This window comes from Benincasa hispida, chromosome 5, assembly GCF_027475165.1.
Source record: "Benincasa hispida cultivar pf3 chromosome 5, pf3_genome.v1.1, whole genome shotgun sequence".
NCBI classification, from domain to species: domain Eukaryota; kingdom Viridiplantae; phylum Streptophyta; class Magnoliopsida; order Cucurbitales; family Cucurbitaceae; genus Benincasa; species Benincasa hispida.
This window is the reverse complement of record NC_143482.1, coordinates 48535882-48607970: the sequence shown is the minus strand read 5'-3', so window position 1 is coordinate 48607970 and position 72089 is coordinate 48535882. Positions and strand designations below refer to the sequence as shown.

The 72089-nt window shown below is 32.4% G+C and overlaps 2 protein-coding genes across 2 annotated transcripts; one reads left to right on the top strand and one right to left on the bottom strand.

The window, feature by feature from the left end:
* Positions 1 to 13676: 13676 nt before the first annotated feature.
* On the top strand, positions 13677 to 33458 carry LOC120077766 (phosphatidylinositol 4-kinase alpha 1-like). The gene is made up of 27 exons (XM_090313836.1): positions 13677 to 13894; positions 14022 to 15037; positions 15176 to 15517; positions 15650 to 15808; positions 16335 to 16502; positions 16628 to 16786; positions 16873 to 17000; positions 17111 to 17414; positions 17625 to 17793; positions 18539 to 18756; positions 19545 to 19703; positions 19784 to 19966; positions 20911 to 21447; positions 21544 to 21903; positions 22741 to 22955; positions 23726 to 23909; positions 24081 to 24214; positions 24322 to 24475; positions 26032 to 26298; positions 26912 to 26989; positions 27174 to 27221; positions 30036 to 30208; positions 30289 to 30484; positions 30991 to 31131; positions 31935 to 32143; positions 32719 to 32880; positions 32996 to 33458. Exons 2-27 carry the CDS (start codon positions 14033 to 14035, stop codon positions 33252 to 33254), a joined length of 6111 nt encoding a protein of 2036 aa, XP_090169962.1. The 5' UTR covers positions 13677 to 13894; positions 14022 to 14032; the 3' UTR covers positions 33255 to 33458.
* Positions 33459 to 40995: 7537 nt separating this feature from the next.
* Positions 40996 to 46234, bottom strand: LOC120077767 (putative polyol transporter 2). Its single transcript, XM_039031777.2, has 3 exons — positions 45941 to 46234; positions 45505 to 45851; positions 40996 to 42378 (listed from the first exon to the last, which is right to left on the bottom strand). Exons 1-3 carry the CDS (start codon positions 46080 to 46082, stop codon positions 41299 to 41301), a joined length of 1569 nt encoding a protein of 522 aa, XP_038887705.1. The 5' UTR covers positions 46083 to 46234; the 3' UTR covers positions 40996 to 41298.
* Positions 46235 to 72089: the final 25855 nt, after the last annotated feature.

The following is a 72089-nucleotide window of genomic DNA, read 5'->3' as shown; positions in this document are numbered from 1 at the left end:
CCAAAAAATTAGTTAATAATATTGTATGGACGCTTATTTTTAATTTTTATTTTTTTCTATAATTTTGATTATAGAGTAGTAAACATGGTCTTAGTTTAATTAGCTTCTTAGTATATACAATCAAAGTCGAACTAACCAAATTTCATCTCGCTAAATTAAAATATATTGTTCTGACCTATTTTTTTCTGTATCTATGCTTCTTTATTTTAAAAAAAATAATTATAGATAATAATTTTGTTAATAACTTAATAAGATAATTGATCACAAATTGAAAGATAAAATTTAAAAAGATAAATATGAAACTAAAATATGGAAGTCAAACTAGAGTCCCTAAGACCACTTGAATTAATTTTTTATTTATTAAAAAAGACTATTTGAATTAAAAAGATATAATTTCAATAGCTATCATAATTTTAGTTTTAAACTTAAAACAAAGATTCTGCAAAAAAGATTTTATTCGGATTTAGGATTTATCTCTCCTGTTTGTTTGGTTTTTTTTTTTTTTTAATTTCCTCATCTCTATTAAAACCTCCTACAGTCACAAATTTTTCATTCATCCAAGTAACTAAAAGTTCTCTGTAAAATTGCAGCGTAATTTGGACAAATTTTAAATCTTTCTAATGAATATTGAAAAAAGTACTATTCAAAGCAATTACCAATGGCAACCAAATATTGGACTCTCTCTCCGTCCGCCATCTCCTTCTCCACTTAAATCACTTCCTTCTCCTCCGCCACTTGAATCTCATCCTTCTCCTCCGTCACTTAAATATCCACTACCACTCACACCTATGTCACTTTCAACACCGAAAACTCCAAACGAATCCGAGGCGATCCCTCAACACAACAATGAAATTTCAAACCACACCCAACAACCAATGGAGATAATTGAACCACAACCAAGACCGAGACGACGTAGAACGAGAGCAGACATGACAAGAATCGAGCCACCGTATCCATGGTCAACAGACCAACAAGCAGTAATCCACGAACTCAAGTATCTTCAATCAAACAACATAATCACAATCAAGGGGGGAGTAAAATGCAAAAAATGCGAGCAAAAGTATGAGATAGAATATGACCTAATGCAAAAGTTCAATGAAATAGCAAGATTTATCGAATACGAAAAAGATAATATGCATGATAGAGCTCCAAAACGTTGGACAAACCCTATTTTGCCAAATTGCAATTTGTGCAATAAAGAAAAATGTGTGGAGCCACTCATATCTCAAGAAGATTATACTAAAATCAATTGGTGGTTCTTGCTCTTGGGAAAACTTCTTGGATGTTTGAAGCTTAAACAACTCAAATATTTTTGTGCTCAAACAAATATTCATCGAACCGGGGCCAAGAATCGTCTTCTTTATCTCACTTATCTTGTTTTGTGTTACCAACTTCAACCCTCCAATGAACTCTTCAAGATTGGTTGAAGAAAAATTATATTTTACAGTTTCTTTTCTTTTTTTAATTTTATTTTATTTTCTTAGACGGGGATCATCGACAATATTTGTCGGGTCAACAACATGTACGGGTAGGGGATTCAGATTTTGGTTCGGGGAATGTCCTCGACTATTTTAAGATTTTTATTTCAATTTTTTTTATTATGTTGTTCAGACTATTTTTGTTATGGATATGAGAGTTTGGTTTTTATTTGAGAATGTGTGTTAATTTCATGGTCTGTTTTTTTTTGCTTCTTTTACATTTCTTCGTTATTTTACTGAAACAGAAAATTATTGAATGTGTCTTCCAATTTCATCATTCTCTTGACTTTGTTAAGAAATTCAATGTATGATTTTTCATTATTTTAAGAATCATTTGATAGAAAATAAATTATTGATACCAACAGTTTTCATATATTTTTCATGATTTTTAAAAAAACATTAAGTTTTATATTTTATATGTTGTTCATCATCATGTACAAAAGAATTGCGAGCTTAATTGATATAGAGATTTTTATTTTTCAAAAATTAGTTTTAGAATTATCGTTTTAGACCTAAGATGATATTTGAGAATCAAATTTTAAATGTACAATTAAACTTTAAAATATTTAAGTAATAATTAAAGTAAAAAAATTATAAATAGATCTAATTGTAACTTAAATTTTGATAAGGAAATATTATGCTTTGCAGTTTTCTTATATAAATATATATATAAGATAGACGATATTTGTCATTTTTCGATAATATGTAGGATAAGGGATTCAAATTTTAAACAGAGTACGAATTTGATTTTTAGTTAAGAATTGGTGTGAATTGTTTGTTAATATTTGGTTTTTTTTTAATTTCTTCAATTTACTTGAAATTGTTAAGAAATTAAGTATATGATTATTCATTGTTTTAAAAATTATTTGAGGAGAAAATAAACTATTGATACTGTCAATTTTCAGATAGTTTTTCTTTATTGCAAAAGATTCATGAGGTTTTTTTTTTTAAAGAAAAAAAATAAATATATACGGTTCATCACCATGTAAAAAGGAATTGCAACCTAAATTGATAAAAGTTTTTTTTTTCTCTGCTAATTGATATAGGGTTAACTTTTATATAATGGACTTATTATAAGATTATTTCGTATTTTTATAATTTTCTTTTAAAAAATTAAATATATAATTATGTTTTTAAAATTTAAAAGTGTAATTGAACTTTAAAATAATTAGAATTAAATGTTTGTAAATGATAAATCTAGTTGTAAATTAAATGTTTAGATAATGAAAATAAAATAAAATCTGGATTTAAACCATCATATTATTTTTTATAGTAATTTTAAATACATTATCTCACTTGGCTATCTATTTAATTTAAAATTACGTGAGGTTAGGAATTTTTGGATTATGTATATTATATTATTGTTGTAATTTTAATTATTGTTTCGGTTTGGGTATGAGTTTGATTTTTATTTGAGAATTTATGTTGGTTGTCTTATGGAATTTGAAATTTGCTAAGATTTTTTTTACGTGTGTTTATTATTATACCGAAAAGTAAATTACTCTTTAAAAAGATTTTCATGATCTAATTCTTAAATCATCAATTATATTAATTGCATTGCATTTGATTGATTCACATTTAATTTTTAACGAATATTTTTGTGTAGTAGTTGAAGTTTGACCAATTGATTCATATGTCTTATCTAAAGATACATCAATAAAAGTTATAGAGGAAACAAGAAGGAATAAATTCACAAATTACACTCGATATGGAGAGATTGAGAGTTGGTAAAAAAGTCATGATGGGCCCTTGTATTATATATGATATATTATTTGCAATTTTATATTTATCGACCAATAGTGTCACTCATTTTTCTTTGGAAAATAAAAAAACAATAATTTCATATCTTTTTGAATGTATTCAACATATGGTACTCTTGCATTATACATTGTGTATTTTGTTTCCTTTTAATCTTTCAATAATGGTACATTTTTAATGTATACAGCGTATGTGATCTACATATATTGTACATAGTTATTTACGTTTTTTATATGTATTATCATTTTCATATTGTTTTTTAACATATTCAACTTACAAAAATGAAGCTTCAAACTTTTTCTATGTTTTTTTTCCTTTAGGTTGGTATGTTGCTATAAAAAATGCAGTTTTAAATGTGTTAATTATCTTTTGATGTGATATAATTTTGTTAGGGTTTAGGTTTTGTAGATTTGATTTGGTTGATTTAGTGATTTTGACAAGCGAAAAAAGTTACTTTGTCCCTCTTAAAATCACTCTCAAACATACCTTTATTTCATTACAATTTTAAATTTTTGGACTTTTGATTCAATTAAATCTTGATTTTATCCTTTTGATTGAAAAGAGATCATCACAAGAAAATGGTATAAAATTTTCATATGCCTGAAAATTTGTAGATGTACGGAAATATATGTGTCTGATGTATATTTAGATAATTATAAAAAGATGGGTGAATATCAAATTGCTTAACACATGTCAAACATAATGTTTTAGCATAACAAATAACATGTAGCACAAGAAATAATAAGAAGATGAGACACGAGAGTTGGTAACCTAGTTCGGTGCAAAATTACCAACATTTGAGGGGTATTTTGCCCTGTGGAAATTTAACTTCACTAATTGAAATAGTTTAGCAATTACAACGCAATGGTTATTTGTTGGACATGCCTAACATTGACTCATGAATAACCAACTCGTAATTTTTACTAAGACTTCTCTGAGTATAAGATTCGTTCACTTCCACTAATGTTATACTATTAACATAAGTTTGAGATTCCTTCAAATGAAATCACATAGACTCCCCTTAAATAAAATCTTACTTAACTTCTATTCAAGGAGAATGAGAGAGATGAGAAAAAACTTAAGGTCTCCCTTAAATACAACAAAATACTTCAATATTCTGCTTGAAAACACCTTTTACTCACACAAGCAAGGTTTAAATAGTTGCCTACAACAAACTCTTCACATCCGAATTATAGAGTAAGAATTTCATCATACACGAAATTGAGTGCAGCCATGTAAATACAAAAACATCATTTTTACACACCAGAATACTGTCGTCGATAACCTTAATACTTGTTTGACCTAAAATACAAGCCCACAACTCCACATATATCAAGATACTTTTCAGAAAAGTTTCTAAAAGAAAATAAACTTCCGAGAACGACGAAAAATGAAAATGACACTAAAAATCTGCACCAAACAAGGAAATATATTTTCCAGATCAAAACTTCTTAACCAAACACAAGATGCTTGACCTACAAAAGAACATTTTGCTTGAAAAAGTTATTATAGCAAACCTAACACTGTTGTAACAAGCTAAGTTTATTTGAAGAACAATTTGTAAGGATGTTTGATAATATTTATATAGTCATGCTTGTTTTAAGAATTTTTGAATGAGAATGTCTTGACGTAATGTATTCTTCTATTCTTTTATTTTAAGATAATTTATATATTAAATTGATATATCGTTTTAGTGTTTTTAATAATTTAGTTGTTATGGTTATGAATTCGGTTTAAAATAAGTTAACATTTTTTTTTTTTGTTGTTGTTGTAAAACAAGATAGTTTATCTTGTTCTAAATTTTGTATAAAAGATATGACATTAAATATTAATTTTTTTTATTTAAAATACTGAAAAATTATTTTAAAAGAAAACAATTATATGATGATAGTAGTTGTATTTAGTTGACTATGTTTGTACAATTTCAAATAGAAAAAACTTGAGACACGATATATTATATGATGGTTTTTTTTATTGGATAATGAGTAATAGAAAGGTAAAATAAATAAATAATTACTTTGAATTTCAATTGAAAATATTGTGAATTATATATTATGTCATTTTAAAAATAAAGTTTATTTATATGTAAATGGAAATAAATCTAATTAATTGTATATAGTTATTTATTACTAAACAAATATATTGATTTATTTTTATTATAAAATATAAATAAAGAAGAGATATATATATAACAAAAAAAAAAGAAACGACATAACAATGAAAACTTTTAACATGGAAGATCTCGAAAGTCTATTTTCTAAAAGAACATCTAAAACCGATCTTAAGATGTTGTTCTGAGTATGTCTTAAGATGTCGGGACATGTTACATTATTGTCAAATAAACAAAGTGATCTAAATGTTCTTCCAAGAATATCTTGGATTCCCACCCTCAGAACATCCTTGAAGAAATAATTTCTTTCATTACAACTTTAAACTTTTGTTTTTTTTTTTTTTTCAATTGTAGAAACAGCCCTGCAAACTCCTCATTTTTATTTTATATTTTTTAAAAAAAAAACCCATGCTATTGCATCTAAGTATAAATAATAGAGATTTTTTAGGGAGATTTAGCCTTACCCAGTTATGGAAATTAAATTAGGATCAAATTTAAATCATACACAAAATTTCACCAACAAAAATATGTTAACGACGTGGTAAACTATTTAATACTAGGGATAGTTGTGAATATAACAGTTGGGCCAAAGTATTAGCAGATATAATACAATATAAAAGAACTTGCAAATATAACAAAATTTACATTCAACCCTCAATGTTCAACGGTGATAGGTCATTAATAAGAGTCTCAGCCATAAAAGTCTATTATTGAAAGATTTTATTCTTTAAAAATAGTACTTTACACATAATTATTAGTTTTAAAAGTGCTACTTATTGCATTATCTTGATACTATGTGTATAGATAGGGGTAAGTTCAAGAATAGTGTATTTTTTGAAAGTAATAACAAAAATAGAGTATATAGGAAAGAAATTACAAAAGTAAGGTGGAGGAAAAAAGTATTGACAAAAATAGAGTAGCAGTACCCGGTACATGATATCGGCTAACAAACTCGTGGACGTCCACGAGTTCCATATTTTTATTATTTTTTATTGCTTTTATTATTTTTTTATTACTTTTTTATTTAAGTATATACAAAGGGGAACAAATCTATTTGAATTTCACGGTAAAACAAATCTATGTGAAAAAAATAGATTTAGCCTTCATTCATAATTAGAAATTTGATTCAATTTTTATTTTACCATAAATCTTTAAAAATTTGAATTTTACAGTAAAAAATTCTCCAAAAATACAAAAAAAACACTAAAAAATAAAAGCACGGAAGTTGGGGAAAAATGGGGAAAAAATAGATTTAGTCTTAATTTGTGACTAAAAATTTGTTCAATTTTTATTTTAAGACCTTTCAGAATTTGAATTTCACATGAAAATGCAAAAATAATAATAATAATAAAAAAAGAAGAAATAGAAGTTGGGGGAAAATGTGGAAAAAAAAAGATTTAGAATTAATTCGTGACTAGAAATTTGATTCAAATTTTATTTTACTGTAGACCTTTAAAAATTTGAATTTCAGCTAAAAATTTGATTCAATTTTTATTTTACTATAGTCCTTTGAAAATTTGAATTTCACAGTAAAAGGTAAATTGTGGACCCCGTCCACGATTTTCCAATCCTATTTTTGTCAATAGTTTCAAACCACCTTATTTCTGTCAATAAATATTAAATAACATTATTTTTTAAAATAATCGTATAGATATCAATAAATTTTTTTTTTTGAAGAGATAAAATATTTTTTAAATACAACAAAATGTAATTACCTCAACATCGCCTACAATATTATAATAAATATTTTACGTCATTTAAAAGGTATATAATATATAGTATATATTTATTAATTTAGATATATGTTTGAAGTTTTTCTTTTTCTTTTTCTTTTTCTTTTTCTTTTTCTTTTTCTTTTTCTTTTTCTTTTTCTTTTTTTTGAGCAAAATTCATCCACATCGACTTTTATCGATATTTTTATAAAATTTCATTATTTGGCACTTCTATCACATCGATATTTAAAATGTTTGTGTATATATATATGTAAATAGGAAACTTCAGTCCCTGTATTAAATGAATAATAAATATGCATAAATTTTTCCAACGGTATAATATGTGGAAGGGAAATTCAATAAAATGAACAAAATAAATTTTGGTTAGAACATATAGCATGAACTGTTACTTGATTTTTTTTACTACATTTAGAGTTCGCAGATTCTAACTATAAACTTTGTGATTTCTAGCATATTCGGATGTCAATTGAGTTATGTTCGGTTTGGCAGAACTCTTATATAGCTATTATAGTTGTACTATTAAAATTTATAAATTGTTATTTTAAAGGTTGAAGATTTAGTTCAACAATTGCAAAGTACAATTACAGAAATGACAAAACTATGCTTGAATTCATGCATTCTTCAAAGGAAAAAAAAATAAAAAGGGAAAAAAGGTGTTTTTTAAAAATATCAACCTGTTGTAAAATTGAGGAGCAAAACGAAGTACAAGGTAAACACAGATATTGAGAAATTATAATAAATATAATATAATAAAATATAAAAATAATAAAGATTTGAAAATATAAAATTATGGAGTTCTCCACTTTGATTTTTCTCACCAAAATATGTATATCTACAATGTCCATATTAAGCCACCATTTATATGCAATGGACAATTTGGATGTGGCATTAAGGGTGCTTTGACATTAGACACATGGGATAATTGGAGATTGAGACTTCTTTGATAGAAGAATGACATTGGTCCTTTAAGGATACTAAGCATTTGGGTATCTATTTTCTAATATTTATAATACAACCATACTTTTCTTTGCACAAATAGCTAAAGGAATAAATTTAATCATTTATTAAATATTTAAGACTCTGTTTGACCATCATTTGACTTTTAGTTTTTGTTTTTTAAAATTAAGTTTACTTCAACCACATTTCTGACGATGATTTGCATTTTTATTAAGTATAATGATTGACTTTTTAACTAAATTCTAAAAACAAAAACAACTTTTTTAAAATTATTTTTTTAGTTCTCAAAATTTGGTTTGGTTTTTAAAACCATTGATGGAAAGTAGATAACAAAGAGGAAGAAATTTGGAGGAGAAGTAGTGTCTATGGCTTAATTGTAAAAAAGAAAAAAAAAAAAAAACAAAATGATTACCAAATGGGGCCTAAATGTTTAGATTTACCATATTGGAACAAAAAGGTCGTATCAACAAATTCAAAATACTTTTCCTTAAAATGATGATGTTGGGCATGAGATAAAATTAAATTTAGAAAAATCTAAAATCATTTCAAATTGATTTTAGAGAAATTAGTTGATAGGTGATTTTATTAGCTGATTGACCATGAGTCGGTACCAAAATGGCTATCTAATTCAGTTTTTGTTAAAATATTGTTGGTTAATTATTTGTGAAATCATTTTTTTTATTTTGTATAGTGAAACAAAATATGACAAACATTGTTTGTTATTAAATTGTTAATAAAACAAACAATTATATATGTTTTGAATTTTCTTGCAATATCTATTATAGAAATTCACCTTACTCAAAATATCAAACATGCATATAATAATTTAACAATAAAATAAATAGAAATAGATATTTATTATAATTATTTAGTTAAATAATAATTTCTCAAATAGAAATACAATTTTGAGTAATTAGGTAACTTTCAATTCACAACCAAATATAATAATTCAAAATCACTTTTAAATATTTGAAAATCACTCCAAAAAGTTTGGATACAAACATAAATTTGATCGTTTCAAAATCAATTTTATAAAATCAATTGTACCTAAACATAATAAAATCTCTATTTCTAAAATCACTACTTCAATTATCACTCCCAAATACACCCTAAGATTAACTTTACTAATTTGTTATAAAAATGAGACTATTTGGTAGACAATATTCAATGAAAACAAAATTATATTTCATGCTTTAAAATATGTATTTAAGATACGTTTTATAATATATTTATAATATTTAAACTAGTTGTATTTACCCAATAAATATTAGATTTAATTAATTTACAAATATGCATTTTTTTTGAAACAATAGAGATAGAGAAATTAGAACCACATACTTCTTGTTCAATAACATATTCTATATGTTAGTCGATCAATTTATAAACATGTTTTATGTGGGACATTTGCAAATATAGCAATCATACTTAAAATATTAGCATATATAGCAACATTTTTTTTAAAAAAATTGCAAATATAGCCTGATAGACTTCTATTGTTGATAGATTCTCATGGTCTATCAGTGATAGACCATATTATTGGTGGTCTGTTACCAACATGTGAATCATTGTTGATAGACCATATCATCATTGATAGGCATATATAAATTCATCCTCTGAAATTTAAATAGAGAAATTACATATTTTGACTATGATTTAAAATTTCCATCATGTCGACGTTTCTGTAGGCTTATGTGTTCTGAAGGATCTCTTAACGAAGAGCATCCATGAACGCCATCGGATCTCTCCAATTTCACCGTGACCGAAATACACTAAATACATTCAAACATACAATTATGCAAATATACAGTAATTAACACCATGCTTGAATACTAAAAGTAAGGGAAAGAGTTCTCATACTAGTTGAAGACGCTCTTCAAGCTTTGGAACTCAACGCAGTAGAAGACCTCTACCCGATCAACAAACGCCCAGCAAATGCGTCGGTTGCAGTAGCACGAACAACCAAAAACAAATGAACACAGCGGGGACGACACCCCCAGAAAGAGCCCTTGGTATTCTCGGCGTGAGAACCCAAAGTGTGGTCTTTGGTGAGTTTGGTAGAGGTAGGAGGAAGAACTGATCGTGTAGACGATAAGCAAGTGGGAAAGAATAGGAAGCTATCGCACAGCTATATGTTTATCGTTTAGGAAAAGGTATATGATCGTTTATCAAACACGACACACTATACGATCGTTTAGGAACTAGTGTGTGATCGTTTAGGCGCGAGGTATGTGATCGTTTAGGCGCTGAGTGACTATCGTATAGGCTCTCGACTTATGCGATCGTTTATGTTTTCACGCCAATGCAAAACCTTTTCGTTCTTTTTCTGAAATTCGCAAAATGAAACAAATTTTCATTTTTATTCTTCGGTTACAATAACCGACGCGGTTTTTCCCACTAACGCACGTATGAGAGAGTTTTTAGGTTAATTATCATATAATTAACCAATTAAATTATTAATAAATATAATCATATTATATTTTTACCCTATAGTTTGATATCACATATCTACTATAGTAGTTTCTCCTCTACTTGATATAAATCATATTTATATCTAATTTCCTCCAAAATAATGTATCTCATACATTTAGCCAATTATATCATATATAATTAACCAGTCCAATTATATCATATATAATCGAACTTCCTCGTGTCAATTCGAACATTTCAAATTAACCCAAATACTAATTCTCGACTTTATCCAAGCTACCCAGGGGACCTAATGAACCTGTGGCTCGAAGCTCCAACGGTCCGTGAATAGCTAATTAAACTCTTTAGCCACAAGATTCACCATTCGTTAATCGTCAGACATTCCACTAAAGACCAACAACTGAACCCTTCATAGATGCTCGTAAGTACAGCTAGGCCAAATTACCGTTTTGCCCCTATAATTACATCTCACTCCTTAAATACCACTGATTCCTTTAATGAACAATAGAACATAGTCCAACTATGTGTGAATACCTCTCAAGCCAAGAGAACGTGTGTGGCGCCACATCGTTCAAGCTCCGGAATCAACCCTTAAGGGAGCTATCTATCTACTTACCCCTGCCTCGGGGAAGGAGTGAATTCCATCTTATGTAGCTGAGTTCCCAACTCCCAAATCAGACAAATCCCCAAAATGGTATGTTTGAATCGGCGACCTGGCCACTCGCATCCATACAAATCAAATGACTGCCCTCAATGACAGGAGTTCCCAACTTCACTCAGGATTGAGGTCATGTTACTTATGGTCATCCTAGTGAAGTGAAGTCTCTGTCATGAACGATGTTATATAACGAGACGTTAACACTTCGTGATCAATTCTTATACAAACTCTTTGTATAGGACGCCTCCGTATGCATGTCCCCAACACGAATGATCAGGATCAGACCATATGTGACAAGTCACAACACTTGTGACCATTCCACAAAGCGGGCCGCATCCGTAGCGTTACCAGGATAAGGTTTCCCTCTTATATCCATATACTACAGCCCATTTTGGTTATCACTCAAGACATGATCCACTTGTATGTCACCACATACATGCTTGAGTTATATATAGATAACCATGAATTTTAAGTTTATTGGTTTGTGGTAAAGCAAATAAAACATGCAACTGAGCAAAATACAAGATGTGAAGTAAATATCATATATTATACAACACAAGCGTTCGTACAAACTATTTACAAACTACAGAATATAAGACTTTAGGGCATCAACCCCAACATGTTTCGACATCTACATGACATGAATAACCATTTTCATTCTTTATCTAAGGAAAACTATGAAATATAACAAAAATATTAATTGTATGAACCTAGTACTATCACTTATTTAGAACGAATAAACTATTTATTGGTTGGTTAGCATAATTTAATTGATTAAACTTTAGACCAAAATCTTGGAGGTTAATCTCTGGTTACAAATGTTTGGTTGAACTTATTTTTTTTACTCATTAGTTTAAAATATTTTTTATGTATTTTTTTTTTTTATATTTCAAAAGTGTCCGACATTTTATTGAAATGTTTTATAATTTTATAGACCTCATTGTCAAACTTATAAATTTTGATTTTTTTTTCAAGTTCAACTAATGAAAGAGGAATTCAAACTTTTGACCTCTTGGTTAAATATTTGCAACAAATCTATACACTATAATATACAATCTTGCTAATATGAGTATACGTTGATTGTAATTGGTATGTATTAGTTCACTAATTGAGTTGTAAATTCAAATTCTCAGTCATATTTGTATTACTCTAAAAAAAAAAAAAAAAAATTAAAAATACCATTTTGGTCACTATGCTTTGAAATTTGTTTAAACTTTATTTCTTATACTTTTAATTGTCTAATTTTAGTCATTAAACTTTTAATAAATTTTAAATTTAATCCGCTATGACCATAGTTTTAAATTTCCATCAATATGCCGATATTGTCATCGATATTTCCACGTTTTCATGAGTTCAATATCGATATGAGAGATGAATCATGTTTCCATTGTATCGTAAAATAAATCCATAAAACATAAAAAAGAAGTAATAATAAAATGGGTTTAAATCCTATTTTGGCCCCTTAATGTTGAATCATGTTCTATTTTGGTCCCTAGTCCCTAGATTTTAAAAAACGTCCATTTTAATCCTTGAACTTTGAAAAAGTATTTATTTTGGTCCTGCCTATTAGAATTTTGTTAACTCTTAAACGCAATGGTGAGATGTCTTGTATGTTTAGATAACTAGGCTGCTAAATAAGTTAACTATGCTAAAAAAAAATCTAGGGTTTCAATGTTGAATTAGACGGTAATGCGATTTCTATAGGAGATCTCAAGTCCTTTTACATCCAAGACTTTGATCGTCTACTATTTTGGTATGTTGGTTGTTGATATTTTATTGCATCTTTATCTTGCTTAACCCATGCTAGATGCAATTTCATCCTTAAACAGATTTCATCTTTAAAAGAGTTACATAATCTTAATAGTAGGGATCAAAATAATCACCTTTTAAAAGTTCAAGGACTAAAATAAACGTTTTTTAAAATTTAGGAACCAAAATAGAACAAGATTCAAAGTTTAGGGACCAAAATAGGATTTAAACCTAACAAAATGTCATTAATGTAAACATAATCTAAATAATAGACATTTTAATTAGTTTTAAAATAGTAAAATATTTATTTATTAATTTAAATTTATTTTTTGATTTTTTTGTTTTCACAATTTTTTTTCAAAAATATCTATCGAAATCAATATTTTATCTATATTTCTATCAAAATTTTCGAAAAATTAAGACGTTAATATTTCCATCGACATTGACAATTTAAACATTGACTACGACTACTTTAAAATTGAAAACAAAGATAAATTTTCACGGATAGAAAAATGTCAAACTATTTACAGAAATAGAAAAAATATACTAATAAACACTGATAGATTTCTATCAACGTTTATCAATGATATGATAAGCTGATAGAAGTCTATCATTGATAGAGATCGATAGAAGTCTATTAATGATGAAAATCGATAAAAATTTAAAATGATTAAATTTTTCTGTGTAAATAATTTATTTTATTTTTCTATTTTTAAACGAAGAAACTAATGGTATTTTAACCCCAAAAAAATATTGATTTTGACTTAATTAATTGAGAGAAATTTCCAAAGGAATGAGCCAGCCATGGTAAAGATTGATGAAATGAAAGATGGAACCGCCGAACCGATTGTCCAAACAGATCGGTTCAATTGCAACGAACAGTATGAAATTTTCAGGCACGGTGGCGGAAAAATTGAGAGAATAGAAGAGAAGACCACCATTGGAGGAGGATAGGGGATCGGAGAGCTGCGAGAATTATCCATTGTAAAACCCCAAAAGCAAAGTCAAGAATAGGCTTTACGGGGTGGGAAATTCTCTCTCTGTTTTGCTTAGTTTACGCTCATGGAAGCATCTTATCAAGCTCGGAGTTTCGTTGTTTGACATTACCTCAATATTTCACAACTTGTATGATCGTATCGTTTGTTTTTCAGATTTGGTTGCAATGGACGCGTTGATCGAACTCTGCGACTTGATTGCGCAGAATCCAGCTTTGTTCTCTGAAAAACTCTCGTGGATTTGTAGTCGATGTCCTCCATCTGAGGCTATTCTTGCTGGATCTCCTGCCATTTCGCGTTCTCAGCTCAATGCAGTGCTTGCTGTTGCTCGACTTCTCTCTAAATGTCCTGACTCGGTCGGTCTGCGCCCCAAATCTGTTGTTCTCGAGTTTCTTCGTTCAATTCCTCTGTCTTTTAGCTTATCTTTCTGGCCACAGTCGTATGGAAATGATGCTATCGCTTCGTTTTTTAACGAATTTTTGAATTACACATCGAAAGCCTGCGAATTATCGACAGATTTTGCCATGGAGATTTCGGGATTCTCGAGTGAGGTTGTGTTGTCTGCAATTAATGATTGCTGCGAAGGTTCAGCAATTTCTAGAGCTTTTCTTGTGGCTTTGTCGAAAAGTTTTCTCCCAATTATCCCCTCCGATGCAGATAAACTGGTTAGTTGCATTCTCGATCGTTTTTTGATATCAGAAGCTGCCCCTGGAACGCCAAGGGAACATAATCAGGCGAACTCTGAGGCCTCATCGTCTCAGAGTTCGCCACTGAGTGTCAGCCATCAGCCGTCAAATGGAGGTTTAAGCCCTGGAAACGAGAACGGTCAAGTGTCGGGTTCCTTAAGTAGCGGTGCTTCACGTATCACAGACGATGCCACTAGTGCGTCCTCAAGAGGGTCGGGGATGATGAATGGAAACAGCATTCTTTGGAAGAGTGGTTTAGAACAATTGGGTATGAATCAAGGATTCAGTGAAGGCGGGGGTGTAGCTTTTGTTAGGCAACAAGTTGCCTCGTTTGAGGACGAGTCTATCGAGAATTTGGAGAAGCAGGAGATTGCCTTCAAGTTAATGACCCACATTTTAGATAATTCTTCTTTTGATGCAAGGCTGTGGGAACAGATGAGAGCATTAGCAAAGAAGCAGCTCCAGACATTGCCAACTTTTCTAAAGGTTAACATTTCATGATTAAACTTGCAAGAAACTGTGACGGGCAAAACTACACTTTCCAAAATGGGTTTTACATTGGCAACGTTTTAGATAGAAGAAAGTTCAATAGTAATTGTTAAACTTGCTGATTGTCATGTGCAGATTAAAAAGCGGGACTGGAGCGAACAGGGTTCAGTTTTAAAAGCAAGAATTAATACTAAACTCTTGGTTTATCAAGCTGCTGCGAGGTTAAAAATGAAGACTGTTGTTTCTCTTGATTTTGATGGGAAGCCGGCTAAGAAGTTAATATTCGAGACTTTTGCATTATTGATGGATGCTGCCGAAGCTTGTTTACTCTCTGTATGGAGAAAGTTGAGAATCTGTGAAGAACTTTTTGGTTCCTTGCTTACTGGACTGTCACAGATTGCTGTTTCTCGTGGAGGTCAGCCCTTACGAGTGTTGCTCATCCGTCTTAAACCTCTAGTTTTAACAGTATGTGCACAGGTAAGTGTTCTTGATTGGTTTAGTTTTTAATAGATGCAGAGAAAGTGCAACAAGATTACTATGTGAAATCTTTGTTCAACACGCAGAGGAAACGGTTAACAATTCGCAATGTATTGAATAAATTTGTTCCAGGCTGATACTTGGGGCAACCAGGGAGCAATGTTTGAAAGTGTCTTGACAACATGTTGTGAGATAATTGAATCTTGCTGGACCAAAGATCGAGCTCCTGTTGACACATTTATAATGGGATTGGCCACGAGCATCCGTGACCGTAATGATTCTGAGGAGCAGGTTTGTTATTTGAGATTGCAGGGTGAACAATAAATGGTTACACATCGTCTTTTTTCACAAGTAGATTGCTTGTAAAATTAAGCTGATAACTATAAGATCTTTAATGCCTATGCATACAATCTTTAAGTTTAATGTCATTGATTCTCTCTCACTCTTGTAGTGGATGGTCTTGTTTGTTTAAATTGTTTGATTTTTATTGAGGTTTTCAATAGGATTAATGGGTATCTATGATGTTAAAGTTTGTCATAAATCCTCTACCTACTATGAAACATATAATGTTTCTGTTTGTTTAATTTTACAGTCAATTACCAAGCTCATGATGATTCTCTCTCACTCTTGTAGTGGATGGTCTTGTTTGTTTAAATTGTTTGATTTTTATTGAGGTTTTCAATAGGATTAATGGGTATCTATGATGTTAAAGTTTGTCATAAATCCTCTACCTACTATGAAACATATAATGTTTCTGTTTGTTTAATTTTACAGTCAATTACCAAGCTCATGATGATTTGATGTGTGCCAATTTCAGGATGACAAAGAGAAACAGGCAGTTCCTATGCAACTTAATGTTATTCGCTTGTTAGCTAAGATGACTGTTGCTGTTAACAAATCTGAAATTGTGGACATGATATTACCCCTTTTCATCGAGAGTTTAGAAGAGGGCGATGCGTCAACTCCTGGTTTATTGCGACTTCAAGTACGGGAACTTTTATCTTGCTAATATTATTTATGTTGTGGATGTACGACATTACCTTGTTGCTTGTTTGTTTTTTCTACCTTCAGTTGATGGCTTTCTATTATCGTCCTATATTTTTACTACAGCTTCTTGATGCTGTATCCCGCATGGCAAGCCTGGGTTTTGAGAAGTCTTATCGGGAGACAATAGTTCTGATGACAAGAAGTTACTTAAGTAAACTTTCTAGCATAGGGTCATCTGAAAGCAGAACAGTGGCTCCAGAAGCAACTACAGAACGTGTTGAGGTATGCATATCTCTAAATAATGTTATGTGATTATTTTGTTCCAAATCACCAATGAAATGGATGCTCATGGTTCAATTACATTCTAGATACTTCCTGCAGGATTTCTTCTTATTGCTAATAGTCTTAAGAGTGCTAAACTACGACTGGAGTATCGTCATCGGTTACTCTCTCTATGCTCAGATGTTGGCCTGGCTGCTGAGTCTAAAAGTGGCAGGTATAGATGCTTTTAAACTTTTGTTACATGGTATATATTTTGATCGTTTATGATTTTTATTTTTCTCTTGCATATAAAATTCCATATTTAATGCTCTCCAAGTCTTACAGAAGTGGAGCAGATTTTCTGGGACCTCTACTGCCTGCAGTTGCTGAAATATGTTCTGATTTTGACCCCACAATGAACATCGAGCCATCCCTTTTGAAGTTATTTAGAAACTTATGGTTTTATATTGCGCTTTTTGGCTTAGCTCCTCCCATACAAAAATCTCAACTTCAGACAAAATCAGTTTCCACTATGTTAAACAGTGTGGGAAGCACTGCAATTGCTCTGCAAGCTGTGAGTGGACCATACCTGTGGAATACGCAGTGGTCATCTGCTGTTCAATTTATTGCTCGGGGGACTCCTCCACTTGTAAGTGTACTCTTCTTCTCTTTATTTTGGGATAAGTTTTAAACTTTTAGTGCGGGAAAGAGATAAATGGATCCTCTATCAACATTCTCATTTGGAGATTTTGAATTTTTACTTCAAGAAACTTTCCCCGGTGTTGCTTAATGCTTGAAGAGTCTTGCTTGTAATAATCATTTTTAAGCTATTTAGTGGATCTCTGTTTTTTTTTTTTAGGTTGTAAGTTCAGTTAAGTGGCTTGAGGACGAATTAGAACTCAATGCTCTCCACAATCCAGGTAGTCGGCGTGGGAGTGGTAATGAGAAAGCTGCTGTAGCCCAAAGGGCTGCTCTTTCTGCTGCTTTAGGAGGCCGAGTTGATGTTGCTGCAATGAGCACAATTTCAGGTAAAATCTTGACTTCTCATGATTTAAATTGCTTCAATATTGATGGTATAACAACCATTTTGTGAGGAAATGTCTAGCAACTGATAATTAGCAATCCGGTTAAAAGCCTGCAGACTGCTGGTTGATCACCGAGGACCAACGAGTCACATTGAAATCTCATAATTTTCTCTAGACTTCTACTAATAAAAATAGAAATAAAAAATAAAGATAGAGAGTATGCCAGGATCCCAGTAAAAAAAAACAGATTGAATAAGAGTCAACCTATCATCTCTAGAGAAGAATGCGCTTTTCCAGGAAGCAAGTTGCTTTTGGACTCGAGCTCTTGTTTACCATGAGTAAAAGATTTTCTTCCATTTGCTGCCACATGGTCCTGTGAGTGAAATCTCCTAAGCCATTTGATAGGAGAGCTGTGTTTTTCTTAGCAAATCTTCCAAAGATGCAGTCTCCGAGGTGTGAGGTTCCATTCTTTTAGCTCCCTCCTAAAAAGAAAGGAAAAAAGACTCTCACAAGCTTGACCTCACTTGTAGTCACATTGATGGGGGCCTTTGAAGGCTGACAAATAGTAATCAGCAAGCAATTGAGAACTAGCCGATCTAGAGTTAGTCAACCACCCTGAGATATAAGGAATAAGGATTTCCCTCCTCTACTGTTTCTTATCAGTTAGTTAAGCAGTTTCTTGTTCAAATATTTTTTTAGGAGGTATTTTCATTCTTCCCATCTCATATTACATCGTTTCATTTTGTAGGTGTTAAGGCTACGTATCTCCTTGCAGTATCTTTTCTAGAGATTATACGTTTCAGTAGCAATGGTGGCATTCTTAATGGTGGTTCAAATGTAAATGCTTCTAGAAGTGCCTTCTGTTGTGTTTTTGAGTATCTTAAAACTCCAAATCTTTTGCCTGCTGTCTCCCAATGTTTGACAGCAATAGTACACAGGGCATTTGAAACTGCAGTTTTGTGGCTGGTATGTTCTGTATTCTTTACTCAACTTCTTTGTTTCTATTTCTTCTTATGCTCACTCTTTTACTTTACTGCTATTGATTAGTATACCAACTAATGATGATTTTTTCTCTGGATGTACCAGCTAATGCATATTTAAGGATCAATGTTAAACATGTCAACTTTTGTTAAACCGTCAAGTTCATATATCCCAACTGTGAGGGGCTTATATAATTCCTACTGTTTTCAAATTACTTGACCTTCTTAAACCTCCTTTACAGTATAAAAGGGGAGTTTTGTAGCTGACTTTTTTTTTTTGGACTATTTTGTGGAGAATTTGGCGTGAGAGGAATGGTAGGATCTTTTGAGTGGTCTGAAAGATCTTGGGAGGAGCTTTAGGAATTGGCTAGGTTTAATTCTTCTTTATGGGCACTTGTTAATCTGGGCTATTTATAATTACCCGCTTGGTCGCCTAACTCACATTCTTTTAAATTAAGGTCGGTTCTTGTTGCTAGTGTTGGAACTCCTTTTCGTAGGCCTAATTTTTGTATGTCCTGAAATAATGGCTTGGTTGCTTAAACCAAATAACAAGAATAATAATAACGTTTCAAAAGATTCAATAAAATTAAAACATTAATTTCTCATCCTACAGAGTTCTATTAGGAAGAATATTAGTAAAAGAATAGACGAATTAAACCTAAATAATGCAACCTGTATATTTGTTAAGGATTTCTTTTCATTTTTAATTTTATCGTAACCTTTACACACTTTCTTTGTATGTGAACGTTGTTTTGCTGTTTGGGTGGTTATCAGGAAGATCGAATATCTGAAACTGGTAATGAAGCTGAGGTCAGAGATTCAACTCTATTTGCTCATACCTGTTATCTTATAAAGAGTATGTCTCAAAGGGATGAACATGTTCGAGATATTGCTGTTAACTTGCTGACACAGCTCAGAGATAAGTTTCCCCAGGTGAAATCATGTCTTCCATTACAAGTTCTTTTCTCATGCCTTTTCATTTTCTTAAAAATCTAAAAATATGGCTTTTTCAGGTTATGTGGAATTCGTCTTGTTTGGATTCCTTGCTCTTTTCCATGCATAATGATGCGCCTTCAACTGTCATTAGTGATCCTGCTTGGGTTGTAACAGTTCGTTCTTTGTACCAAAGGGTAGTTCGGGAGTGGATTGTCAAATCACTGTCATATGCTCCTTGCACTTGCCAAGGTCTCCTACAGGTTGACCAGTGGGAATAATATTCGTTTTTGTCCATTTTTCTGTTTTGCCAGTTAAGTTGGTCTTTTATCATTCTCATAAAAGAAAAATAAGTTGGTCTTTTAACATCATTTTCTTACCTGTATGCTCTTTTATTTCTCCCCATAAAAGGTTGGATTCTTATACAATTAACAAGAAAAAAAGGAAAAAAAAACCATTTCTTAACTCTGCAAGTTTTAATCTCTTTAATGCCAGCTTCTTAGCATGTGACCTACAAAAAGGTGGAACAATAAACCTAGGTTGAAGTGGTTGCTTGAAAGTTGGAGTGAAATGGTTTTATCGAATAGTGTTATTAGGGCAGTCTAATGAAATGGTGCCTTTACTGTAGTTTTTATGTTGTTTATGTTTATGTTTCTTTTTTTCCTTTTTTGGCTCTAGTTCTGCAGGCTTTTCTGGTAATAATTTTTTAGTGTGTTTTGTGTTGCCTTTTCTGGTGCATATTATAAATTGGAAAGACCGTAAGATGTGACACATACTCAAACTCAACAAGCTACAGGGGTGAGGGAGCACAATTTTCATGGCTTCCTCGTGGAGCCTGTGCTCTTGTGACCTTTCTCTTGAAAGAAGAATTTAAAACATTTATTATATTTCAGTTTAGAATTCCTGCTTCTGTAGAAACATATTGAAGCCTTATGTAGGGTATCACAGTACTTAAAATCAAGTTCTATAGGGGGATTTTTGGTTAAGGTAAATGGGTTTGTTGTGTTGAGATTATTAGATCAGAAAGTTAAAGAGGAAGAATAGTGGTGAACATATCAAATGTTCTCATTTTGGGACATTTCTACCTTTTTGAGAAACTATAACCAACTATTGAATCTTAATAAAGTTCTATCACATTTTCTTTGGAGCATACTTTCAAGTTTTTATTAGTTATTTTCTTAAAATATTTTTAATGTGGATGTTTCAGGAAAAACTATGCAAAGCAAATACATGGCAAAGAGGCCAGCATACACCTGATGTGATTTCTCTTTTATCTGAGATACGGATTGGCACTAGCAAAAATGACTATTGGACTGGCATACAGACAGCAAATATTCCTGCTGTCATTACTGCTGCAGCTGCAGCTTCAGGGGCTGACTTAAAATTGACAGAAGCCTTTAATTTGGAGGTGCTCAGTACTGGTATGGTCAGTGCAACAGTTAAGTGCAACCATGCTGGAGAAATTGCTGGTATGAGAAGGTTGTATAACAGCATTGGTGGATTTCAGACCGGTGTTGCTGGTCCAACTGGTCTTGGTTTTGGTCAGGGCCTTCAGAGGCTGATCACTGGAGCAGTTCCCCAACAACCGCAGAATGAGGACGATTCATTTAATGGGATTTTGATTATGAAATTTGTGCAGTCACTTCAGCAATTTGTTAGTGGTGCAGAAAAAGGCTGTGGCCTTGACAAGTTGAAATTTCGCGAAACTTGTTCTCAGGCAACTGCTTTACTTCTGTCAAACTTGGTATGCTCCTTGCTTTTCATGGGTGACTGTGGTTGAAGTATCCTCTTGTCTTCATGCATTTTTTTTTTAATCTCATAATACCTACTAATTTTTCAGGCTTCTGAATCAAAAACAAATATAGAGGGCTTTGCACAACTTATACGCCTTCTTTGTTGGTGTCCAGCATACATTTCCACTCCTGATGCAATTGAAACTGGTGTGTTTATTTGGACCTGGTTGGTTTCTGCTGCACCTGAGCTTGGGTCGTTTGTCCTTGCTGAGCTTGTTGATGCATGGTTATGGACAATTGATACAAAGCGGGGTCTCTTCGCATCAGAGGTCAAGTATTCAGGACCTGCTGCCAAGTTGAGGCCTCACTTATCTCCGGGGGAGCCAGAAGTGCAGCCTGAGATAGATCCTGTTGAACAGATAATTGCTCATAGAATATGGCTTGGATTCTTTATTGACCGCTTTGAGGTTAAAATTTATCTAGGCATCCTAAATATTTGCAGTTTTGCATTGATCATAGAATGGCATGATATGAGTAAAAGTCGAACATAAATTGAGGGTACATACTGTCTCTACCCATATGGGTTTTAGCTTATTGTCTGGTACCAAAAGTCAGTGTTTACCCGTGAGTTTTAACATATTGTCTGTTACCAAAAGGCAAAACATATTTAAAAGGAAAGTTATGATAGGAATCAATATTATTATCCTATCTGCTACTAGGATTTCCTTTGGGAGACAACTGCTAGAAGGACTTTTTTATGTGTTTCTTTGGTGTGACTAATATTTTATTTCTTTTGGTAGGTACAATATCTTTCATTTTCATGTCCTTTATCATTTTTTTTGGTTATTATGGATGCATCTTGGGCGCTGTGCATAATTTTGGGTAGTTCACTTGTTGAGTCCTGCTGCCATCATGTTTTTTGGGTATCTTGCTCCTTGATTCCTCATTGGGATATGGGAACTAAAGCTCTTCAGGATTTAGCATCCTTCCTTTCTGAGCTCACTTTCTCCTCCCGTTTATTTATTCTTTCATATCAGCAATGAAATGTTTGTCTTCTGCACACACGTTTTCACTGAATCGCTTTCCTGAAGAAAAATTTGATTACACTAAATGATATATCATCTTGGATCTGCTTGAGTGGTTTAAACTTTGTTTTAAGCTCTTATAGATTCTAAGATTATGCCACTACTTGAGATTGAGATATATTTTAAAATCTTTCATCTTATTGGCTTGTCTGATAAATTGATCCTTGATTTTGTTTTTAGTATATAACTAGACTATTCAAGTTTTTGTTGGTTCGCTAGGTAGTTCGACACAACAGTGTTGAGCAACTCTTGCTCTTTGGTCGTTTGCTACAGGGGTCCACTAAGCCCCCATGGAACTTTTCACGTCATCCTGCAGCAACTGGTTCCTTTTTCACTCTTATGCTTCTAGGGCTTAAGTTTTGTTCATGCCAATCTCAAGGCAACCTACAAAATTTTAAAACTGGACTGGAGCTGCTGGAGGACCGATTATATAGGTTCTCATTATTATATTCGTCATATTTTCTTTACAACCAGATTAAGTATTCATTAGCATTGGTGATAGTATACTATAATATGTCTAAGATGCTTTGATTCAACGATCTGTTTTAATTTATATGAGACTTGATCTTGATATCTCCGTGGGACTACTGATGCTCTGTGATATGTATATAATAATACATGCACTTTAAAAAGTAAAAAATTGATTTATAATCAATTAGCTAAGCACTATCTTCCTTCTATTTTTCCCAAGTTTTTTGCATAAGTAACATTATTTATAACTATTTAGGACAATTTTTTTGTTAGTCTTCAGCTTTTATGATATAGAGAAATCACCAAATCCATCAATTAGGTATCTTTTACTTGGTAATTTACAGTAGATCACTGCACAAACACATTTCGTCTTTGTTATTTCTCTTGGTTGCCTCATTCTTCGGCCAAAGTGATCTTGTTTACTTAGTTTTTGTTATCCTAGTCCACCAATTTATCTAAAGTTTGATTTAGTAACGATTATTTACTCACATCCTTTGTAATGTCTGAATTTCAAAATTTCTAGTTGACAGTGGTTGATATAATCATATTGGTAAGATTTATTAGTAAAGTTTTGGTGTTCCGCTTTTCTGTTTTTTTTTTTCCATAACCATAATACAGTGCCACATATTTTGTTATAATTTATTCTTCCCACCGGTTGTAGTTGCAGTCTTGTTTTGTGAAACCATCCCAATCTTTATTTGAAATTGAAATATGTGTTTGCTACTTCTTTCAGAGCATCCCTAGGATGGTTTGCACATGAGCCAGAGTGGTACGATGTAAAACATGTGAACTTTGCCCAAAGTCAGGCTCAATCTGTTTCCATATTTCTTCATTACCTTTCAAGTGAACGTGGAAATAGTCTGCAGTCTGATGCAAAAATACGTGGGCGTGAAAATAGTATTTCTTTGGTTGACTCGGTAAGATGATTGTATCTTCCGCCCCTGATCCTGTCTTAATAAACGAGCCTCTATGAAGATATGTCCTGCAAAAGAGAATAGTGTCTAGTGTGCTTCTTTTTACATATTGCCGAGTTTCTGGTATTGTATGAGTTCTTCAACTTTTTAATCGAGTGATTGAAATTTTAACAGAATGATCAATATCACCCTGTCTGGGGCCATTTGGAAAATTATGCTGTGGGAAGAGAAAAAAGGAGGCAACTACTTTTGATGTTATGCCAACATGAGGCCGATAGACTTGAAGTCTGGGCACAGCCAAATATTAAGTAACATACTTGCCATTGAATATATTCATTCTTCTCATATACAGAATTTACATAAACTAAAAATCTTTCATGGAATATATCAATTGTTTCGCCTCTTCTATACATAGGGAGAGTACACCTTCTCGACCCAAGCTAAGTGCTGAAAAATGGATTGAACATGCTCGGACTGCCTTTTCTGTGGATCCGCGAATTGCCTTTTCTATGGTTTCAAGGTTTCCAACAAATGCATCCCTTAGAGTTGAAATGAATCAACTAGTACAGGTTTTTGTTTCCTAATTTTTTCTCTAAGCTAAAATTCATGAACTTGAGCTTCCTGTGCATTAGACACTATTGTTTTGGTTAAATATTATGAAGCTGTTGTATAAGCATATAAGCGTCCTTGTCCTCATGGTTAATTATGTAAGGTGAGAACAAGAAGTGTACAGCACATTTTAGTGCTTATAATTTATTTTTTGAGACGGTTGATTCTGGAAGAGGTGAAATGATTTTGGGTATGGAAATTGTGAAATATGGTTTTGATTCTTTCTGTCTTAATACTATAGGCTATAGCTTGATGAAATTGTGAAATATGGTGTTGTCTTCGTTATGAAGATGTGAAAAACCATGATCATCTATTATTCTGCAGAATCTGCACTTACCATTTTGTCGTCTACTGCCTGTCAAGCTCTTTAATATGTGCCCTTCAATGGCCAGCATGTTGGTTTTCCAAGTATTTATTTATTCAACACCTGTTTGTTGGCAAAGTTGGGATTCGATATACTAACACGACGAGTGAAATTTGTCGAGAATCTTGAACTTCGAGAGAACCTTTACTTGATTTTATTTTTATTTTGATCAATGCACTTAGTAGGAGGTTTTTATTTTCTCTACAGTCACTCTGACATCCAGAGACAATTTAACGTAGTAGATAATTAGGAATGCACCGAGCCTCAGCAGGGCTTCTTTCAAACTTGTGTACACCTCACTTCCAAATAGCTAAATGAGACCAGGACATGCAATGCCTTTTTTCTGTTATCTTTTATTATATTCTTCACTATGATAAATAGCCATGGTAGGGTATTACTAGACTGACTTTCTTGGACTAGCATTTTGTGGGCAGAATATCCATTTCAAGAATTTTAGAGACAACAGACTTAATCGATAACCAACTTTCATTTAGAATTTTTTTGCTTATTCTTTTGTTTCTAAAATTGACCCATGGACAAAAATCTCTGTTAATCTTTTTCATGGAGAGGAGATTTTTTGGCTTGCTCTCAACAGAGTCTTCCTTTGGTTTCTTGGGGGAGAGGAATGGAAGATTTTTCAGAGATTCCTTATGTTTAAGGAGTTTATTCTTTTTCATGTTTTGAATTGGATCAACACCTTTCTCTGATTATAGTTCTTATTTGATTTCCAATTGGAAAATTTTCATGTATCCCACCATGTTTGGAGTTTATAACTTCTTTTATTTCATTCATCAATGGAATCTATTTCTCTTCTAAAAGAAAATCTTTGTTAATGTTAAAGGATCGATTGACTCAAAAGTTTAACACTTTAACACTCTTCCTCACTTGTGGGTTTGAAAATTTGTAGAAAACCCAAGAAGTGGAAATCAATATTAATTAGAGAGTAAATGACATTATAGAGGTTTTAACACAAGACTTCCTGCTCTAATACCTTGTTGAATCACCGATTGACTCAAAAGCTTAAGCTGTGATGGGTTATGATAAATTTAATTATATCAACACTTGCATGAGCAATTTTTGTCTTATCTTCTACTATTGCTTAATGAGCCTTTGCTTGACTTTTCATCTTCCTGATGTGGTTTCTTATCGCAGTTGCACATATTGGATATTCGCACTATTCCTGAAGCATTGCCGTATTTCGTCACACCAAAAGCTGTTGATGAAAATTCTGAACTTCTGCGACAGTTGCCACATTGGGCTGCTTGTTCAATTACACAAGCTCTTGAGTTCCTCACTCCTGCTTACAAGGGGCATCCACGTGTTATGGCATATGTTCTTAGGGTATTGGAATCTTATCCTCCCGAAAAGGTTACATTTTTCATGCCACAACTGGTGCAAGCTTTGCGATATGATGAAGGGGTACATGTTCTTAATGAACTCTCTTGCTATTATTCTTTCTCAGATCCTTTTAGATTTTTTTCAGTTAGTTATTAGGACTTGGATGAAGCACTCTTTCCATTCATTTTGTTGATTTCGGTTTCTGTCAATAAATCATTCAATTCAATCACTACTAAATCTTGGGTGATATTTTTATGCCTAGCCTAATTTAGTGGCACTTCTTATTGAGGTATAGCTTTTTCTATAAGGATAGGTTCAGATTTGTTTGCACTAATTGATATGACTAAATATATAATCCTTTGGATTTTGGTTCACTCTTGCCTCAATATCACTTTACTTGCAATTATTATAATTATAATTATTATTATTTCATTCCTCGTGACACCAGTTCAAATTTGGTTCTTGGCAAATCATGAGATGATCTCTCATCTTGCTACTTCTTTTAATTATTGAGAAATCAAGTGAAGTTAATCAACTGATGCTATTACGCCAAGCACACAATTTCACTTTTACTGGATTTAAGCAAGCTTCAAAATTTGATGACTTGAACCTTATCAACGCTGATTGACGTATTAACTCTTTTGCATACTAAATTTCTTAGCTTCTTACATGTTATCTGATTACTTGCTTTCAGAGGTTGGTTGAAGGATATTTACTTAGAGCAGCTCAGAGAAGCGATATATTTGCACATATTCTGATCTGGCACCTGCAGGTTTGTGAAATTTCACACGTGGTTTGAGTTTTCTTGGGAGTTTTCTTTACATATTTTATGGTTTTGAAGTTATATTTTCTTTTAATTTTTTATTTTCATGATGCATATCGGGTGTGACTGCATTAGGGATTCGGCGATGATATGTTCTGCTCTACATATAATAAGTTGAATTAATGACTTGCAGGGTGAGACTTCTTTACCAGACTCTGGGAAAGATGTGAACTCTGGGAAGGTATGTCTCTATCGGTGTTTCTGAAATGAAGTATGTTAGTGTTTTTTTGTTTAAGTACACTCTGAAATACGAACAAAATATTGTTTTATTACTTTAAAAAATAGTCATAAGAAGAAGAGATAATACATAACCCCACACCGCACCGTCCTTCACCTGCTGCTTTTTGTTCTGAACCTGGCATCGCTTGTCTTCCAATCGATGGGCCCCATTGTCTGCCTTTTATTGCTTTGTGTCCAATGTCTTGGTCCTCCCATTGACTTTCCTAGCTCATCATTAAACATCCCTTCGTCAAACACCGTTCTTCCTTCACCAATCCCATCCCTTCTTATCGAAAGGTGGTCTAACCCTTCATTGCTTCCCAACAAACTGGTTTCAGCTGATGCTATGGGCAATCCACAACCTGACCCACTTTTTTATTTACCCTCTAAGGTGATAGTAAACAAAACATTCTTTGATGAAATTGCCCTCATCGAGCACAATTGTTGAACAAAATCCCATTGTCATCATTCTTCTAGGGGTGTTTACGGTAAGAAGTGGAATAGTGAGGATTAAGGAGTTCATTATGAACTCTGGACAGTTGTGAACTCCTGGAGCCCATAGTGTAAGGAATTGATAAGATATAAAATTTGATGTTTTTTAGTAGTGGGACCCACTAACTCCTTGGGCCAAACAAGGAGTGGAGTTCACAACTCCTCCTTCACAATTCCTTGGGCTAAACACAACTTTGGTTCTGGACTACATTGGAGGCTATTAGGACATTGGGAGGGATCCTCATCCTACATTTGAGGCTATCGACACCTCAGGAAGGATCCTCATAATGTGGAATGATCTGCCTTATCATACCAAAAATCACTAAAAGTGCCTTTCTCCTCTTTGCTCATCTCTTTTCTTGATGGTCTCAGTTTTTGGTTGACAAAGATTTAAGGCTCGTCCCCATCTAGATAGACCACATTTTTGGCAAGAGTTCAATTAACAAATTTATAATATCTTTGCTCGGGAGGTTGGATATGGGTTGATTCCAACAGGTCTTGATGTTCACATGAGAAATCTAATGGTGGCCCTTCCACACGCAGTATGCACAAATTCAATTCCTTCACTGATCAGATGGCTCTAACTTTAGGGACCTTCACTTACTCTCATTGCTACCATCTAGGCATCTATTCAATGGGATCACATCAATGCTCAATAAAGAATACAACTTGAATCTCCATTTATGGAAGCGAAAGTTTGGCTCATTGTAAATGACTTAAGGTACTGACAAGTCTCCTGGTTCTTAAGGATACGCTACATAATTATATAAAAATATTATGGATTGTCCTAAAGAAAGACAAACATGTGGGGTACTGACACAATAAGGGATTAGTAAGAAAATGTGAAGCCAAATAACCCTTCTGTAACTATGGACGGTGATCTGTATGAAAAAGGTTCTTTCTCTAAAAGCTCGACATTGAAAAGACTTTCGACAAAGTGGATTGGAACTTCTTTAAGGAGATCTTAAAATGGGGGAGGATTAGAGGGTGTATTTCATATACCAACTTCTCTATTATCATCAATAGTTGCCCTAGAGTTAACATTAATTTTACTTAAAGAGGGCGTCGAAACCGTCTTTAACTCTTTCCTTTAATCATTGTGGTTGATTGTTTTAGTTGACTACAATTCGCAAATGATACTATTCTTTTCTCTTTTTATGAGGATTGGAACTTACATATTATGTTCAGTTTGTAAAAACATTTTAAGAAGTAGGGGGGCTCAATATCAATCACCACAAATCTAAAATTATTGGCCTCAATATGGAGTCCTAATTGATTGAATCCATTTCTAATACGTTTGTGCAAGTCCTTGTTCTTCTTTTGAATGGTAATCAAAGCACCATGGCTTTTTGGACTCCAATTGTCGAGAAGATTTAATGGAGGCTCCATTGGAAAAATTTACACATCCTTGAAAGGGGAGGCTCACTCTCATACAAACCACGTTGACCAAACATGTCCCTCAAAATACACATCAAGGTGGTGCGCTGTATAGAAAAACTTAATAGAAACTCTGTGGAAAGGCAGCATTGACAACATGTATATTCACCTTGTCAAAAAGAAGGGGAAAAAACAAAGACAACACATGTATTCACCTTGTCAAAGGGGAAAAAGTCCTCCCTATTGATCAAGGTGGCCTCATCATACACAGCTTGAAAGAGAAAAAACAAGGTTCTTTTTGCCAAATGGATTTGACGCCGTCAAGGGAAAAAAAGGGCTTTATGTAGGAAAGTTATAGATGCCAAATATGAAATTTCTCCAATGAGCATAAAACCTGGAAGAATGTCTATTATCTTTGTTAAACGTTAGTGATGAATGCCTTTTTCCTCAATAATGCTTACTTTGTGAGATTGGTTTTTGTGAGAAACCGAGCTTTCTTTGAGGAAATAAAAGAATATTCAAGGGCATACAAAAAAAAAAAAAAAAAATAGCCCAACAGAAGTAGTCCCACCAACCATAATAAGAGCGTCAGAGACTAAAACCTGATTTGTAATAACAAAACAATTAAGAAATAGAGGCTCACACAGATATTAAATCTAATAGATTTTTTAGGTATATTTGGAGAAATATACTGATTGTCATAATCCATTCGATCTCAAAATTTCATAACAAATTCATTTTGCTTAGTGTACACTATGTTTCCCAAGCACAGTGATTATATTTTATTTTCCACCTGGTTGGGTATAATATAACCTCGAGCTGCTCTTTGCATTCTGTCTTAATTTATATTGATAGTTTGATTGTTTCTGATTTAATGCTCAACAATCCTGTATTGTGCTATTTTCAGAATGGTTCATTTCTGGCGCTATTGCCAGTTGTAAGGCAGCATATTATTGATGGTTTCACTCCAAAGGCTCTTGACTTATTTAAAAGAGAGTTTGATTTCTTTGACAAAGTTACGTCTATATCTGGTGTTCTCTTCCCGCTTCCCAAGGATGAACGGCGAGCTGGCATCAGGAGGTGTGTTTTCGACTCAATTGCTTGGTTAACATTTCCTACATTGCTTGTTAACTGAAAAGATATTAAAACCATTTTCCCAGGGAGTTGGAGAAAATTGAAATGGAGGGTGAAGACCTATATCTACCAACTGCCACAAACAAGCTTGTCCGTGGTATTCAAGTAGATAGTGGAATACCCTTGCAGTCAGCTGCAAAAGTTCCTATCATGGTTACATTCAATGTGGTTGATCGGGATGGGGACCCAAATAATATAAAACCCCAAGCTTGCATTTTCAAGGTGAGTTAACAACGAAGTTGACATCATTCCAATATAATTTTACTTGTCAATCATCAATTTATAGCAACCTTTTTATTATTTTCTACGTTAGCATGCTGATAACCATCATATAATAATACCCCGACAATTTTTCAAATTTGGATTAAAATGTCTGAGTGCTTTATTAGCCTCTGAGGGGACTTATATGAATCTCGTTACATTTACAAAAGAGCATACCCTAAGTTTTTCGAGAGTTTTACATTTGCTGACTTTGGAGGATTTCTATATTGGAAAGTAATTAACTGATTATGCATATAGATGTTAAGGAAAAACTCTTATATGCATGGATATTAACAAGGTACCTTTTTGTTTTTATTATGTTGACCTTCAGAGAAAAAATTGTGGTACTTAAGCCTGAGTTGAATTATATGACATCTACATCCTGATTTTAGAGAAATAACTTAATCATATTCTGGAGAACTGAATTGTTTCCGCCTGTGGATTGCTTCATCTTTTCTTTGTTTTAGGTTGGAGATGACTGCCGACAAGATGTTCTTGCTCTGCAAGTGATATCACTTCTTAGGGACATCTTTCAAGCAGTTGGGCTTAATCTCTATTTGTTTCCATATGGTGTCCTCCCTACTGGCCCCGGTAGAGGCATAATCGAGGTAACTTTTGGCAACTGTATGATTAGGCATGCTTTTCTCGGCGCTTGCTATCCGCTAGCATCTGTGCTGACAGTAAATTTCTTTTTCATAGAATTTTATGTTTGCAATGTATAATAGAATTTTATGTTCACTAGTGCCTCCATTTGGTGTTCTCTCTATAAGGTTCTTTGTTGGCCTTTTCTTCCAAGATTTATGTTCTTTTAGAAAGACGTTTGTCTTTACAGCCTAGTTCTTTTGCTCTATGTATTTGTGTTTACTACTTTTATTTCTTTGTATTTTGAGCATTAATCTCTTTTCATTATTTTAATGAAAAATTTCGAAGCCTTCTAAAAAGGATAGTGAAGTTATGGATGACTTCACATCAGTGAGAAAAATATCATTCAACTTTTTGGTTGAAAGCATTTTTAAGTATATAGGATAAAGATCAATTTCAAAGTACTAGTTGCAACTACTAGGTATAATCCCACGATATTGTTCTTTACTTGTTATTTCCTGTTAAAATAATGACCCGAAAGTGCGAGCTTACAAAGAACGAAGTTGGATTTAGTTTTTACTTCATTAAGCCAAGTTATTAATTTCATATCCTGCACTTTCACTATTTATTTTCCATGTTTATTTGTTTGCACTTGAGACAAACTGGCATAATGAAATTAGTTGCGTGATTGGATTAAACACCATCACCTATACTTCACATTCTGTTTTTGTTTATTAATCAGAGCTATACTTGTATAGCCGATTCATGAATGCTTCTTGCGTTGAGATCTTGTTAAATTATTGCTCATCTGATGATTGACCATTCTCAGGTCGTTCCTAATACACGAAGCAGAAGTCAGATGGGTGAAACCACTGATGGGGGTTTGTATGAGATCTTCCAACAGGACTATGGGCCGGTAGGCTCTCCTAGTTTTGAAGCAGCACGTGAGAACTTCATCATTAGTAGTGCTGGTTATGCCGTCGCCAGCTTGTTACTTCAACCAAAGGACAGACACAATGGCAATCTTCTATTTGACAAGTATGTTATCCTTTCCTATTCTTCACCCAAATATTACTTTCAACTACAAAGATTTCATTGATATAATGAAAAGAGATTACTGCCCTAAATACAAGATCTCCAAATAGAAGACAAAGAAAAGACGAACACAACTAATGATGTGTGGGCCAAAAAGAAGAAAACCTTCGAACTTCAGAAGTACAGAAAACTTAGAGAGAGTCCCGTAAGAAACTAAAGAGACACTGAACCAAAACAAATCAAGCCAGACAGAGAAAATTCGAACCAAGAAACTGACAAGATTGCATCGCAAAAGACCAGAAAAACTCTTAAAACGCCCTTGTGAGAGGGAAATGAGACCTCAAGATCAATGGGTCTTTAAAATCTTAAAAGAAAAGAAAAAACACCTCAAACAATCTGCTTATATTTAAGAGGGCTGATTTTATTTTCATCTCTACACGACATAAAATTGTTTCATCTCTTCGGTAAAATAAATTATTAGCTTGTTATTCAAATATGTCTGTCCTATGCACCATGGGAGTCAAAATACCGTGGCGGGATAGTATGTTCCGAGTGTTAACACGTGCATGTGAATGCAGTGTTGGGAGGCTTGTCCATATTGATTTTGGTTTCATACTGGAGACATCACCTGGGGGAAATATGCGCTTTGAAAGTGCACACTTCAAGCTAAGCCATGAGATGACTCAACTTCTTGATCCCTCTGGGGTTATGAAGAGTGAGACCTGGAACTTATTTGTAAGGTAGAAAAGTTTCTTCCTCTGCCGTATATTTATACTCTCTCAGTTTCAGATTATTCAAAATTAAAAGTCTTTGTGCTCAGAGATCAATTGCATTAATTCGTGTGTCTGTCCACAGCTTGTGTGTGAAGGGATACCTCGCTGCTCGCCGCCATATGGACGGGATCATCAACACCGTATTACTAATGCTAGACAGTGGATTACCATGCTTCAGTCGTGGCGATCCAATTGGAAATCTTCGGAAGAGATTTCATCCGGAAATGAACGACCGGGAAGCAGCGAATTTCATGATCCGTGTCTGCACCGATGCATATAACAAATGGACAACTGCAGGCTATGATTTGATACAGTACTTGCAGCAAGGCATTGAGAAGTAAGGTAATTTTTTTCGGAACTCGAGACTTTCAAATGTATAGTTTCTTCTTCCTATTTATTGAGTGATTCTTCGCGACTGTATAAACGGCTAAATTATAAATTAAGTGGAGGCGGTTTCAATTGGGGTGAGTGATCATTTTGTAAATTCTTCATTGTTTATCGAATTGAACGTGAATGAATTATCTATAGAAGGCCTTTTCTAATGATTCTACTTTCTCGAGATAGTTGTTGGTCCCTAATATGAGTGTTTATCTTCATGTTCAATAATTTTCCATTGACATGGCCTTTATTTTCGCTCCTCATAACCTTTTTATCTCAACGGGCAAAATTTGTTCAATATCTTCTTCTAAGGCTAAAGTGGGCTACATATAGTATGTGCTTATCAACTTCGAATCTTTCACCTTCCATTTATGTTTGTTAAAAATACGTGCGATGCATGTGGTAAAAAAATTTTAAACATAAATTGAGGATGAAATTTGAATATTCAATAGAATATTTTTCATTTATTTTAAATAGTAAACATTTAACATGATTTTACAAAATAATGAAAGAAATAGTGGATAAAACTATATATAATATATATGTGTTCTTCTAGGTTAATTTACAACATATATAAAAAATGACCAAAATAATCATAGCATAAATGGTTATAAATCAGTACCATTTTACTATAAATGATTACAACATATACGTCTGTGTGTCTGTTCAGTGTAATAAATACAATTTTAATATAAATGTAGAATAAGTTGTATTATTTGCCTCGAGGTTGGAGGATCAATTCTTCTACCTCACAAGTGATTAAATCACAAATATAAAATGTGTTGACGTAGTATTAAAAATACAAACATAAAATGCATTGACGTAGTTGAAAATCTTTGTAACATAAATTGTATAGTGAAATATAAATATGAATAAATATACATTTCATTAAGCTTAAATTATCATTATTTGACATAATAAAATATATTATTTATCTCATGAGTAATTGTGTGATTTTTTGAATGGGTGGATTTATGAAGGAAAAAAATAAATGAATAAGTGTTTTATATAAAAAAGTACATATATTGAAATTTTAGTAAAGAATTAAATAAGTATTTAATTAAAAAAACAAACAAATATATCATTCACCAAAAGAATATTATAAATTAAGCATACATATAATGAGATTATGGAAAATGAAGGAAAAAGAGTAAATGGTTGGAATTTCAAATTGAGAATAAAATTAAAAAAAGATTAAATTATTTTCTACAAAAGATTTCCTAATTTTTTTTAACTCCTCTCTCTATGCTCCTAACCTCTGTAACGTGGCTAAAACAAAACAGTCATAATATTACGCTATTTTTTTTTTCTAAGTAAGAAAGAATAAACGAATTGCAATGAAGTTGTTGTTCGATCAAAATCAAATTTATTCTAAAGTTTCGATTATCGGTTTTGCACCAATCATAGGTTAATTTAATACTCTCTTTTCTTTAGTATTTGCATGTTACTCTTCCTTTTGTCTTTCTTATTTATTTATCTTGTGAGTGTTGGCTGAAGTGAGGATAGAAAAATGGTAACCATGTGACTCATGAGACAGTGAAACAGTATATCCAATTTGTTTCCCCTTCAAACTTAAATTTCATCTTAATTCTTTTATTTTGTTTTTATTTTCTCATTCAAAAAGAAATCTCATCCAAATTCTTTTATTTCTTTTCTTATTCAAACTGAAATCTCATCTTAATTTTTTTTTATTTCTTTATGTTTTCTAACGAAAGAGCATCTCCAAAGAAAGTTTTTCACTTAAAATAAACTTCTCAAAAGCACACTACTAATTTATTCATAAAGATGGATAACAATACCTCTCAATTGCTATTGTATTATTGTTTGATTACTCTATGATATTCATTGTCAATTGCTATTATTGTATTGTCGGGATCCAAATCCAATAAAAAAAGTTATGGGAATTTTTATTTCTTCAACGAGTACTAATTGATGGGAGAAAGACATATGTGCCATATGTGAATTACCACAATTATTGGTAGCATCATAGTCAGGATTCGAAGGAATACTGTACTGGGTCTAGTTGATTACACCCGATTTTTCTAATGAAATAGAGTACTATACATTTCCGGGAAGCACATACACAAAAGGAATTTGGACGATACAAAATCAATTTTACATAGTCAACTTTGATCTAATTTTTCGTCTGAAAGCAAAATATATCCGTTCTGGCTCCGATTTTTAGTAACCTCAATTAGTAATTCTTACCCTACCCTTAGGGCAGATCCTCTATAACATAACTAAAAATCACTTTATTATTCGATAAATTATTTAATATAGTATAGAAAAATTATTTAATATAGTATAGAATTATAATATTAATAGAATAGCCATTAACCAATTATTCTATAACCCATTATATTATATAAATATAAAATAAATATAAGAAATTTCAATATTAATAGAAAATAAATATAATATAAAAAGAGAAAATCGATACTGGTTGTCAATTATTTTATCGTTGTCTAATTACCATATGATATTGATTGTCAATGATACCGATTATTATCTAATTAGTATTTGTTGATGATTACTAAAGATATTGATTGTTATTTGATTGCTATTAATACCAATTGTTATTTGATTCTCATTTGAAATTAAGTAGTTTCTGTCTTCTAATTTGTTATTCGATATACTAAGTAGTTTATAATTGCTATTTGATTGTTATATGATTTTTATTTGATTGGTGTTTAATTTGTATTTGATACTAAGTAGCTGAATACATTGATAAACCTAAAATTATGTAGGTGAGTGAAGTACAACGAGTATACTTGGTAGAACTTTTATCAAACATTTTATGGGCATTAAAACTTACAACTATTCTAGCATGGTATATTTTGGCAATCCAAACATCCAGCATCATAACCTTTTGCACTTAATATACTTTGTCAACAAGTATATTTATCACTATAAATATTATTTAAACATCAAAGCATTAAAATTTTTTTAAAAAAAACCAAACACCCTTCAAACCCACATTTTCGAAAATCACCACCGCCACTGATATTGCCCACTGCATTTCCACCTTTGCCCCACTACCGCCATCGTGGGGTTTCCATTCAAGTGCCACTGGCCTCATTGATGAGTCACTCTCCGGCAGCCCCTGCCATCATTTACCCTCCACCAACGTTTCAACATCTTATGTCTCTCTTTTCCTTCCTACGCCTCCTCTCCACAGCCTACCAACTTGACCGTCTATCTCGCCGATGACCAAGGTTGTGCCGATGAATGCCTCGTTGACGGCCTTTTCATAACTCAGTAAAAGAGATAAAAAATGGTACTAGAAGGTTGTTGGTTAGCAAGGTAGTTTTGGAATGGGAAATAATGGAAATGTCAAAATTCATGATTTTGCTATATCTGCAAAATCCAAAACATAAAAGACACACTTGCAAAATTGCATGTTGAAATTGCCATTCATCGCTATAATTACAGATAATGAAAGTAAAGAAACGCATTAGCTCTTTTTCTTCATATTAGTACTTCAATAGTTCAAATTATGTATATTGAGAAACAAAGACATATACATATATTACAAAAGAGAAAATTATGGCTATCCTACCATCCATCTAGTTTGGAAAAATATTACTTTTCATCTTATTTTCTTTATTAATTTTAAGTATTGATGTCGATGTCGATAGAAATATCAATTTCTCAATTTTATGGAAATATCCATAAAAACATGGACAAAATATCGACATGGATGGATATGTCCAAAAAAATTATAAACATAAATTTCTAGGGTAAGTTATAACATTGGTCCCTAATAATATTTTATTTTATTTTTAATTTAGATTAAATTACAAGTTAGAATCTATTTTATGTAAACCATTGCTTTTATTTGTAATATTTGTTTAGGTCTTTGCTTTGTTAGTTATATTCTTTCTCTTTGCAATTCCAAATCCATGTTTGGACACTATGAATTTTGTTTAACAATATGCTCTTTACTTTGGAGTTATTCATTCTATAACTTAGCTAAAAACTAATGTTACTCAAATTGACACCACCAAGAATGTAAAGAATGAGATAGATTAGGTTACACAGATGGCAATATTGTATAATTTTATTTTGATTATGGTTTTTTAGTACAATTAGGGGTAGGAAAATTCAAACCACGAATCTCGTGGTACCTATAACACACTCGAATATCAATGAACTATGCTCGATTTTTGGAAGCATGTGATAGGACACTCACAAATAAATAACCAACAAAAGATTATTTGAGAGGAAACAAAAACATTTTTAATTGAAAAGACTTTTCAAACTTGGTTCACACTTCTAATTGAACTCTCTTTGTGTATTCTTCTCTACACATTTGGTTGTATCGACAATGTTAATGTCAATCCTATTTATAGGATTGTCATGGGTAAATTTAAATACATAACTCACACCTTAATTAAATATACATTGAACAATTAAAATCCTACACTTAATTCATGTGAAACTCTACTAAATTAACTCTTATGTTAGCATACTTAATTAACTCTCATCTTTTAATTTTTCCAACTCTCATATAAATTAATTCATCTATAACTTATCTAATTAAAACATGTTTAATTTTCAACTTCCCTCTTAAACATGTTTTCTGAAAATTCCAAGCAAAGTTCTTAACTTGTTAAACACATCAACTTTCACTACAAGAATTTTTACCTGTTCCGACGTTTTTTTCCTAAAGCATCATTTTTCATCGGCATAGATTGGTTTCTCCAGACATAATTTTAATTCGTCGGTTAAAATGAAGCAACATCTATGTTTTTTTTTTTTTTTTATATATTTATGTCGGCACAACTAGACACTTATTCCGATGCACAACGTGTCGGCCAAAGTTTTTTTTAAAAAAATCTATTTTTCTTTCCCCCCATTTCCCCCCGTTTTTTTCTTCCATCTTCCTCATTCACTTTTTTTATAAGTTTACCAATTGTGTTAATATATATATTTTTTTGTTGATTAACATTGATTTTTCTTTAAAAAAAACAAGTTCAATGGTGGGGCATTAGAGTGTCATTGACTAAAATAAAGACCTAATTGAAACTTCTAAATGGTACATTAGCTCATTTCCAACAACTTTTTTCTCCTCATATTATTAAAATGAATGCATTAGAAAAGAAATGAAAAAAAGAATACACTTTTTACATTATATTAGTGTGTTTAACTAAAGGTTGTAACTTGTAGTTGAATATACTCTTTTTTCTCTATCTTGTATTTGTAGCATCAATTTTAAATACTTATTTTTTCATTATTGTTTTTTCTTTTACAAATAGTTGAAAAAAATGGGGTGAAAAGATTTGAACTATATGGATGATGATTAGAATTTTGACATTCCATTAGTATGTGATTTATGTTGATGGAAAAATAAAAAGTAAAATTTAGAAAGTTAGAGAGAGAAACTTAATTACTTATTTAACTAAATGTAAAAGGGTGTGTTGGAACTTAATTTGTTTATAGAATGTGGCTAGAGGGATTTCACGAGCATTTCCTAGAGTTTAAAAAACTTATAAAAAATGTTGTGTATAGAAAGCATGTCAAAAACTATTTTAGTGGACATGGAGGTACAAGATAAGTTTCAATTGTTATCTAGTTTCTTTGGATAATATGTTTGTTATTCATATTTTTTAGGAACTTTTTAGGTTGCTTGAAGAGTCGAAGTGTCATTTGAACACTTTTTAAGAGTTTTTTAGTTTGCCTTTGAGAGTGAAAGTGCCTCTTAAATACTATTTAGAAGCTTTTAAGTTAGTTTTGAGGGTCAAAGTGACTTAACAAGAACTTTTTTTTAGAGTCAAAGTGTCACTTAAACAATTTTTAGGACTTTTTTAGTTTGAGTTGGAGAGTGAAAGTGACACTTGGGAACTTTTTAATTTGGGTTTGAGAATCAAAGTGACATTTAGCCATTTTTAGATTGTTTTGAGAGTGAAAGTGCCTCTTAGACACTCCTTGGAAGCTTTTTAGTTGGTTTGAACTTTTGAGAGTTAAAGTGACTTTTAAACACGTTTTAGGAACTTTTTAGTTTGGGTTGAAGAGTAAAAGTGACACTTAGAAACTTTTTAGGTTGTTTTGAGAGTCAAAGTATCACTTAGACTTGAGCTTTTTACTTTGAGTTTGAGAGTGAAAGTTACATTTTGGAACATTTTAAGTTGTTTTAAGAGTCAAAATATCACTTAGACACTTTTTAGGTATTTTGAGAGTGAAAGTTATCACTTAGACACTTCAGGAAAGTGTCACTTAAACACTCTTTAAAAGTGTTTTTAATTGGTTTCGAGAGTCAAAGTGACTTTTATAAACTTTTTAAGTTTTTCGTGAGTCAAAGTGTCACTTATGAGCTTTTTAGTTTGGGTTGGAGAGTGAAAGTGAAACTTAGGAAATTTTTAGTATGATGCCACATTATTTTTTTGTTCATTATCTCATTATATCTGATTAATAATTTTGTATTGAACTATAGACAACAAAAAATGGTGAAGATGTTGGTCTAATGTAATTGTTTCACGAAAGTCATTTCTTAGAGAATGATGGGTGGGTAAGCAAAGCCGCCAAAGATGCATATGTACGTATATTACGTTATATATGTGTAGATTTATGTTAACTCTTTGAATATGTATGTTTTAGTGGATTTAGAAACTTGTTACATTGTTATATGGCTATCTTGTAGGTATAGTAGCCAATATAGATACTTCAAGAGTTATAATAGAAGACAAAGAGAATATAATAAACTCACCTAAAGGATCTCAGTAACACACCTCAAGGAAACAGATCCCAAGGAAGTCATGGATGAATCCCCATAATGGAAAGCCACACCACTTAGAGCAACAAAGAAATACAACAAATCAAATAGCTTGATAAATCACTCCTGGAGTAAGCAAGATAGCACAATATAGTAAATAATAATGCACATCAAATTATTCTCTAAATCTTTTGCCTTAGACGATTGTATGCATTAAAATAACAGATCAAGTCATTCTTTGTACCTCATTGAAAGATTCTATAGGAGCATCCACCCCATGAACACTAATTTATTTGCAAATTAGAAGTTTAAACTACCAATATGAGCATAACTTTTTATTATATATTAGCATTAATTCCTCTTAACGTCTTGAGTTTGAATCTTCATCTTTACATTTGTTATACAATAAAAAAAGTCAAATTATCAATTTGGTCAATATATTTTGAGAGTTATTAAAATACCATTTTGGTCTTTTATTGTTGATTTTTTTTTCAAAAACTGTTTAGGTTAAAATACCAATTTGGTCTCGATATTTTGAAGTTTGTTCAATTTTAATCCATATACTTACAATTGTTTAATTTTAATCTCTATACTTTCAATAAATTTTAACACAGCCTCTTAAAGTTAATTTTTATCGAAATTGATTAAATAATAATAATAATAATAGTTTCATGCAAAGTAATATAACATGTTAATATATTTTCAAACTTTATAGTAAAAATATTAATATATAATAAAAAGTTTTTAAACAATCAACAATAAAAGTAGCATTGGAACTAAATTTAAGATTTATTAGAAGTGTTAACTAAATTTAGACAATTAAAGATTTTCGACTAAAATTGAACAAACTTCAAAGATTAGGGACCAAAATAATATTTTAACCAATATTTTATTATCAATTAGCATTTTGTCTATAAATTTTGAAAACATATTCACATATTATATTTCTCGCATGAAAATTATTATTATTTAACCGTTTTCTATCCTCATTATTTTTTAAAGACTGAATTTAAGATTTATTAAAACAATAAGTACTAAAATCCAACATTATACATAGTACACCGACTTAAAATAAAACAAATGTCAAAATTACAAATACTAAAATGATATTTTAATCAGTCAAGGTGAACTTAACTTAATGGAATTGACATGCAACTTCAATCTAAAAGGTTGGAGATTCAATCCCGGTACTAAATAAAAAGACATTTTAACCCTAAAAAAAAAAAACAAATCATAATTGAAACCTTCCTTTGCTTTTACCCTTTCCTCCCCTCCCCCAACAACAATTATCAAATCTAGACCGTCGAATTCAGATTAGAAGATCTCAACTGAATCCCATTCCCACCGTCATCTTTCTCCACATTATTATTTTTCTCAAACTTCCAAAGAAAATTACCGAAAAGCCCCTCTATTTCCTCAAGAGTCCGACCTCGTGTCTCCGGCAAAACAAAGTAAAAGAACAACCACGACACGACGGCGACGCCACCAAAAAGAAAAAAAGCCCCACTAATAGTAATTGCCTTGTATAGGGATATAAACGTCATTCCCACAACTCCACTCGTAACTCTATTCACTATCACTCCGATACTCGCCCCTTGAGCGCGTAACTTCAACGGAAATATCTCCGAACTATAGACCCACGCGATGGGACCCATTCCCATTGAGAAAAATGCCACGTCAGATAACACCATCGCAATACAAAATCCAACGGCCCACTGGCTACGATTCACAAACAAAAGCCCAAACCCTAAGCTAATCAACGACAGGATCTTGCCGCTCACGCTAGTGAGAAGCAATCTCCGCCGTCCGATCTTATCGAGGAGGAACGTCGCAATTAATATGAAAATCGTTTTGGAGAATCCGACGGCCATGGTTGCTAGAAGCTTGTGATTTGAGGAAGTGATTCCGACTTGTTCGAAGATTCTTGGACTGTAGAGGACGACAGCGTCGATGCCGGAGGCTTGTTGGAAGAAATGGATGCCGATGACGGAGATCAGAATGTGACGGACGGCCGGCGTCGGGTGGAGGAAAAGGTATTTCCAGACGTCTTGGCCGCCGCGACGGCGTTTGGGGAGATGGATGATGGGGTCTGTGCAGTCGGATGGGATTCCGGCGGCTTGTTTGATGTCGATGAGGCGGAGTTGGGCGTCGTGGAGGGAATCGGAGGTGCGGTGGAGGACGACGGTGGCATCGGCGAGACGACCTTGGAGGACGAGCCAACGGGGAGATTCTGGCATGATTAGGACGATGAGAATTAAGAAGACGGAGGGGAAGATTCCGATTCCGAGCATGAAACGCCATCCTAAGTGAGTTGGGAGTTTGAAGAAGGCGTAATTTGAAACGTAGCCTAGCAGTACTCCAGAATTTATGAACACCTGATCAATGATCATTCAAGTATTTTCAAATATTAATTATTCTTTAGCCCCTAATCTCTTCAGAAATAACAAGTTAGTTTTTAAATCTAGAAATGTAATAATGTTAATTTAAAAATCACCGTTTGATAATTATTTTGTTTTTTGTTTTTTGTTTTTAGATATTGAAAACTAAGTCTATTTCTTTCTTGATTTGTATTTGAATTCTTAATCAAATTTCAAAAACAAAAAAGTTCTTAAGAACTACGACCATGTATGGTAATCATTTTGTTTTTACTTTTTTATTTTTGAAAAGTAAGTCTATTTTCTCAAAATATCTTACTATGATTTGCATATTTCTTTTAAGTACAATGCTTGAATTATTAGCTAAATTTTAAAAACTACTTTTTTTTTTTTTTTAGTTTTCAAACTTTGGTTTGGTTTTTTAAATTATTGGTAAAAAATAGATAACAAAGGAAGAAATTTGGATAAGAAACTAGTGTCTATAGGCTCAATTTTCAAAAACAAAAAATCAAAAACGAAAAACGAAATGATTAACAAACGAATTTTTTTCTTCAAAATTTAGCTTAATTTTTTAAATCATTGGTAAAAAGTAGATAAAAGAAATTTGGAGGTGAAAGTAATATTTCTAGATTTAATTTTAAAAAAAATCAAAAGGGGCCTTAGTTTTTGTATTTTTAAATTTCTAATAATTTAGTTTCCATCATGGAAAATCTCATCCAACATAATTGTCAATTTTCATTATATAAGGCGCATGGTTAACCATTTGACTTTTTATTTTTAGTTTTTGGAAATAAGACTACAAACAACTCTACCTATAGAATTCTTTCTTTGGGTTCTACTTTTTACCAATGTTTTCAAAAAACAAGCAAGCAGTTTTTAAAAACTTTTTTTTTTTTTTTGAAATTTGGGTAACAATTAAACTATTTTGTATTTAACAAAGATGCAAATCATCGTAAGAAAATGTGGAAAAATAGGCTTAATTTTCAAAAATAAAAAACAAAATACGAAATGATTATCAAATAGAGTCGTAATGATTTAGACTTTATTACTTATAAACAAACTTGGGTATTAATCCGCTTATCTATCTACGTTTGTAAAAAATTTCGTAGAATCTTAATAGTATTTTTCACGACAGAGACTTGTTACAAATTATAAAATAAAAAAACTAAATTGATAATTATTAAAGTTTGATGACTAAGGGTGCATTTGATTTAATTTTTCAAGTGTTTAATTTTGAAAATAAGTCATTTTGGAAAAAATTGAAATGTTTGACAACCATATTTTTAAACATTTTTTTTATCAAAAGAGTTTAAGTAAAAATGACTTTTTTAAAAATATTTTTTCATTAATCAATCCAAACCAACATAAATTTTTATAAATCCAGAAGTATATGAACTAAATCATAACAAATTAAATTTGAGATATTAAATTGTTATTTCCACGAAAATTTAGAGACCAAAAGTGATTTTTAACTTATAATTAGAGTAATGAGAACTTGAAGTGTATTTTTAGTATTTTTTGTCAAAAAATGTTTAAATAAAAATGAATTTTTTAAAAATACTTTGTATTTTTTGTCAAAAAATATGTAAATAAAAACGAGTTTTTTTAAAAATAATTTTTCTCATGTCAATTTAAACATGCCCTTAGACAATAGGTGATTATTAACCAAAGCTCTTTTAAGTTTAAGGTTTTACCCCTTAAAAAAAAGGTTTAAGGTTTTATAACTCAATAATTTAAATAATTTGATAGGTTTAAATTATATGGTTCAACATTTAAATTTATTTATTATAAAGAATTTTTGAATAAAAAAAATAAGGATTTATTTAGTAGAGAATATGAAAACATAAATTTGAAAAACAAAGAATTTAATGAAAATAGAGTTGTATTTTATGGTTTCAAATATATTTTTATTAACAGATTCAAAAATTGAATTTTAATATAAACAAAAAGTGTTTGATACCATATATCTATAAATCATAAATCTAATTGCAGTTATCGGATGAATGAACTACTATTAATTTATTAATGAATACGATTTATGTAAAATAAATTATATAATTATTATATAACTTATAATATATTATATAATACATATTATATTTTTTAAATTGTGATTTGACTCTATGACATGATGTATTATATTTCTAAATGTTTTAAACTTTATTTAATATAACTTTGCATTTTAAAATTTAAAATTCAAAATTCAGATACAATGAAAATACAAAAATATTGTTTTCAAAATTTGTACTAATTACAAAATTTGAAAACATTTTTTAGAAACAAAATCTAACTTATCTACTAACTACATATTTGTTGGGCATAGTAAGTCGGAAAGTATCAAATAAAATCAAGATTCTCTATCGATGAGCCTAAGTATTTAAATAGAGATTCTTGTAAAGCTTCAGGATATAATTGAAAATTTTCTTCAAGATTGATTTAATAGAGCTTTTTTTCAAAGGATTTAAATTGAGATTTTAAAAAACAAAAATGAAGAATAATTAGAATTCTCACTTATATAGCCAGAGGCGGAGGACGTGAATCTCACTTTTTTATAAAAGAGTTTGGTGGACTACGTTAGATTGGCACCATAAAATCAAATTTATTTAAAATAATAATAATTAGGTTAAAATATCATTTTGATTAATGTATTTTGGGTTTGGATTTCATTTTATTTTGTCCATAATTTTTCAATTGTCCAATTTTAACTTCCACACTTTTAATAAATCTTAAATTTAATCTCTGAAAGTTAGTTTTACCAAGTCGATTAAATAATAGTAATGATAATTTTTATTAAAAAAATATAACATGTGAATATATACTTTTTATAAAAAAATCAATATTAATTTTACATTAAAAACTAAATTAAGATTTATTGAAAGTACATAAATTAAAATTATAAAATTGAAAGTATAGAAATTGAAGTTGAACAAACTTCATAAACTAAAATGTTATTTAAAAAATCCACGATAAAGAATAAATCACTTAAAAAAAAATTATGTTTGAGATTTATGGTGAATAAAGAGACAAAAATTAAATATTTAAAAATAGAGGACTAAAATGCTATTTTAACTTGAATGGCAATGATTTGAAATATGTATAATTGAAGGCAGCAAATGCAAAACGAACCTCCGGAAATGAGGTGAGAAATCCCCGAGAAGAAGTGGGAGCAACCTCCGTCGTATACACCGGAGCTATCATCAGAGCATATCCGACACCGATTCCGGCCACGAATCTTCCGAACATAAGAAACGCGTAGTTAGTGGCTAATCCCATCAGTACGGCGGCGACGAAGAAGATAACTCCAGCCAAAACCATGGTGTAACGACGCCCAATCAAATCCGAAGTTCTTCCGGCGGCGGCGGCGCCAATCAACGAGTAGAGGTTGATTATTCCGACCAGAATTTCAACCTCCACATCCGATAGCTTGAAATCCTCTTTTATGTAAATCGCCGCTCCGCTCATTACGCCGGTATCTGTTTTTTCAGATGGAAGAAATTTTACCAAAATCGATTGAAACACATAGAGGATGAACTTAATTTTTCAAATCAGATTTTTTTCTTACCGTAACCTAGTAAGATTGAAGACATGGAAGCCAAAATTGCGCAGAGAAAAGCGAATTTGTTCGTTTTGGATTTCGGCTTCGGCACAGGACCAAAATCCGACGGCCTGGTTTGATCGGAACTTTCATCCTTTTGTTCATTCATCTTCGGCGGCTAGTCGGAACCAGTGCGGCGGCGGTGTAAGGGTTGCTGTGTCAGAGTGAAGACGAAGGAGATGCTTGGGGAAAGAAGAGCACTCACCGAGTAATTATTTCCATTGAGATAAAGACGTCCACTAAAAAAATTTGACTAAATATTTATTTTTAGGGAAAAAAATAATTTATATTCCAAGTTCTAATTTTATTTATATTAATATGTGGATATGAAATCCAACCTCTAGTATTGAGGTTGATAGTATTAATTCTTATGTTGGCTTATACTTCAAGAGTTTAATATCAAATTGAAATTGCAAATTAATAATGATATCAATTCATATAACAATTTCGACAATTGTTTATAAATATTTTTGTTGGATTCTTTTGATTTATATTAAATAAATTATCTAATAATTTGGCCAAATGGAGGGTCTAAATTAATAAGAAGTAATATGATACTGCAAGTCTCTTCTAATGAGTACAGTTTGTAATTTATATTTGGAGGTGGATAAAATACATGAATAAGGAGATAATGATTCACTTGACGTTTGAAGTTTATTTTTTATATACTTCATTAAAATTTTAAAAATTTGATAAATCTTGTATTTCTCTATTGACTTGTTAAAAGTTACTATGTGAATTTCTTCTACTGTGCTCAAAATTATAGCATTAATTTCCTTTTTTCTTTTCGAATATAAAAAGAGATGAGAGTTTTGAACCTTTGATTTATTGATGAAAAAATAAATTTATAATCATATCGACTAATAACATTTACTTGTAGCATTTAATTTAAGATTTAAATCGACATAATTTAAAATTTAAGGATGTAAATGAATATTCTTAGTATCTATGGATGATTTCTTTAGGTTAGATATTGGAGAGAGAAACTAAAAGTGTGATAATGTTGACATATCGCAAACAAGCTATAATCTTGATACACAGAATTAAAAGGCCAAGTATGTGGAAAATTCAATGCGACAAAGTGCTCGTGTCTTTCCAATAATGGTTTAAATATTTTTTGTATCGCAACCTTTTACCTATACTACTTCTCTTTTGGGATGTTAAATACTTTAATTTAATTTTGGTGATTAATTTTTCCTTAAATTTTAAATGGCCATTGGCCAAGAATATCTCAACATTTGAGATTAGATTTTTCAGTACAAATAGTGTATTAGGGTTAGGGTATAAGAACGGATTTAAATCTTCGACTTTAAAAGGAATAATGCATGTCAATATCTCTAAGCTATATTTATATTGATTTGAGATTATATATTTGATAGACTTGACACATATTCTTACCAACTCCCAACACATCACTTATGGTGTCGAGAGTTTTTCAACAATCTCGACAATCGTTTTAGACGTCGGGAGATTTCCGTTTTCTTGTAGAGGATTATAAAATTGAAGATGACTACTATAAATAAAGATAAAATTTTTTTAAGTATATATATATTTTGTAGTAACATTAAAGTTATCCTTTGAAGTGCTTGCTTAAAAAAGATTTTTAAGTACTGAAAGCAAGTTTTCAAATACTTAAAAAGTCATTTGTAAGAGACCATATGAATAGAAATTTTGAAGATGGAATCTTAACTAAACATAAACTAAGATATATTTGTGCTTGTTTAATACCATCATTTATATGTAAGGTTGAATTTTTAAAATAGAGATTTTTGTTTCTTCATGTTCTTATGAAATAAAATTTTCAACATCTATATAATATCATATACAAATGAACTGACATATCATCTCAAATGACTGGTTAATACGCTTACATTCCCTTTTTCTTTTGGCCTATATAATGGAGCTCTTACCCTACAAAATTCCAAACTAACATGATAAGAATCGAGATATATTATTAACTTTACAACATACATTTAGTTCCAATTTTTTAATCTCCCTTGATAATCTTGAATTTTTGATTTTTGATTTTTTAAAATTAATTAAGTATATAAATACTATCCTCAATAAACTTTTGTCGAATGTATATACATATATATCCAAATTATTTTTAGAATTTGACTAAAGATTTTAAGAAAGTAAAAATTAGTAAAAAACAAGTATAAATTAAAAAATATATAGAAAACTAAAAATGAAAATAGAAATAATTACAATGGTTAGAAATGATTTTTTATGTTTAATTCTATAATAAATTATGATCATTTTTTTATTACCTTTATTATATATATATATATATATTTATTTATTTATTGTTACTGGAGTATGCATTACAAGAATTAACATGGACAATTTTTGTCACTAAAAGTTAATTTATAGCAATATTTTAAAAATATATCACAAAATATCATTATTAGCAATGAATCTTTAAATTAAATCACTAAAAGAATAAATAATTTATCAACTAGCGCCACTAAACATTAAATACTTTTAACAATGTATTGAGGTGTGACTAAATATATAATATATTCTAAAAAGATAGAAAAAATTTTAGCCATTTCGTTTTCCCTCCCTCTTTCCTCCAATTTGTTTTCCATCTTCCATCTTTCCCCATTGGTTTCCATCTTCCTTCACTCTTTCCTCTCTCCCTTTGTGTGCATTTAGGGTATGGTGAAACCAACAACTGTTTACTTCACATGAACCCTCAACTGCCGACGACGAACAAATTAAGTATGCACACTAACGACGACGACTACTGTGGCAATGAACAATTTAAGTGTGCACACTAACGATGACGACTACTGCGATATCGAAAATCGACGAATAGAATGAAGGTTGAACGCGAATCGATCAGCGAATAGAATGAAGGTCGACGAACACCGACTACTGCATGCGAACCAAACTCATGCTGATGATTGCATATTTAACCATGATTTCCAAACTCATGTAGCTCTTCGACGATTCTACCTTTGGTAAACCACAAGCGATTTGTATTTAGAGAATCTATTCATTTTCAGGTGACTTTTCTATGAATTTTCAACTAGTACAAATGTTGTTAATATCTTTAGCCACTCAATTTTCCATCAATTTTCGAGAAACTTAACAAGTTAATTGATTTTTGAACAACTTAATTTAGGAACTTAACAAGCTAATTTCTGAACTCAAGAACATGAGTTTATTTTTTTAGATTTAATGTGTTTTAGTTTCTTTATTTGCGGAGAAATACTTATTGTACATTTTTATGAGAATGATGTACACCTGCCTCATCTATATAGAGAAGAAAGAAGATAAAGAATTGAGAATCTTTTTACTAAATCCCTAAACTCGAAGTTAAGCTTAAGAATTTAGGGATAGTTTTCGAACGTTCTTATAGTAATTCCATAAAAAATAGAAAAAATGGTAATATAGTTTTTCATGGGTAGTACAACAACTCCATTTGGCTCCTTTGTAAAACAGGTAGTCCCTACTATAATAAGCTTGGAAATTTTTTTAAAGATGTGGTATTTTATTTGTGACTGTTTTGGATAAGTTTGATCTTTGCAGTAGACAAGTTCTTGGTCCCAATAAAGCCTAGAGTTTAATTCTTTGTAGGATGAGATGAATTGGCTAAACTAACATTTTCCATTCAATTATTAGTTTACTTGTCTTTATCATGCATGTTTGGTTATCTTCTTAGTATTTTACTCAAAGTGAATCCATAGCCACATCAAAATTTGGTTTAGGAGAGGTTAAGATTATGAAGTTATGATGACTTAAATAAAGATGATAAATCTTAGTTGAACTTTGTTAGAACAGATGTTATGAGGGGTTGTTGCGTCATGGAGAAACTATTGTCCTGAAAACAATTGTGGCGTGATCTTGTTACTAATCGCTATGCCGATTGCTCCTCAAGGTTAATGTAGCCTCCAAATTCAGACGTGCACTCGTCGGATAATGGACTAGAATCGATGAGAAGATTGCTTAGAACAGAAGAAGAATTTAGAAGGAAATAAAGATGGAAATCAAGTTATTGTGTCCCCTCTCTCATATCTGATCTGTGTTAAATAGCAGAGGAGAGGAGGACACCAACAGACTCGTCCGGTCTGAAACAAACGGTCACAAACCCAACAGACTTGAACGATCTGAAATGAATAGTCACAAATTCAACAGTTATAAACCAAATGGTCATAAAAGAACAACCCGCTAATGGTAAAAAAAAATTAATAGTTAACAAAACATTAATAAATAGATTTAACAATAATTTTATTAAAAATAATTAAAAAGATAAGTAATAAAAATTTAGTTTTTTTTTTAGCAAGCGTAGTTACACAAACTCACCTGTCCATCCAATCGAACGACTGAGGCATAGGCATGCATATGTATTCTCATCTAGATATTTATACCCTCTAGGCAAATCTAAATCTATCCATGTGGGACAAAAATTCTCACTCTCCTTAACTTTCTATGGGCCTAAATGCAAAAGTCATTTCCAAAAATTCCCCACAAATGAATGTTACAAAAAAGTTAACAAGTAAATAATATAAAAGATTATTTGAAAAAAACTGTTCTGAGAGAATAAAGGAGATCAAACTTAAACATCAATATCTAATGATTTGAAATGATGCATGTTGAAGTAGGGAAACAACCTTGTTAGGGAGAGTGAGTTACTTCTTGAAATTTCAATAACACTGGTTGAGACCCCCACAATATATTTCACTCCTATTCCTTCTCTCAATTATGTGATATAAAGTGTGCTTATTATGGCCATACACATAAACCTCGGGTCATCCTGAAAGCTCTAGAAAGAGACCTTTAAACTCTTTCATAGAAGGCGGCCACACCTTCACTATCATGTTAGATGCTTCATCAAGTTTGTTAGAAATAAACCATTCAAATTGAGTCATGAAGACTTAGTCATTTAGTCTGTATTAGGACCATCTTCATCAAATCTGTCAAAGATAAACCACTCAAATATTGAGCTATGAAGATTTCATCATTATTCATCAAGTCCACATTAACACTACCCAAAGAAAGGGCTATGAATCATTAAAAGATTTTAATATTATCAAGTTCATTCTAGGACCACCCATATAATGGACTATGGACAATCAAGTCTATCGCAACAAACCACTCAAACAAAGGGCTATGAACCATCGAGTCTATCACAATATACCACCCAGAAAAAAGGATTATAGAATCCTATAAGGGTTTAAACCCCATGTTTACTGATGATTCTAAAATTATTTTCCTCATTAGGCCTTTGGTCAAAGGATCAACAAAATTTTTCTCAAATCTCACAAATTCGAAGGAAATAATTCCTCTCATTAACAATTGTTTCATAACTCCATGTCTACGACGTATATGTCTCCTTTTCCCATTATATACACTATTTTTTGCAATACTTATGACAGCCTGTGAATTACAGTGCATGGAGATTGGTATTGATGCCCCTCACAATGGTACATCCCCTAGTAGGCTTCTAAGCCATTCAACTTCCTATCCTGCTAGTTCTTGAGCAATTAATTTAGATTCCATAGTGGATCTAGCTATGCAAATCTATTTTGCAGACTTCCATGATATTGCTCCTCCTCCAAGTAAGAATACATATCCACTTGTAGAACTGACTTCGTCATTATCAGATACCCAATTTGCATCACAATAACCTTCTAATACAACACAGAATTTGTTAAAATGCAAACAATAGTTCATGGTTCTCTTAAGATATCTTAACAGACGACGAATAACACTCCAATGATCCTTATCAGGATTATGTGTATATCTACTCAATCTACTCACAGCATATGCAATATCAGATATAATATAGTTCATTAAAAAACATAACACTACCCATAATCTTTGCATATTCAAACTGAGATATACAGTCACCTTTATTTTTCTTAATACTTATACTAGCATCATCAGGAGTTCTTGTAGGAGGATCATCAAAACAGTCAAATTTCTTTAGTAAATTTTCAATGTAGTGTGATTGACACAGAGAAAAACCATTTTCAGTTTTTCTTATCTTAACGCCAAGTATTACATCAGTTTCCCCTAAATCTTTCATTTTGAAATAGAAAGATAATAACAATTTGGTATTACATATCATCTCTATGTTTGTTCCAAAGATGACCATATCATCAACATACAAACATATAATCACACACTCAGCTCCAAACAACTTTGTATAAACACAAATATCTTAGGAGTTTACCTTAAACCCATTGTTTATCAAAGTATCATTGATTTTTTCATGCCATTGTTTCGGAGCTTGTTTAAGACTATAAAGAGATATTTTTTTAGTTTACCTACTTTATTTCATGTAAATTTACCCAGAATGCCCTAAAATCCTTACTATCTCTATTTTTATATTTAAAAATCCTTATATATTCATTCAAAACACACACGCATGTGTGCACTTAAATGATTCTTGACTTTTAAAAATTTGAACCAAGTATATTATTATGTGAAGTATTTAGTTATTTTGATGCTTATAAAAATGATTTAGAAGCCTGAAAAATACTAACACTTTGACAAGAATCAGAGAAAAAAAAAAAGGAAAAGAAACTTTAGTTAGAGCCAACAATCTGCTAGGAATTTTAATAAAAGAAAAGGGCAGAGCAGTATGTAATTTTCATTAGCAGTATGTACTGCTCTAGCGGGTAGTATATAATTTTCATTAGCAGTATGTAATTTTCATTGGAATAAGTAATATCCTGATGAACACACTTTTTTCTCTTAAATATATTACGCTTGAATATTCAATCATGTAGCAATTGAGTGCTATTTTTTTCTCTCTTTGTCAATTAGAGCAATGTGAAATTAAGCGTACTCGAAAGTTTTCATTGACCCCCTCAAATACTCAAACCTGAGATTTTTTAAGTTGCATCCCCTTCCCTTAACCCTAATGTATCATTCTTTCCCCAAACCAATTCCTTTCAATACGAAGCTCTCAGAGATTGGCTATTTGCAAAATTTTCATGGAATCTGATGGATCATTGTTGATAGAGCTTTGAGAGAGGACCGTTTGGTGGCTCTAAGAGTCTTCCTCTTCTTCTTCAACCATGGTAGAAATTTCTCACCTTCAAAGTTTCTCAACCATTTTCTCCGAGGTAGAAATTTCTCTCCCAAAGCTCTAAAACAAAATTTTCTCTCTTGGAGCTCCAAGGCAAGAGTCTTCCTCTTCTTCTTTAGCCTCTTTCTCCAACCTTCTTCGTCTTCAACCCTTTTCTTCATCCCTCTATTTCGGCTCTACCCTTCTTTGTTTTTTCCCTGGAAAAAAACTTTTCACGTTCAAAGTGTTGAGAATGTCCTAAAACTCGCAGTTTGTAAACATCCAACATATTCTATTCACAATAAAGATATTAATAAAATTTCTTTCAATAAAGGTGTTATTGAATTGCATTCATTTATAAATCCAATAAACTAACACTTGACTATAATATGAATACTTATACTTTATGTAGAGATATAAAAGAGAATCAAGTTTTAGTATAAAGCCAAAAAGGTCTAAGTATATGGATAGGGTTGGGTATCTTATCTTATAGATACTATGGATGCGGCTCACCTTGTATATTGGTACAAACAATGTGATCCCAAAGTCGTTTATGTGGACACATGCAAGTGGAGGCATCCTATGCAAAAGATATTTGTATAAGACCGGACCGCGAAATAGTCTTTTTTTTTTTTGTAACGACGGTTTATTATTAGAACTGACTATTTCAAATTCGATGACTTAAGGTAACTCGATCTTAATCCTAAGCTAACTATGAATTCCTGTTTATTCGGGATTATCCTTTAATCTGCATAGGTGAAAGTGGTTCAACATCCTAAGCTAACTATAAACTCCTGTTTATTCTGAATTATCATTTAATTTGCATAGTTGAAAGTGGTTTAACATCACCGCTCCATAAGCCTCCCATTTTAAGGGTAAGACCGAATAGATAGCTGGGGACATAGTCTTGCAAGATGGAATTCACTCATACTCGTCTTAGGGTTAGCAAATAGGTTGTTCCCTTAAGTACTGATTCCTGGTCTTGAAAAAAGGGACCCCGCCCTCTCGTGGCTCTGAGAGATATGATTTATTGGTTAGACCATAAACCAATTGTTCAATAGGAGATCAGTGGAGACGTAACGAGCAAAATGTATTATAGGAGTAAAACAATAATTTTGACCTAACTGTAAATACGAACGAACTGTGAAGGACCGACTTACTGTTTATCGTTAAATCACATGGACAAAAATATATCTATAGTGAGAAGAGTGCAACTACTGAGCTATAGTGGCGTATCTCGGTAGTTAACGAATAGTGATTAATTCAGTTTAAAGAGTTTAGCCAATTAATCTCAAATCATTGGAGCTCATGATCTGTAAGTCCATTAGGTCCCTCTACTAGCTCGTAAAAAGATTAAACCTTAGAATAGCATGTTGAGAGAATTTGGAATATTCAAACTCGGTTTAAGATTTGGATTATTATATTTGATATAATCAATGTTTAGTTATTGAATTAAACATTACGGTTTTTTAGAGCGTTGACAATATTTAAATATTATTTAAATATTTGATGAGGTGTTACATTAATTTAATATTTGATATTAAATTAAATTAATTAAATTGATTTAATTAATTTATTAAATTTTGAATTTATGAAATTCAAAATTATTAAGTTGATTAATTGAATTTTGGATTTATGAAATTCAAAATTATAAGTCTTATTTAATTTAAATTGAATTTGAGATTCAATTTTAAAAATTAAAATTGATCAATTATTCAATTTTATGAAGTAAAAAAAGAAAGGAAAATAAATTGAAAGTGGGGAAATCCCATGATTTTCTACTTTGAATAAGATGTCATGCCCTCAAATTCCATGCAATTTAAAGTGATATTTTCTTGGTTAATCTGATTTGCATGATTAACTCTTATAAATTAGAGTTTTGAACTGAATTGGAACTTCATGAAAACTAAATTTCTGAAGGAAAAAAAACACTGGTTTGTCCCTTTTGTCCAACTCCTAAAACCACATCAAATTCATCTCACTTTAAGTTTCACCACTCAATCTAAGGTCTGAGGATAGTAGAGAAGACTTTAGTGGTGGTCTACCGCAGAGATAGGAGAAGATTTGTGTGGAAATTTTAAGGAATTCGGTGGTTTCATCAAAGGTATGATTTTGAAATCCTAATAGTTTGAAAACTCTAAACATCCTGATAATTAATTGATGTAGTTAGAGTACTTAAATTCTTAATTACTTATGCAATATGTTGGATGTCAGCTCCATCAATTGGTATCAAATTTTTTGTTCAATTTGTAAGTAATTGCTGTGATTGGCTCTTTGTTTATGGGCCTTAATGTGTGATTAAGAGTCTGTAACTTTATTATAGTCAATAGAGTTGTAATTAGGTTGTAATTGAAGAAAATTCGAAGCAAGCTCAACTGCAGAATTTCAAAACTAAAACTTTTGTCAGATAGCGTTGCAACGCTGTTTTTCTACTAGTCTAGATGAGATGAAGATGTCTCACAACATTACAACACCGGGATGAAGCGTTGCAACACTGTTCATCCCAGCTCAGTTCGCGCGTGTGCCAAAATGCCTCGCGGTTCAACTAAACCTGTTTGACCACCAAAACCAATCCATTTCAGTGTGTGTTTAATTATTTATGCATTATGAATGTATATTTAATTAAACTAAATCTTGTATGTTCATAAAGTATACGATGTAGATTTAAAACCCCACCATAGGAAGCATGTATCATACATTGAAAGTATGTTATAATATGTTATAATATATAGTATGCATGATTTAGGGTTTCGTGGTCTTAATATTGCTATATTAAAATGTGGAATGCTTGATATATGTTATAGCATGTCTATAGTTTTATAAAGTGTTATAAAATGGGTTAGATGTTTAAAATCTATAACAAAGATAAAAAAATATGCTCACTTAGGGTTAACAAATAACAACTTGTTTTAATAGTTAAAATAGGTCGTTATCTTGTAAACTTTGGTTACAAACTCAAATCAGACTATAATCCTGTCTAAGGCTGGAGGTACTTAAGTTGATGGTTTATACGGAACATCTGTCATCTAGGGATTATAGCCGAATAATTGAGCGTTGTTAACTCGATTTTATAAGCATGCGTGAGTGGTGTGAGGTAATAAAATGGTTTTGTCACTTAGACATCGTTGGTTAAAATCCAAATACAATCGTTATTCTTGGATAAACCACATAGAATTAGGATGTTTTTTAGCCAGATTATACCTAAGTAAAAGAATATACCCGAACAATCAGAACACTTCAGTGAGAAATTAATAATATATATGATATATTATTTTTAGCACTCACGTCCCTAAGAGTTCATACTGTGAGATCCATACATGACTTCGTGTCACTTTTACCGTGACTACTCCATTCAGAAAGTGTTTGCATGGGTTAATAACAAGGTGGATAGAGGAAGTAGTTCGTAGTAAGTTGATGCAGGAAAAGTGTCAGCACATCCTACGGTATCTTCCATTAGTTTAATCCGTGAGATTTTTATGTTGTCGTTTTTAGGCGGCTTTAACTAGTTGTTTTTCCCGATTATTCCCTTGGAGGGTTATAACATAGGATTCAGAACAACTCAAACTTTAGAAATAAATAAGGTTTCTTAGTTCCGTCTTGAACATTGTCCTCCAATTCGAGGGTTGTTCATATCATTCTATGAAATCTGAAAATGGAAGGTCACACTTACAAGAATTACTAAGAGTTAGTAAGTTCTTGATCGAAAACGGTAACTAAATAACTAATAGAATAAAGAGTTATTATGGAATTAGTATTTATAAAGAATGTCTTGCTTCAGTGAAGAAGTATTTGACTGCCCCTCGGTAGCATCTATTCTGACTCATTAATGTATCGTTGCAAAATTGGTGAAATCTTGGTATATTATTACTTTTGCTAAAACGAATTTGGATTTAGATACAATTTTCTGATAGATTTTGTTTATGTTTCAACATGTCGAACTCAATTATTCAGCTTTTAGCTTCCGATAAATTCAATGGCGATGGTTACTCAATCTGAAAATCAAACATAAATACGATACTAGTTGTAGATGACCTGAGGTTCGTTTTAACGGAGGAATGTCCACTTCTTCCTAGTTCAAATGCAAACCAAAGTGTTCAGGATGCCTATGACAGATGGGTAAAGGCTAATAAAAAGGCTCGAGCCTACATTTTAGCAAAGCATATCTGATGTGCTTACTAAGAAACATGAAAACATGGTCACTGCAAGGGAGATCATGGAGTCGTTACAAGGGATGTTCGGACAACCGTCCTCATTCGTTCAACATGATGTCATCAAGTACATTTAATATTCTCATATGAAGGAAGGAACCTCTGTTAGGGAATATGTCCTAGACATGACGATCCACTTCAATATTGTAGAAGCGAATGACACTATCATAGACGAGAAAAATCAAGTCAGTATGATCATGGAATATCTTATGAAAAGCTTTCTAACTTTTCCCAAAAATGCTTTGATGAATAAAATTGATTATAACTTGACAACTCTCTTAGATGAACTCGATACTTATCAATCATTAATGAAAAATAAAAATCAAGAAGGGGAAACATATGTTCTTCCTAAAAGAAATTTCTGAAGGGATCTACATCTGGTATGAAACCTTCTGAAATGAAGTATGGTCCTTCAAATGATAAGAGTATCCAAATGAAGAAAAAGGGAAAAGGGAAGAAGAAAGCTCCTACTAAAAAGAGCAAGATGAAAGTTGCAAAAGGAAAGTGTTTCCACTACAATGTGGATGGGCATTGGAAATGAAATTGGCCAAAATATCTTGTAGAAAAAGAAAACTGAGAAGGAAAACCAAGGTAAATCTAATTTACTTGCAATTGAAACATGTTCAGTAGAAAGTTCTCATTTAACCTGGATACTGGATTCAAGCATTGCTAATCATATTTGCATTTTTGTTCAGGAAACTATTTCTTGGAGGTAGCTAATAGAGAACGAGATGACTTTCAAAATGGAACAGCTGAAGTCATTTCGGCTCAAGCAGTGGGAGAATTCAAGTTATCTTTTGGAAAAGTTTACATTTTACTAAAAAATATATATTATGTACCAGATATGAAAGGGAACTTAATCTCTATATCCTACTTATTAGAACATATGTACAAAATTACTTTTGATATAAATGAAATGTTCATTAGTTCAAGAGGTGTTCAAATATGTTACGTTAAACTTGAAAATAACATATATATGTTAAAACTAGCTCAGGCAAAAGCTATTTTAAATATAGAGATGTTTAAAATAGCTAAAACTCAAAATAAGAAACGAAAAATTTCTCCTAACGTCTTTGGCACTTAACATCGTATATAAATGCCTTAGTTTATTGTATTTATTCTCTCATACTTAACATGACATATTTGTGTAACGCACTAGAGTTTTAGTCCAAGTGGAAGTTTGTTGGGAATGTCCTAAAACTCGCAGTTTTTAAACATTCAACATATTTTATTTACAATAGAGGTATTATTAATTTTTTTTCTTCAATAAAGGTGTTATTGAATTGCATTAATTTATAAATTCAATAAACTAACCCATGACTATAATATGAATACTTAAACTTTATGTAGAGACATAAAAGATGATCAAGTTTTATTATATAGCTAAAAAGGTCTATAAATATATAGATAAGGTTGGGTACCTTATCCTAGGGATACTATGGATGCGGCCCACTTTGTATATTGATACAAACCATGTGATCCCAAAGTCGTTCATGTGGAGAAATACGAGTGGTGGCATTCTATGCAAAAGATGTTTGCATAAGACCGGACCGCGAAATAGTCACTTTTCTTTATAACGAAATTGTTAAAATTGACTATTTCAAATTCGATGATCTAAGGTAACTCAATCTTAATCCTAAGCTAACTATGAAGTCCTATTTATTCGGGATTATCCTTTAATCTGCATAGATGACAGTGGTTCAACATCATCGCTCAATAAACCTCCCATTTTAAGGGTAAGACCGGATAGATAACTGGAGATATAGTCTTGCAAGATGAAATTCACTCCTACACATCTTAGGGTCAGTAGATAGGTTGTTCTCTAAAGTGTTGATTTTTTGTCTTGAACAAAAAGTCCCCCACTCTTGTGGCTGAGAGGATACAGTTTATTGGTTAGACCATAAACCAATTGTTCAATAGAAGATCAGTGGAGACTTAAGGAGCAAGATATATTACAGGAGTAACATGGTAATTTTGAACTAGTTGTAAATACGAACGACTTGTGAATGATCGACTTATTGATTATGGTTAAACCACATGGACAGAAATATATCTACAGTGAGGAGAGTGCAGCTACTAAGCTATAGTGGTGTGTCTCTGTAGTTAACGAATAATGATTAATTCAGATTAAAGAGTTTTATCAATTAATCTCAAATCGCTGGAGCTAATGATTTGTAGGTCTATTAGGTCCATATACTAGCTCGTAAAAGGATTAAGCCTTAGAATAGCCTTTTGAGAGAATTTGGAATATTCAAACTCGGTTTAGGATTTGGATTATTAAATTTGATATAATCAATGTTTGGTTATTGAATTAAACATTACAGTTTTTTAGAGAGTTGACAATATTTAAATATGATTTCAATATTTGATAAAATATTATATTAATTTAATATTTTATATTAAATTAAATTAATTAAATTTGTTTAATTAATTTTTCCAAATTAATGTATTAAAATTTGAATTTATGAAATTCAAAATTATGAAATTGATTAATTGAATATGAAATTGAGAATTATAAATTTTATTTAATTTAAATTGAATTTAAAATTCATTTTTAAAAATTAATTTTTATCAATTATTCAATTTCACGAATTAAAAAAAAGGAAAAAAAAATTAAAAGTGGGAAAATCTCATGATTTTTCACTCAGTGAGTTTAAAGTGGCATTTTCCTTGTTAATCTGATTTGCATGATTAACTCTTATAAATGGGAGTTTTTAACTGAATTTGAACTTCATGAAAACTAAAATTCTGAAGGAAAAAGAATATTAGTTTTCCCTTCTGTCCAACTCCTAAAACCACATCAAATTCATCTCAATTTGACTTTCACCACTCAATTTAAGACTTGAGGATAGTAGAGAAGACTTTAGTGGTGGTCTACTGAAGAAATAGAAGAAAATTTACTTGGAAATTTCAAGCAATTAAGTGATTTCATCAAAGGTATGAATCTGAAACCCTAATAGTTTGAAAACTATGAATATGTATGCTAATTATCTAAAATTGATATAGTTAGAATACTTAAATCCTTAATTGCTCATGCATGTTGAATGTCAACTCCGTCACAATGTTTATTCCAAACTTCATCTATGCGACACCAGTTCTAAAGGTAAGGTTATAAAATTTGAAATATTATCCCATTCTCTTCGCATTTGTGACCTTATCCATGAACACAAGGCTATACAGAGTCCACTTTTTGATGTTGTCCGAAATAAACTCCTCCTCAATGATTGCCGACAAGCCCCATTTCAATCAACTTTTCTCCTTTTTTTCGTTATTTATTTATTTTGCACAGTTTGGTTTTCAATTCACATGTTTCCTAATATATAATTGATTCATCATTTTGTTTTAGCCGCCCAACCTCCATTCGATTTGTTTTAGCAATTAATCCATCAATTTCCTCTATTTTCTCATATGCAACTAATTGCTTCATCTAGTGTGTATTCTAAAACCCCACAATTGTATTATGTATCTTTCTTTATTAAGGGCAAATTATTTCTCCTGTATTTTAATTTTTAGGAAATTACATTGTATGACAAATACATTTTAAGAAACCAAAGCCATGACTTCAATTTTTTTGTAATTATAAGTGTGACAATCACATAGCAATCACATACAAATCTGATAACAATCACATAAAAATCATATAACAATCAAATTTTCACGCAAAAGTTTTTTGCCATGTTTGTAAAAAAAGCCAAACATAGGAACATGCGCCCATTTTTCAATTTATTTCTTTATTAAAGTTGCAATTGCCTTTTTTTTTTTTTTGTGTACTTATGATGTCTTATGTATGTTGAGTTGAAGGGAATTGATATAAAAAATTTGTTTGCATATATTAGTCTCCTAGTGCTTCTACTTTGGTAGTAAGTAAAACTATTTGGCTATGATAAACTATATATAATCCATCAAATAGAATGCTTAGATTTATGTATCCTTCTTATTCGACGTGATTGCCATTTAATCATGTGTTTAGGTTGAATATGCTTCCTCTCATATTTCAATCTCCAAAGCAACACTACCAAGAGGTTTGAAACAAGTTCAGATGGTGTTTGAATTGATATGGAAGTTCAGGAACAAAAAGTTTTTTTTTTTTAACATGTCTAAACTCATCCTTTACAGAATCCAAATTTCACAATATATTCACACTTGGCACAAAAGAAATATTGGTTGTTTACAATGGTAAAGTTAGTGTAAAAGGAAAGTTTGTGATGTTGATTTGTAAGGAACTCATCCTTGAATTTGGGCCTTTATAAATGTGCTGCTAGATGGCAATTTTAATTGTGAGTTTTCAATTGATTTGGGAAAAAAATTTATGTTAGAAAGCTTAATTCTTGTTATTGATTGTACTTGATATTCTTTGGGAATCTATTGCTTTCTTTTGTTTTGATTTGTTTGATTTTTGTCTTGGACTACTACTAATTTTAGCACAATATATTTTCTGTTGTTATTTCTGTTTTTGATGATTTGATTGTCATAATTAGGTGATTTAATTGGATGAGGAAGTAGTTAGATTGCAACAAAGGATGCCTGTGCATGCCAAGTTATGTTTTTCAATGCACTCAAACTTGATCTTCTATGGAAGAAACCAATTTCAAGGTAAGATGATAGCCTCTCTTGTTACCTAGAATGATATACTAATTTAAATCATGGACAAAGTTATATTTAGTTATGGTTTCTTTTAGTTTAGTTGTGCTTTCACTTTGATAAGAGGGTTAAATTTAAGGTACTCAACCCGTGAATGCTAACATAAGTTTTCATTTTATTTTATTTGTATTCTAATAGTCTTAATATAGATGCATAATTAGATGCTCTATTTTCAATACATGTGTAGGTTCTCTTTTGGTGTTGGTGATTTTGATTTTGGTAGTGGAAGAAGTTTTGATTCACTCCTATACACTTATATGAATAAACGTTGCAGTTCAAGTAGGAGTATTATTCGGTTGTGTGTCATAAAACTCACAGTTTGTAAAGTTAAATACATTCTATTATCAATAAAGATGTTATTCAACATTTCTTCAATAAAATTGTTATTGAATCTTTAAATTGCATTCGTAAAGTCTAAATCCAATGAACTAAGATCTATGGCTATTACACGAATACTTGAACTTTATGTAGAGACATAAAGATGGATCAAGTTCAAGTAAATAGCCAAAATGGTTTATAGTATACGAATAAGGTTGAGTGTCTTATTCTAATAACACTATTGGATGTGGCCTACTCTGTAGCGGTTGCAAGTTGTTGTAAAGGTGCTGTAAAGGAAGTGATCCTAATGTTGTTTACTGTTTAAGACTGACTATTTCGCTTAGATGACTTAGGTAACTCGATTTTAATCCTAAACTAACTATGAAATCCTGTTTAATCGGGATTATCCTTAGATTTTCATAGGTGAGGGTTGACTCAATAGCGTCGGTTCAATAAGCCTCCCATTTCAGGGGTACGACCGGGTAGATAGCTGGGGACATAGAGTGCAAGATGGAATTCACGCCTACCCGATTTAGGGATAAGAGAAAGGTTGTCCTCTTAAGTACTGAATCCAGGTCTTGAATAAGGGGCCCTATCCTCTCATTGGCCCGAGAGGGTTTCAGTTTAGTGATTGGATCATAAACCAATTATTCATTAGAGGATCAGTAGGAACTTAAGGAACAAGACATAATATCAGGGGTAAAACAACATATTGACCCATCCGTTATTACGAACAACATGTGAAGGGTCGACTTACTGGTTATGGTTAAATCATGTGGACACAAATATATCTGTAGTGAGGAGAGTGCAACTATCGAGCTATAGTGGTGTGACTTGATAGTTAACTAATACTGATTAATTTGGACTAAAGAGTATTAGCCAATTAATCTTAAATCGTTGGAGCTCATGATCTGTAGGTCTATAAGGCCCCTCTACTAGCTCGTAAAACATGAACACCTTGAATTATTAAATTGAGTGAAATTGGAATCATATCAATTTGAATTTCAATTTAAAAATATTCAAATTGAAATTAGGATTTGAATTTGAATAGGTTCGAATTAAGGTTTGTATAATTATATATGATATAATTAACGTTTGATTTATTGAAATTAAATGAAATTGGAGAGTTTATAATATTTAAATATTGATTTAAATATCAATTACATGAATAAGATTCATGTTTAAAATTAAGTGTGTGATTTATTTAAATTTGATATTAAATTAATTAATTAATTAAATATGTTTATTTAATTAAAAATCAAATAAATTTCCAATTTTAAATTCAATTTAAGAAAATGAATTTTGTTATCTTAGATTTGATTAATTAGGAATTAATTAAATAAAATTCTGATTAATTATAGAATTAATTAAAAGAAAATAAATTTTAAATACAAATTGGAGTTCAAAGTGGGTTTTCCCCACATTTGAACCTATTAGGAGGTGTTCCTCCTTGGTGTTCAACACCTAGCCCACTCCAATGTTGTTGATTAAGATGTCATTGAGCTGATTCATGAGTGCTTGCATGCACTTAATGAATAAAAAGGCTATGAATTTCTGAGATGAAGAAGAAGACTTGCTGATTTTGGGAAAATGTTACAAGTGTTCTTCCTCAAAACCCTCTCTAATTCCTTAATCAAATTCATTCCATTTGAGTTCCACCACTCAAATTCAAGAATGAGAATAATAGAGAAGATCTCTTGGTGGTTTACTATCAATTTGCAGCTGAATCAACGTGAAGAACAGCTTGGATTAGGGAGGATTCATCAACAGTATGTGAAACTTGAAACTCATTTGTGATTTTCTGTAATAGCTGATAACGAGTAGAAATGCACGTTATTACAACGCAAATAAGTAAAACAATGAGGGAATGCGACGGTAAAAATATACAAGATCATGTCCAAAAGCGTTAAACTGAGAATATTGAGATCATATGCGCCAATCGCATAAAAGCAGTTAATTTACTTATTTTTCTGCAAGAAAAATGCATTGGCGCAAGTAAAATTGCGATCCAAGGAATGAGGTGTCCGCGTACATTGAAAGATTGCGATCGCAAAGTCATGCGATCGCGAGAAGTTTCTCAAGAAGGTAGCCGCATAAAAACGGCGCATCAAGGTAAAAGCATAATAAATTATGATGGGACGAAAAGCTGATGACGGTCGAATCCGAATTTAGTTGACAAGTCGTTAACGATACACTGTAGCAAGTACACTCAACTTTCAGTGACCATTAATTGGCGCATCAGAGCAGGAGATTTAATGACTGCCCATCATTGCAATCATTAGAGAGAAAAGCTTCTTCACCTTGAGCTCTATAAATACTGAACGCCACTACTGTTAGAGAAGTTCGCCATATAGAACAGAGATCATATAGAAGATAGTTAACTGTTAATCTGTTCATAGTCATACTTAGAAGATAGAGACGAACGAAGAGAAGAAGACGCCAAGAGATCATTCCCGGATAGCTCAAAAGACTGTCGGGAAGCGCTACAAAAGGAGAGAGGGCCAACACTTGCGAAAGCAAGGATATTCATCTGAGTAGAGTTGGAGTGAAAATACAGTGTAAAAGGCTATGGGAAGCAAGACATTGCTATCGGGCTTCTTATCTCTACATTCTATTGTTATTCTGTATTCTGCATTTAATCTATAGAAAATGGAAATCTCATTTCAACTTGTGTTCAATCTCTCCATACTTCGCATGAGTAGCTAAATTTCTTAATAGGTTGAGAAGTAGCTAGCATGACTTAAGATCTTCACTTTATGCGATCATCTTATCTTATGTATGCATCTTTCACCCTTTAGAGATGCTCGGGAGAGTGGTCTAAAGATAGAATCTAGGCTTGGGAGAGTCAGATTAGAACCGCATAAACAAGAGATAGAAACTTAGGAATAAGTTATGTTGCTATTAACACATCGCATGCACCCTAGAGGTAGGATATGATAGTATGTGGTCACCTTGTGTATGTGTGCATCATTCATCATTGCATAGACAAGAATAGAGGCTTAGACATATGTCCTATCGACATTATTGTATATATCGCATGTGTCCTAGAAATAGGAATTATGGCATTTGCATTGGGAGATGACATGCAATTGTGTGTGTAGCATGATTGCATAACTTGAACGCAATCTTAGGATGTGTTAGCTAAATCCCTTCTCAACCCGTTCATCGTATACTCATTGTAATTCTTGATTTCATCAACTCTTTACTCGAATCCATCGCATAGGAAATATACTCAAATTTACTATCACATAGTAACTCAATAGTCCCTGTGTTTGACCCTAGACTTACCAGGAAACTAGTGAGATTTATACTTAGATCTTATTAGGAAAACTTGCATGTGCAATGCATAGCAAATCACCGCAATTTCATATCATTATTGCATCACATTTACAACGCATCAATAGCATGCTTTTGAACACAAACTAAATGTAATTAGATTACTTATTGATTCTGTTTGCTTCTGTTGCATGCTCGTATATCCCATCACACCCATCGGAAGGTTCACACACAAAAATTGGGCCCTAGGCACCCTGCCGAGCTCGAGAGCCATTTGGGGTAGCAAATGAGCTTCGTTCCCAAAACCGTCTGCCACAAGATTTTTTCTCATCATTATGAACCCCTGGATCCGTTTTTTTTCGCCAGGCGAAAAGTTTGCGCACAAAAATTTGGCCTCGAGGCAACCCCATCAGGCCCGAGTGCCGTTAGGCCACCAAATGAGCTTTATTCTCGAAACCATCTAGCGCATGGCTTTTTTTTCATCGTTCTTAACAGCTGGGTTCGTTTTCAAATTTCAGTTTGCCTGAAAGTTCGCGCACAAGAATTGGGCAATAAGGCACCCCCGAGGGCCTGGGAGCCATTTCGGGCACCAAATGAGCTTTGTTCCCAAAATCGTCTAGCACACGGCTTTTTCTCATCGTTTTGAACCCCTGTGTCCATTGTCAAATTTTCGCTAGCAGGATAGTTCGCACTCAAAACTTGGGCCCCGGGGCACCCCGCTAAGCCAGGATGCCATTTAGGATACCAAATGAGCTTCGTTCCCAAAACTATCTGGCGCACGACTTTTTCTCATCATTCTAAACCCCTAGGCTCGTTTTCAAATTTTCGCTCGCCGAAAAGTTTGCGCACAAAAATTGGGCCCCGGGCACCCCGTCGGGTCCGGAGCCATTTGGGGCACCAAATGTTCTCCGTTCCCGAAACCATCTGGCGCACAACTTTTTCCCATCGTTCTGAATCCCTAGGTCCATTTTCAAATTTTTGCCCTCTAGAAAGTTCGTACACAAATATTGGGCCCTAGGGCACCCCCGCTGGGCCCAAAAGCTGTTTGGGCAACAAATAAGCTCCGTTCCCAAAACTGTTTGGCGCACGACTTTTTCTCATCGTTCTAAACCCCTAGGTTCGTTTTCAAATTTTCACCCGCTGGAAAGCTCGTGCACAAAAATTGGGCTCCAAGGCACCCTCGCTGGGCACGAAAGCTGTTTGGGACGCCAAATGACCTTCGTTCGCAAAACCGTCTGGCACACGGCTTTTTCTCATCATTCTGAACCCCTAGGTCCATTTTAAAATTTCGTTGCCAAAAAGTTCGCGCACAAAAATAGGCCCCAGGCACCCCCATGGGGCTCGAAAGCTGTTCGGGGCACCAAATGAGCTTTGTTCCCAAAACTGTATTGCGCGCGGCTTTTTCTCATCGTTCTTAACCCTTAGGTTCGTTTTCAAATTTTCGTCCATGGGAAAGTTTGCACACAAAAAGTGGGCCTCGAGACACACCCCAAGGCCCGGGAGTCGTTTGGGATACCAAATGAGCTCTGTTCCCAAAACCGTCTGGCGCACGACATTTTTTCATTTTTTTGAACCCCTGGGTTCGTTTTCAAATTTTCGCCCGCTGGAAAGTTCGCGCATAAAAGTTTGGTCCCATGGCATCCCTGTTGGGCCTGGGAGCCGTTGGGGGCACCAAATGAGCTCCATTCCCAAAATTGTCTTGCACACGACTTTTTCTTAAGTGTATGTAGTGACATACAAGTGGATCATGTCTTAAGTGACAATAAAAATAGTCTATAGTATATGGATATAGGAGGGAAACCTTATCCTAGTACCACTACGGACGTCGCCCGCTTTGTGAAATTGTTACAAATGTTGTGACTTGTCACAGATGGTCTGATCCTGATCATTCGTGTAGTGGACATGCGAGCGAGGGCGTCTTATACAAATGATTTGTATAAGACTTGACCTCAAAGTGTTAATGTCTTGTCATATAACACTGTTCATGACTGAGACTTCACTTCACTAGGATGACCATAGGTAACATGACCTCAATCCTGAATGAGTTGGGAACTTCTGCCATTGAGGGCGGTTATTTGATTTTCATGGTGCGAGTGGCCAGAACGCCGACTCAAACCTACCATTTTGGGGATTCGTCTGATTTGGTAGCTGGGAACTTTGCTTTACAGAATGGAGTTCACTCATTTCCCAAAGTAGAGGTAAGTAGATAGATTGCTCTCTTAAAGGCTGATCCCAGGGCTTGTACGATGTGGCGCCATGCACCTTTTCATGGCCCTAGAGGTGTTCATACATAGTAGGACTATGTTGTATTGTTCATTAGAGGGATCAGTGGTACTTAGGAAGGAAGATGTAATTACAGGGGAAAAAAGGTAAATTGGCCTACTGTAATTATGAACATCTGTGAAGGGTTATCATACTGATGATTGGTTATATCCAATAGACATAGAAATATATCTATGGCAAGAAGAGTTCAACTGTCGGTCTTTAGTGGAATGTCTGGCAGTTAACGGATGGTGGATATCATGACTAAAGAGTTTAGTCAGCTATTCACATACTGTTGGAGCTTCGAGCCATAGGTCCATAAGGTCCCCTTGGTAGCTTGGATACAAGTTGAGAATCAGTTTCTGGGTCAATTTGAAATGTTCAAATTGATAAGACAGAGTTCAATTATATATGGTATAATTGAACGAGTTAATTAAATATGATATAATTAACTTTATGTATGAGATACATTAATTTGGAGGAAATATTATAATTAATATATGATATTAATTTATATGTTATGAATATGATAAGATCACATGCATTGGACGATTATAAAGAAATAGGGACGGTGTCTCTTCTGTTCTAAATAACGGATGAGTGTATTATAAGTAGATGACGGTGTATTGAGAACAAAGGCATGCGGACATTATAAAAAAGATAGTGTCATTGTTTAGAAAATCAGTGCCTATACGATAGTGATTGCACGATCGTTTACATATACGATATTGCTAAGCGATTGATTATCGATTACACCTTCGCACGCTATTATCTAAAAGATCGTTTACCTTTTTCCTAAGCGATCATTTAGTTCCTGGTATTTACTAAACGATCGTACAGACGATTTCTTAGTTTTTCCTATGCGATCATTTGGACGACCACTCACCCTTTTCCTACACGATCGTTTGGACGATCGCTTACTTTTTCCTACACGATCGTTAAGACGATTGCTTACTTTTTTCCTACACGATCGTATACTTCACCTAAATGATCAAGCATCTTGTTTATGCGATAGACGATCTCATCTCCCACTTGCTTGATTTTTGTGTACGGTCTCTCTTCCTCCTGTCCTCTACCAAATTCGAACAAAGCCCATACTTTGGATTCTCACTCCAAGAATACTGAGAGCTATGAGTGGTGTTGTCTTCTCCGTTTCCTTCTATCCGAGTGGTGATTGTTCGAAGTAGACGGTTGGATTTTAGACTCGTTGTGAAGAAGAAATCTTCATCTAGTAAGATCTCTTGATCTCTTTAGTATTATGAATGCATATTAGTATGGAAGGATGTGCTTTGACTAGGTGTGCCAGCTTCAATAACTCTTGTTGAAGTACCAGTCTCTTCCACAACTCTTGTTGAAGTATTTATAGATTCTTGGAAATATCATTTAATACGATCTTACTACACGATCCCTGATGTGGTCTTCTTCTAAGAACATAGCATTTGTTGATACAAATACTTTGTTCTCTTGGATTAAAGAAGTACCCACCTCTTATTTTTTTGGGGTCAACTACAAATATGCATACCATTGAACGAGGTTCCAATTTCTTTGGATTTTCCTCAAGCACATGTGTTGGGTAACCCAAAATTCTGAAGTGTCATAAAATTCCTTTACAACCTCTCAACAATTCAAAAGGTGTTTCAGAAACAATTTTTGAGGATCACAGTTCAATATATAAACAACAATCATTACTTCATGGCCCCAAAACAAATCAGGAGCTGAGCATTGCTCATCATAGTCCGAACCATTTCTCCTTTTTGATACACCATTTTGTTAAGATGTACCAAGTGCTGAGAGTTGAGATGAGATTCTATATTCTATCAAATAGTTTTGGAATCTCAAACCCATATAATCTCCATCTTGATCTGGTCAAAATGTTTTGATAATTTTACCTAACAAATTTTCAACTTCAACTTTATACTCTATGAACTATACAAGAGCTTCAAACTTGTGTTGCACATTAGGTTTATGTACCAAAATCTAGAATAATCATTTACAAATGAGAAGAAATATTCATACCCTTCTCTTGCCTTAACATTCATTGCACTACAAAGGTGTAAATATACAAGTTCTAAGGTTTTTCAGCTCTACACTGGTAAAGAATTTTCTTCTAACTCATTTAGAAGTCCGCTCTTTACTAGCCTCTAAATCTTATTGAGATTTATGTGATCAAACCTTAGATACCAAAGATAGGTATTTTCCTTAGGAGAAATTTTAAGTCATTTATCTTGTGTTGTTGCAATTTTGAACATTTCAGTGTTCAGGACCATTTTAGATGCTAACGATCTTAGCATATACAAATTACTTTCTACTTTGCAAAATATAACTCAGTTCCATTTTTGAAAATAAATGCTTTAGTTACATGGAAAGAAATTGAGTACAAGTGTTCTAATAAAGAAGACAGAAATCAAGTTTCTTTTCAAACTATGAACTACATACATATAATCCAATAATAAGTAAGATTTTTGAAACAATAATTTAATTCTTCCAACTATAACAGCGGAGATGACATGTCCTGTCTCGACCCGCATCGTCATCTCCCTAGCCTCAAGCTACTACTAGGAATTAATTTCCTGCATAGAAGAACAAACATGATTAGTGGCCCCAAAATCAATTATCCAGGAGGAATCATCACTCTTTACTAAACAAGTTTCTAAAACAAGTAAATCATATTAACCTTCTTTAGCCTACTTCTTTTCGACCAAGTATTTTGGGAAGTTCATCTTCCAGTGCCCATCTTAGTTGCAATGGAAATAAATTCCCTTTGCAGCCTTGACCTTTTTGCCCTTCCAAGCAGCAAGATTGGGGGCAGTTTTATTCCCCTTACCACCATTTTTCGTCTTCCACTTCTTGGTAGAAGAATTAGAAGATCCTGACTTAGTCCTAGAGGCCGAATCTCTTTGATCATTCTTGGAAGAGTTGGCAATGTTTGCCTCTCCTTATTGTCCCTTGACTTTCATCAAGAACTTATATGTTTGAAGCTCGTTGAGAAGTGTGGTAAGATTGTAGTCAAACTTGTTCATAACAACGTTAATATGGAATTGCAGAAAACTCTTCGGAAGAGTCTCCATACTAAAACTGACCTGGTTGGCCTCATCGATGACCGACCTGTTCTTTTTCACCACATTGAAGTAGACCATCATGTTAAGGAAATGTTCCTTAACAGACGATCTCTCGTCCATCCTGGCGTTGAAGATGAACTTCAGAGCATCATGCTTGAGTTGAGTGGAAGGCTTTCCAAACATCTCATGCAATGAATCCAGGATCTCACGTATAATGATCATGTTTTCATGTTTCTTAGCTAAGACTTCAGCTAAGTTTGCTAAGATGTATGCTTTGATCTTATCATTGGCCTTCATATATCTATCATATACATCCCAAACATTTCGAGATGCGTAGGAGTAGGGATTTTAGGACATTCTCCAATAAGGACAAATTTAAGGTCATCGATTACTAGCATAGTATTGATCGTGTTTTTTCAACTTGTGTAGTTTTCACCGGTTAGTTTGTCGACTCCTAGTAAATTAATTATAGTGCTTGCCATTTCAAGATTGTTGAAACAAATAAAATTATCTAAATTAGTACATGCGTAACTATTTGATTCTAATCAAGTTTTAGCAAAACTTTAATGTACCCTAATTATCTAAATTTTGCATTGATACTTTAATGAGTTAGGATAAAAGCCACCAAAGGGTGATCATTACCCCTTTACTGAGTCGAGACGTTCTCAACTAATTATTACACTAGAATAACTCTCATTCCTATGACAAGTACTTACCATTGTTTTGATTAGAAATTATTAACTCCCTTAACAATTTCTTGTGAGTGTGACCCTTCATTTTCGATGCTAGAGTACCGCCTCCATAAGTTTGTCGAAGGGGAGATGAAATTAGAGCAAAAACTAAAGTGATCCTATCTATTTCTGGAGTTTGCCCTGATATTGATTCCATACAAACTCCTTCCATAGGGAGGACACTTCCAGGTTGCTACGAGTTGAGTATGAAATCTTACTATGCAAACTAATGACGAAGACTGTGGGATATATTGACACATGTCTTTCTTCCATTCACCATAGATACTTTCTTCATTCACCTTGATATTGACCTTTGCAAACACCTTTCGAAGGGAGGACATTTCCTGGGTACCATAAGATCGAGCATAGATATTACAATGTGAACTTTTAGGGAGAACATGAGAAGAAAAATGACCTATCATATAATTTTTTTCCTCACACTAATATTTTAAAACCTAAGGTGTATACTTAAGTAAACTTAGGCTAAGTCATTTATCTATATATTTGTTAATTGGCCCAATATAACGTTTATATTGGATAGTTTAACAATAAGGTCAAGTTTATTAAACACTTTAATGAACTATAAACTTCACCATA

Excerpts from the sequence above, each read along its gene's own strand:
- LOC120077766 (XM_090313836.1), top strand. The coding sequence starts at position 14,033 with ATGGACGCGTTGATCGAACTCTGCGACTTGATTGCGCAGAATCCAGCT. Across the intron at positions 19,967-20,910 it reads CTTGCCAAGGTCTCCTACAG|GAAAAACTATGCAAAGCAAA; the intron begins GTTGACCAGTGG and ends TGGATGTTTCAG. Across the intron at positions 24,215-24,321 it reads TGGGCACAGCCAAATATTAA|GGAGAGTACACCTTCTCGAC; the intron begins GTAACATACTTG and ends TTCTATACATAG.
- LOC120077767 (XM_039031777.2), bottom strand. The coding sequence starts at position 46,082 with ATGAATGAACAAAAGGATGAAAGTTCCGATCAAACCAGGCCGTCGGAT. Across the intron at positions 45,852-45,940 it reads TTCAATCTTACTAGGTTACG|ATACCGGCGTAATGAGCGGA; the intron begins GTAAGAAAAAAA and ends CTGAAAAAACAG. Across the intron at positions 42,379-45,504 it reads TTCTCACCTCATTTCCGGAG|GTGTTCATAAATTCTGGAGT; the intron begins GTTCGTTTTGCA and ends ATCATTGATCAG.